Here is a 72089-nt window from a genome sequence, read left to right as displayed (position 1 = left end):
TTTTACGATTGTGAAAATGAACTGGCGTAATGGGGAGATAATTTTGACGAAGTAGGATCCTGACTGTAGAGGTCATCAATAGGTTTGATAGGAAAAATAGGGTCCTTAGCTGTTATCGTTTTCGGTATAACAATGAGTGTAATACCAAACATTGTCCTTGAGAAAAAGTAATATGCATTTCTGAAATTCAGCATGTTTGAATTTTTCGAAAAAAAATAAGGATTTTCTTATTCCAGGAATATATTACCTTAGCCGTATTTGGCACATTTTTTTTTAATTTTGGATCCTCAATGCTCTTCAACTTTGTAGTTGTTTGGCTTTATAACTATTTTGATATGAGCGTGATTGATGAGTCTTATGTAGACAAAACGCGCGTCTAGTGTACTAAATTATAATACTGGTACCTTTGATAACTGTTTCAACTATCTTGCAGACTATTACTGACTGTATTATTCTTCGCATGAAAAAGAGAAAATAATTACCATACGAAAAAAAGAGGAACGCATACGTATATGTTTACAAACAAAAATTCATAAAACTCGAAATATTGAAATCTAAACCCTTTCAAAAAAGACAAGATATGAAAAACAAAATAACAAAAAAAAACTGAACTGAGATAAAATTCAAAAAAGGAAAGTCCCTAATCAAATGGGAATATCAAAAGATCAAACAATCTAATGAATGGATAACAACGTACATATTCCTGACTTACGCTTGATACCAGCATTTTCGTAGGTAGAAAACAATGGATTAAACCTGGTTTTATAGATAGCTAAACCTCTCACTTGTATGACAGTCACATTGAAAGCATAAAACTTTGCTCAGTGCTCGGAGTACAAAAATCATGCTCGAAAGTTTTATGACCGTGAGTCCTGTATGTTTCAAAGAAGACAAAGTACACAATGAATTTGGGGTTTAGATGTTAAACAGTGCATGTACTAGATAATCCCGTCGATAGCTCTTTGGTGATACTGTGATTACAACAAGATGAATTTATAAGTTGTCATCTGTAACGCATATAATCCATAGTGATCAACCAGACAATGATGACATTGTTCTTACGTCACGTGGAATATATATGATGTCATCTATAAAAAGTAAAATCACAAAAATACTGAACTGAGAGGAAAATCAAATCGGAAAGTCCAAAATCAAGTGACAAAACACATAAAAAACGAATGGACACCAACTGTCATATTCCTGACTTAATACAGGCATTTTCAAATGTAGAAAATGGTGGATTAAACCTGGTTTTATAATATCTATAACATTGTATAACACAAATATCTGTAGTGGTCAACCAAATAATGATGACATTGTGTTTATCCACTACAAATTAAACCAGTAGAAGTCTGAAATGGCCTATATATGTACTCCACTGTACTGATTTATACTCGACCTGTCTGAATTGGTCTGACATTTACTTGATATATCTCAAACATACTTCACAGTCTTAACTTGTACTCTACCTTTACTCATCAAATACTTAACCATCGACGCAGTCATAACCATTTCTGACCAACTCTCAGCCATACTCGACCTAGTGCAAACCATATTTGCCCTAGTCTTTACCAACCTAAACCTTTTTGCCGTATCTATCTATTAAATTTCACCAATTTATGAACTATTATACATACATTAAATTTATACATGTTATATGTATAAAAAGTCTTTAAAAAGGGTACAGAATCACCAAAACGATAATAAAAGCATAAAAAAAGTGTTTATGATAAATATTTCAAATGACTAATACCCTTCAGCAGTAAGATGTAAAATGATTCGTATTTTGACATGTGGTAGTCAAACTAATTTTAATATTTATCGTTATATACATTATCACGAATCAATACACTAGTAACGTTGTCTTTATAATGGCCTGACCATTAAGTATAACCGACGATTGGGCTCAAGCAGAAAAGACTATCAGGTGCTGATACTTTAATCAAGAGTCAATCTAACAAATGGTAAAAAGCTGAAAAACAAATAAAATACAATTTTACAATGTGTTCAATTAATGTTATTAAAACGAAATGTCAAAGGTAATAGATAGCACAGTCCGTTGAATCCGAGAAAATGTTGTACTTTCAAGAGCAGTTAAATTTCCAGTGTTTCACGGAGAGAATGTTCAAATATGTATAGAGTAATTTGAAGGCTTCAAAAACAATGTTGTAAAGTTAACTCACTCTGTGGTTAGCCACGAATTGTGTCCTAGATGACGTTTGTCCTTTGAATAGGTCTCCAGAACTGCTATGACCTTGCAATGTTCAGTTTGAGATACGTGTGAGCAGGGGAAAGGTAGCGATGATACGATGTTTTAATGTTCTTATAAGGTTAAAGATGGATAATCCTCCTAGACTGGAACACATAAACAGATTAAGAATATAATCAAACGAACTATATAAATTACGGAACGGTGTAACAGAATACTCCCCGTCTGATGTCTATCTGATATCACTATTCCATAAAGTTTTCGAATATGAATACAAGATTTACACAAATGAATTAATCCAATTATGAATTGAATATATACAGGTGAAATGTCCACTATTGGTCGTGTGAGAAATATCACGTCTCAACTTACGATATTTCACTATAAAGTTTCCAGAATAGATTAATTCCACGGAAAACTGGGTTCGGCACAGTTTCTTGTCCTATGAAGAAGGATCTCTCCAATGAGATCGCTGTGATTTGTAGAATGTTCCATAGCTGTTGTTGAGATAGTAGGAACTGTTTTCTCCAACGTTGTGAGACGGCGACGACGGTTAAAGGTGGTCCTACGATGGGTATGACGAGAGTTAATATTTGATCCTCTTCCGGTTTGGCGAAAAGCTCCATCTTCGTTAGTATCAGGCGAAATTAAGCGTTTCGTCTTAATGTTCAATCCTGCTGATCTTGCAGTTTTATCTGTAAAGTGGGGTCTTCTATGTTTGATTTTGTTGTAGTAATGTCAAAGAAAAGGTGTTACTTTGTGATGATGTCCAGATAAGACTACTTGTTCCTTTTCACTTATATTCAAGTCAGATTTGGCAATAGGTCCTTCTTTCGGAATAGGTTTGTGAATGCTATTGATTTCCTCTCCATGAACTTTAGGTTCTGTTGATTTCGGATTGAAACTTTCTTTATCTATAGATTTTTCTATAGAAGTCACAGATTTTGCTTTTAGTGACGCGAGTGATGTCCCTTTAGATGAATTTGTGCGTTTACCAGGCTTGGTACTAGGTCCTGTACATTCAAGGGATTGTATTGAATACGATTTAGCGACCTTGGCATTCGAATGAAAGTTTTTGTTGTTAGACTGAACAACAATTTGATTATTGTCCTTAACGGCTATTTCCGGTCTTGAGGCAAGACGTTGTTTTGATTCCGTGATTGAAACGTAAGTTATCTTTGTGTTGACTTCAATAGGAACAGTTTGCTTGTCAATGTATGTATTTCCAATTATGACCCAACCAAGTCTCAACTTTTGGGCAAATGGAGTTCGGGATGGTTCTAGGCGTTGTTCAAGGACGTGGTGTGCCTCTATAAGGTCCCTTCCAATTAGGAATAGAATTTGACAACGTTCCTCTAGTGGTGTAATACTTCCTCTGAGTTCTGTCAGATGAGGATGATGCATTGCAACTTCAGGAGTAGGAATTTCGTCTCTATTATTGGGAATATTATTACATTCAATTAATGTAGGCAGATCAAATTGTACGTCACTATGTACAGATTGTATGACGAAATCTTTTCCTCTTTTCCCGGAAGTAGCTACTCTGCCGGAGCATGTCGTAAGAGAGTAGTTTTCAGGTTTCTCCCGAACGTTGAACAGACTGAAGAATTCAGGCGAGGCAAGAGACCGGTTGCTTTGGTCGTCAATAATGGCGTACATCCTGATAATTTTGTCTGTCTTGTCCTTGTGGTACACGTCCACAGGTAATATCTTGGCATAAGATTTCTCGCTCTTATGATCTTTGTAGATCTCTGTGCAGATCGAACTTACAGAGGTTAACTTTGTTTCAACTGACTCTGTCTGCTCCCCGCCGTAGACTTGTGTTAGCTCCCCGCCGTAGGCTTGTCTGGGTGAGCTAAACTGGGAACTTTCAAATTGTTGTGGTCTAGTGATGTGAAGTGCTGTGGTATGTCGTTCACTTCCACACTCGTTACAACTGATACTTGCGTTGCAGTCCCGACTTCTGTGGGTGGTTGACTCACAACATTTGTAGCACACATTGTTTTGTCTTAACAGATCCTTGCGTTCCTCGATTGGTTTGGCTCGGAATGCTCGGCATTCGTTCAAGGTATGCTTTGTCTTGTGTAGGATACACAGATCTTGTTGTTGACTGCTGTCTTTAGTTTGCTGTTCAACAGCCGTCTTATGGACGTTGACTTTAGAGTACGTCTGAGGTGTGAACCTTGGCGTAGTCTTTTGTATTTGGTGTTACTTTTGACCAAAAGATGAACCCAGGATCGTTCTTAATTTTGCTAATTTTCCTGATGAAGGCAGAAAATTCTGTGAAAGGTGGAAAGGCAACTTCATATTTAGACTAGTATCTTGAAGCCCTTGTAATCCACTTTTCTTGGAGTCCGTATGGCAGTTTTTCTACAATAGGATTTATCCCGGACGAAGAGTCGAAATAAGCATTGGGATTGTCCTTCTGATATTCGATTTCTGATAGAATATCAGACAAGTCATAAAGACGTGCGTTATCTTTGTTCGTCAAGGTAGGGAAGTTGAGTTTACTTGTGAGAGAGGCCTCTAACATTTCTGGAGCACCATATCGCTCATCCAATCTCTGCCATAACCTCTTTAGGCCTCTTGTTGGGTTGTTGGCATTTGATGCCCTTATACTCATGGCATGTTTAGTAGACTCTGGCCCTAGCCATTTAATTAATAGATCTATCTGTTCCGAGTCCGAAACTTGTAATTCGTCTATGACATTTTTAAAGCTGGCTTTCCATGTATGGAAGGATTCTGCCTGGTCGTTAAAGCTTGTTAGCCGGGAGAACAACAGGTCCTTACGTAGGAGAAATCTGGTTATTTCCGACGTAGGATTGATTTGTTGCTGGTATGCAACAGGGATCTCTTCTATTACGCCTTGTTTTTGGTGTGAAACAGGGATCTTTTCTATAAAGTCTTGTTTTGTGCGTAAGACAGGGATCGCTTCTTTAACACCCTGTTTTTGGTGTTCAGAAGGGCTCTCATCTGAAAGGCCTAGTTTTTGTATGCCGGTTACTAATCCCAGATCTGGGATTAAGGTAACTTTCGGTGACTTAGTATCGGAAGGCAAGACAGCAGATGTCTGTGACAGCAAGTTCAATGCCACGGATGGCACAAACGCTGGTGCTTCGTGACTCAACTCGATCTGAACAGGAATTTGCTTTTTCTTTTGAGGACCTGTTACTTCCTTTACAACAGTTGATACAGGAAGTTTATTGACAAAATCTTGCACACGCTGGAGCGGGTCTTCCTTTTCGTTAGGGAGATCGCTAAACGCTTGGCTATCATCGTATTCCAGGATACGAGCCTCGGCTTCTGCGGCTGCGGCTTCTCTCTGTGCTTCAAGAAGGTAAAATTTGTCTTTAAGCTCGACCTTTTCCCGGCTTACTCGTGCGGCTTCTTGTTGCACTTGCGCCTTACGTTGAGCGACTTCTTGTTCCGTTTCTGCCTTTTTACGTGTGGCTTCCTGTTCCATTTCAATTTGTCTGGACAGGGCTTGTTCCTCTAACATTGCTTCCTGTTGTAGGATAAGGGCATGTTTTTTCTACAAAGGCTACTTTAGACTTGGCAGCCTCTGCCTTGGCACGCTTTCTCCGTGCTAGGCTTGACATGTCTGACACGTTAGAGCTACCACTGCGTGAGGTTTTCTTACCTTTTGACCCTGAGGTCCTTGTTTTAGTTGATTTAGCCTTAGTGAGGGCAAGGCGATGATCGTGTAAAGAGTCCATGGCCAGTTCCATTTTGGACAGACGGAGATCCAATGTAAGGTTACATGCGTCTATGTCTTTTTGACTGTCCAACGTTCTGGTCCTTTTTAGAAAGTCCAGATATTCGTCTGTGAGCCTACGATAATTTGTACAGGCTTTTACAAGATTGTCCTGGGCTGTTAAGAGTTGCTGATGTTCATTGGGAGGTGTGGTGATTTCCGATAACTGGGTCGTTATATCTGATCAAAGGAACTCTAATTCCTCACAGAACTTGTTACGTCTTTCTGTGTAGGCTCCTTTACCTTTTTCGGTGAGATCCCGTACTCGCCTAGTCTCGGGATTTTCATCTAAATGTGTGGTATTAGACGGATTTTGTAATAGTTCTAGATCTGGGACATTTCCCTCTGGGGGCTGTATCTCTTCTTGTTGTTCCACATGACTAGGATCCATGTTGACTCAACGTTGTTGGGTTGCTGCCTAGTACACACAAGTTATGGAGTCCACTGTCAGTGTAAAGGTATGAACGTTGTTATGTTGTCGTTCCTTGTCTGGATATGTAAAGACAGGTTGTCGTCAATTTACTGTACGTCAAGGGATGACGCGTTCATGCAGAGCTCAACAGGTAGGTTGTTATGTAGCTGTATAACTAACGTGGAGTGGCGTTATCTGTGAGACACAACAGGCAAGTTGTAGAGTAAACTTTTTACTATAATGGCCAGACCATTAAGTATAACCGACGATTGGGCTCAAGCTGAAAAGACTATCAGGTGCTGATACTTTAATCAAGAGTCAATCTAACAAATGGTAAAGAGCTGAAAAACAAATAAAATACAATTTTACAATGTGTTCAATTAATGTTATTAAAACGAAATGTCAAAGGTAATAGATAGCACAGTCCGTTGAATCCGAGAAAATGTTGTACTTTCAAGAGCAGTTAAATTTCCAGTGTTTCACGGAGAGAATGTTCAAATATGTATAGAGTAATTTGAAGGCTTCAAAAACAATGTTGTAAAGTTAACTCACTCTGTGGTTAGCCACGAATTGTGTCCTAGATGACGTTTGTCCTTTGAATAGGTCTCCAGAACTGCTATGACCTTGCAATGTTCAGTTTGAGATACGTGTGAGCAGGGGAAAGGTAGCGATGATACGATGTTTTAATGTTCTTATAAGGTTAAAGATGGATAATCCTCCTAGACTGGAACACATAAACAGATTAAGAATATAATCAAACGAACTATATAAATTACGGAACGGTGTAACAGAATAGTCTTCAATACTAATTTTTGTGAGGAGGATTAACGAAATACTTTACGTGTCCTGTACTACAGTCTGAGTCACTGGAGACAATGGATAGTAGGGACTCAATTTATGTTTTTTATCAATACCCTCTGGGGATCTAGACTGTCTTAAACTATCTTATAAAGAAAAAACTTCAAAGCAAGTCTGTCGACAATTGACCAATCCCGGTTGTGGTCTAAGATAATGATGATAAGGTTTTTGAGATCAGCTTGAGCGTTCCCAGATGTATTCACTTCGATGACCATTCATTCATTTGTTGGATTGCTATTCTGCATGACCAACATACTACATGCCACATAGACACTGAAGAAGATATACAACATGCCGGGTTTTGTAAAACACATTGCAAAATATAGTGTACAAAAATCAAGCGGAGTGGCAAGTAAATGTTTGAGTATTGCGGATCACAAACCTCCCCTAACCGTGAACAGTTGCGTAACAGTACAATATAAGAACGAACTATAAAAATCAGTTGAAAAGGCTTTGTCATCAGATAAATACAAATACAAATACTACACTGAGTGCACTTCAGTCACTGTGTTATACAGATGCTCTATTAATGGAGGAAATAACTAACATTTTGTAAGGATGTAACAATATGTTTTATATTAATTATTATCTTAGTTTTGCTGTTGTCATTTCAGTTAAAAAGGAATTATAATATAACGAGCGTCTTTCACTTTGTGAATAAACCCATGCTCTAAACCCAATAAAATGTGTTTGCGCATGCGTATATTGACTACTGCAAATTGGCATGCATTTAATATGTTTCATTAACTTAAAACACTCCCAAACTCGTAAATGATGTACATGTTGTTACTAATTCATTTATTATGACTGTAATGTGTTGCATTCCGAAATTGACATATTTTACCTAGATACGACAACCGTTCATGCTGGCTCTTCAAACTCCTACCTCTGAAAAATCGCAGTGCCGGCCGTTTCCTGTTTTTACAAAAAAAGGAGGTTCACGGAAGAGCCTACACAAACTCTTTGGCACTTATTCTTATCGGACATAGAAATTACATTAATTGCCCTAATCAGAATCGAAATAATTGATGCACTATCGCTCGGGCAAAAATAATCACGAATATAATGCCTACCCATGTTAAAACTACAATAAAGTATAGCTTGTATCAATTATTTCTAAAGTGATTTATACAGTCAAAATTATGAAATAAATTAAATTAGAGGTAATTTGGTCAAGTGTGGTTCGGACAGGTGGAACATTTTCGAGAACTGTCAAGTATTGGTCGAGTACAGGTCGAGAATGGGTTAAGACTGTTTCAGACGGGCCAAGTTATAGTTAAGAATATTTGCAACAGCAAAGATAAGGGTCCAGTACAAATCAGTACAGTCGAGTAAGGTTAATTGTTATCAAAGTCACAGGGTGATAATTTGTATACGACATATGTGCGTTTCGTATAGATAAGCCTCACCAGTGACTCGATAAAATTTTCAAAAAGCTCCCCACAAGTATAAAGTTGAAGAGCATTGAGGACCCAAAATTCCAAACAATTGTCCCAAATACGGCAAAGGTAATCTATGCCTGGGATAAGAAAATCCTTAGTACTTCAAATAGTTCTTACTTTACAATCAGTTCATTTATTAAAAATAACAATATAATTGATATTCATGTCAACACCTGTGCTGACTACTGGGCTGGTGATACCCTCGTGGACGAAACGTCCACAAGCAGTGGCATCGACCCAATGGTGTAAATAGTTATCAAAGGTTCCAGGACTATAAATTTGATACGTTAAGATTGGGATCCAGCAATATCAAGTTTACGTCAGACCTATTCAGACTGATCGAGTAAAAATCAGTACAGTCGAGTACAGAAATAGGCCATTTTAGCCTTTTACTGGTTTGTAGTGATGACAACTAGAATTTAAATAACAAAGATATTATGTAGTGGTCAATCAAATAATGATGGCATTGTGGTTGCGATAGTTAGAATAGATATGTTTTCATCTGAAACACAGATATTCTATAGTGGTCAATTAAATTAAAATGACATTACGGTTACAACAGGTTGAATATTATATATGTTATCGTCTATACAAATCTTTTCTATGTAATGAGGTTTTTTACATTTCCCTCTGTTCTGAGACCATAATAACTTGCAATCTTCGGCACAGAGCTCATATCCGTTACATGCTTACTTCGTATCACCACACTTATTATTAAGTATATGGAAAAGAAACGAGCGCTGTATGGAGATTAAATAACTCGATTAAATCATATAGTCTTTTCTTACGGTTTTTATCTGTATGAATTTAATGCTACCCTAACTTATGAATTATTATTATAATATAAATAAAAATATGCTGCCAATGGATATGATTCTTCCGATCGGCAGTTAATCTCCTGTTAAGTGTGGCGTCTGTTTGACTGTCTGCAATGTAAGTTCGCAGCCACGTCAGATCGGAGGCTTACGTCTATTCTAATGGCTCGTGCAAAGAGAGTTTGACGCACCTGCACGTTAAAAACGCATGTAACAACTCGTAGTGATGTTCGTACGTTGCCTAAACTTTAGCCTCTATCCAGTTATCCCTCATTTCGCATTGAGAGTCCAAATTCCCACGACTTTCAACCCGTATAACCACCATTACTGCACCTTCTAATTATATCTATCTTAATTTCTTCTTGTCTTCAATATAAAACTGTAAATGGAAATAGGGAATGTGTCAATGAGACAACGAGTCGATCAAAGAGCAAAAAATTATCGAAGGCTACCAAATCAATGGGTCTTCAACACAGCAAGAAAATCCCGTACCAGAAGGCTTGCTTCAAATGACCCATGAACAAACATGTGTACTAGTTCAGTGAGAATGGAAGTATGACATATTTGCCTCTGTATTTATAACAACGAAGTTAAACGAAAAAAATATATAAGGAAATAGAAAATAAAGTATTAAAAGACACATTCATACGGAAGCGTATTAGCGCCACGCATTTTAAAAAAAAAATTCTTCCTATATTTGCGGTACTACGCAAACATTTATTTATCTTATTTCTTATTTAAGATTCAAAGGAAACCGCAGTTATTTGATGGAGGATGCTGTATATATTAACATTCATCCCCTTTGTAGTCATTGAAAAGTAAAATGCTTGAATAATTACAAGATATCATTGACTAATAATGAGCAGAATAATATAAGAAGATGTGGTATGAGTGTCAAGAAGAAAACTATCCATCTAGGTCACTATTTGTAAAAGTTAACCATCATAGGCCAAAGTAAGGTATTCAACACAAGGCATTGGCTCACAACGAACAGCAAACTATAAAGGCCCCAAAAACGATATCCATGTTACTACTAGTATATATATTACAAAGACAATTGAGTAAATTGAGGTTATATCGAAAACAAAAATCAACTATAGCTATAACCGAATATAAATATACTTCCAAAGTAAGCTCTCGTTTGAAAACTGTGTAAATTTGGTTAGATATAAACAAGCTACCCTTTAGCAATAAAAGAGGGACGAAAGATACCAAAGGGACAGTCAAATAAATGTATAGAATGAAGATGTTTTATAAATAAAATTATGTTCTCTCCATTCAAAGTGCTACATGTACCCAAGCATCTTAAAAATACTTCTCTGTGTTGAAATGAAAATTCAATGACTTTCTATCAAAGAACCTTTATCATATTCTGAGATTTTAAAAAAACCTTTTAAAGCAGAAAGATCATTTTTTTTATTTGACTTGGAAGTTTCACAATTGTATGATATTATTTTTGATCTTGCAATTGAAATATGCCTATATACTATACTATATCTATTTTCGTGTTAAATTATATACTTTTCTGATGCACAAATCAGTCTTAATTTATGTATAATTGCACTTCAAGTATTCCATTATTCCTATGCATATTTATTATAATGATTTGGCCTTGTAAGTATGCTTCGTTGTTTTTTTTATCTACTAGTAAATCACAACCGAAATGAATGACAGGCTGACATACATATAAACTTAATGAATAATATACATCAAGATATTTGCGTTATAAAGCAAATGTTTGCGTTACATTGGAAATGTTTGCGTTATTTCGCAAATGTTTGCGTTATAACGCAAATAATTGCGTTACATCGCAAAATTGCGTTATATAACGCAAAGGTTTATGTTATATCGCAAAGGTTTGCGTTTAACGCAAAGATAGGAAGAAAAATATAAAAAAAAATATGTGCCGCTAATACACTTCCGTACATTCATGAGCATAAACAAACTATCATCTTGAACATGTTGAACGATAACCTTTTATATAAACTTGTTAAAATTAAAAATGATAAAATAAACTGTAATGACAGTTGGAAAACAAATTTCCGCGTTTAATATTGTTTATCAAATCAAGTTGTTTAACAAAACGCTTTGATTTGTTTATCCTCACAAAAACAGCATATAAATAAATTATATTTACAAAAATAATAATCGAATTCCTTATGCTGTAAAATGACCATTAGCAGGTGATCTCAATACACAATGTCTATAAATCTATACTTACAGGTGAGACTGTCAAATTGAGGTTAAATCTCTTGCGGCTATGCTTTACCTTGATGATTGTGTTATTAATTAATATAAATCGGGAATAACAATGTAAATATAAAAAAGAAGATGTGATATGATTGCCAATGAGACAACTCTCCACAAGAGACACAGAAATTAAAAACTATAGTTCACCGTACGGCCTTTAACAATGAGCTAAGCCCATACCGCATAGTCAGCTATAAAAGGCCCCGAAATGACAATGTAAAACAATTCAAACGAAAACACAGGCACATACATAGATAATGTGGCGGGGTTAAACATGTCAGCGGGATCCCAACCCTCCCCTAACCTGGGACATTGGTATAACAGTACAACATAAGCTTATTTTTATAGAGAAAATATCGTGATGAGGTTTATCTCCAACTGTGGTGTCCGTCATCAGAGGATATTAATTAAAACGTCTAAAATAAAGATCTACTAAAAATCTTTATTACAATCACAATAATTAAAATTTCAAATTTAATATCTCAAAACTTTTTCCACACTTTAGAACATATATATAATTTCCAACACTAACCTGAAAGGTCGACTAGATCGTCTAGTTAATACAAAGTGTCTTTATACTATTATGAGAATTGTATGTTAATGAAAGATACCAATGTACGTGGGTTAAAAATAAGAAAACCGTGAAATTGTCATAGCTTGTGATTACAGATTCTTATTTGAAGTCAGCTATCTGTGTAAATTTCTAAAACAGACATCCACATTTGAAGTAGACATTCTATTTCCTCACACGATATATTATTTTTGTAGAATCTCAGGAGGGGGTCTCTTGAATCGAGCAGTTTAAACATGGCAATCAGAAAAAAACTAATGCGAAAGCACCTAGATCAATCTGTATTTACTGACAACAACCACAACCAGAACATAAAAAGAAATACAGAAAAATGAACAAAAATAAAAAAAAAGAATAGAGAATAATGAAAATAAAGAAATAAGAATAGAGAAAAATTGATAAAAAATAAATAAAGTAAATAAAGAAGAAAAAACAACAAAGAGGTGCTAAAATGTAAGGAAAAATGACAATGGGTACATTGTAAGACGTATAACGAATAGAGAAAAAAAAGAACTAAAAAAAAAGAATACATAATGTAAGTCTCCATCACTACCCTCAACATTTTTATCTGTTCAACACATTCAAAGTTAATAATGCAATAGTGTTGTTCTACAGTATGTAAACACTGAATAAATCAACTGAGAGAGAGGGAAATATCGGTTGGTATTGCTACGAGAAGAAGAACACTACGTACATAGCTTTATTGATCTGTGCTGTACGGTTTTCCATACATTATATATTACACAACTTAACCTACTGTGAGTAATTATAAATACATTCATTTTAACTGAAGAAAATACACTTCTTTTTAAACATAGTTTTAATGCTGTCTGCCGCTTATAAATATTTTTTTAATTTAATAGACATAGTACATTGTTCTAGTTATGTATTCATTAATGATTAAATCCTAACCTGTTGTTAAATGTATCATGTGTATGGTGCGATATAAGTGTCATAATTATTTCCGTGATAAATACGTGTAAACCTTATAATTGCTTTAGATAAGTTTTTTTTTATCATTTCAATGTTATTATGCTTGTATTGATAGCCCATGGACGGTTTTACTTTAACAAAGAATACCATGGGGAAAACAAGTTTAAATACTAAAATAAAACAATATGTGTGTGTGTGTGTGTGTTGTTTTATTTAATATGAAATATGATCTTTTCGTCAATGTTATAAATCTGTTCCACCTTACGAAAGTTCTTTGGAAACCTTGGTATAAAAAAATCCATAAAATCTGATCTTCATTGAAAGAAATAGACATAAGTCTTTATCTTTTATTTCGTTAGTAACCAATTTTTTTTTTTTTTTTATCAAGTGGATATAATATTTCAAAATATTTTTTCCCGGCAATATGAAGACCCCCAGTTGTTTTTTTTTTAGTTGTAGCAGAACATGTCCGTTACCACGTATATCTCATTGTTTTAATCTCATTAATTGTTTGTATTGTATTGTGGAAATTATTGATGTTGTTACATGTTTATGCCCTTTGGGGCCCATAATTGAAAATAAATTATCTTCTTCTTCGATTCGTGATCATAACTAATGAATCATACTGTCATGACTGTATACGAAAATTACTTTTAACCATTTTTATATTAAATAAATGTTTATTTGAATATATTTACATTAGATATTAGTTTCATTATAATACGTTATTCTGATTGGCTAACTAAACATCACGTGTTATCCCTTAAGCAATTGCATAGTAATGTAATTGCATTTACACAATAAAACTTATCATTCATGATAACACGAGGTCCCACAATAAAGTGCACAGGTGAATTGAATAAACAATTGATAATATTCGTGTTTTCATGATCCTAGCTAAAAAAAATGTAATTATAAGTATTGAATGCTTTTTTTTATGCCCCACCTACGATAGTAGATGGGGCATTATGTTTTCTGGTCTGTGCCTCCGTTCGTCCGTTCGTTCGTCCGTTCGTTCGTCCCGCTTCATGTTAAAGTTTTTGGTCAAGGAAGTTTTTGATGAAGCTGAAGTCCAATCAACTTGAAACTTAGTACACTGGTTGCTTATGATATGATCTTTCTAATTTTAAAGCCAAATTAGACTTTTGACCCCAATTTCACGGTCCACTGAACATAGAAATGAAAGTGCGAGTTTCAGGTTAAAGTTTTTGGTCAAGGTAGTTTTTGATGAAGCTGAAGACCAATCAACTTGAAACTTAGTACACTTGTTGCTTATGATATGATCTTTCTAATTTTAAAGCCAAATAAGACTTTTGACTCCAATTTCACGGTCCACTGAACATAGAAATGAAAGTGCGAGTTTCAGGTTAAAGTTTTTGGTCAAGGTAGTTTTTGATGAAGCTGAAGTCCAATAAACTTGAAACTTAGTACACCTGTTGCTTATGATATGTTCTTTCTAATTTTAAAGCCAAATTAGACTTTTGACCCCAATTTCACGGTCCACTGAACATAGAAATGAAAGTGCGAGTTTCGGGTTAAAGTTTTTGGTCAAGGTAGTTTTTGATGAAGCTGAAGTCCAATCAACTTGAAACTTAGTACACTTGTTGCTTATAATATGATCTTTCTAATTTTAATGCCAAATTAGACTTTTAACCCCAATTTCATGGTCTACTGAACATAGAAAATGAAAGTGAGAGTTTCGGGTTAAAGTTTTTGGTCAAGGTAGTTTTTGATGTAGTTGAAGACCAAACAACTTGAAACTTAGTACATGTTCCATATGGTATGATCTTTCTAAATTTATTGCAAATTTAGATTTTTTATCCAATTTCACGGTCCATTGGACATGGAAATCGATAGTGCGAGTGGGGCATCCGTGTACTTAGGACACATTCTTGTTGTAACTTCATATGGTTGTAAAAGCGTTGACCGTGCGCACATTTTTAGAATTAAGCGCTTCCTCATACAAAATGTACTTCGGTCAACGCTTTTACACCCCAATGAAGTTACACAAAGAAGCATTCAATTCTTAAATATAAATCTAGAAAGATTTCACAGTTGTATAATTGAAAATGATACAACTCTCCAAAAGAGACACAAAGACATATGTATAAGTAAACAACTATAGGTCACGGAACGGCATTCAACAATGAACAAACAACATACGGCGTAATAAGCTATAAAAGGTTTTGAAATGACATATGAATAGAAATTCAAACGAGAAAACTAAAGGCCTAATTTTAAGTCATGTGTGCCAAAAAACAATGAACAAAAAAAAATATACTGCAACGAACGACAACTACTGCATTACAGGTATTGAGATAAGCAAATAGAGGGTGATTGGGTTAATCAGTAACCCGAAATAGGCTCAAACAATTGTAATACATCGTTCATATATATTTTAATTTTGGGTAAATAAGGAAACTTGTTACACTATAGAGGCTCAAACGGTGTAAATTTTATATTTTTTATTATATTTTGTCAGGGTACCTGGATAACAGGGCCAAAAATATATCGTATTTTTAGAATCTTAGTGTAATAACAATATGTCTACAAAGATGTTTAGCAAGTTTAGTTCGATTTCCATTATCAGTCAGATACAACCAACTCTCTAACTCAACACGAACAGCCAAATTAGGTCCTGTCAGATGAACGCCAGCTTTACTTTAATTGCCCAAAAAGTCGCTTAACTGCAATATGGAATTACGAACGGTTCACATGATATATAAAACTGATTAGCCTTCTGATGGGTCTGAAGACGGCCTATTGAAACACGTCTACCATTAGATGTACATGTACATTCGACACCAATTTTGTTTATTAGCAGTCCTTAATTTCTCGACGTTCAACTCAATCCAATACTTATATTTTAATTAATTGTAGTCTTGTTTCGTGGCAAATGATTACACCAAGACAATATAAAGTTATGGATTCTATATTTCGTTATATATTGTAATCCAAAATAAATACCCTGTAATAACAATACATTATATTAATGGATGTAATATAATTAAGTAACTATATAAAAGGTTTAAAACATTATGTTAACAATTATGAACAAGGAAACTGTTTACTTTTCCAAGCATTTAAATAATAAAAGAATACTATATAATTTCATTAAGTTGGAAATAGTGATCTCCAATTCTATTGTCTCATGAATACATCTAAATACCAAATCTAATCATAATGCATATGTCGATGCATTAGTAATACATTATAACAGTAATGAAATGAACTGTTAAATACCAAATTTAAATAAGCATATTTAAAAATAACATATACATGCAAAGCAAGAACATACGTGCAAACAAAGCATAAAGCACTTTCTAAAGCAGACAATACAATAAGCAAAACGCACATAGATTCAACATAACATAACCTACCTCACAGGTATTTGTGAAGGCTTGAATACAATTAAAGTACGATCACATCGATCAGGTTGATGCCGACATGGTGGGTCATCAATATGGAATATACCTACAGTACAAATATTAAATTCATAACTAACCTAATCTGCATATCAAAATAAGATAGTTATTATCTTTATCAATTTATGACTTTATTTAATATCTGAAATTATTATAAAACATTCATTCCATAAAATTCAATAGTTTAATCCATTTACTGAAATTTAGCTGTTTTATATAATTTACTGTTTTAACCATAAAAGCACAATTATTAAAGAGATTTAAAGTTCTTTTAAGTTTTCTATTGTTACACTTGCATATCACATCTACACATCATTCAAACATGCATTTATTCATAACATTCGTAAATCATGCATACATATAATTATAAGGATAGATAATGAATATATTAGTATAAGAAGAATAACTGACCTTATAAATAGGAAAACCAAACTCCAAATAGAATATAATATTACAATTTACTAGACAATGAAAATGGTGTCCATTACACCAAGTGACCATGTAGAAATGTAAAGTTCCCGCCAAAGAATTGACCACTAATCAATACCAATAAAACACAATTGAAACACCTGATAAAAGTCACACCTGAGCGAACCTGAAATATACACTCCGTATAGTTTAACCATGCAATAATATAATACTACAGTATTACTTATATATAAAATACATATATCCTAAAATAACACTTTACCACACTTAAATCTTCTAACAAAATTTGTTCAATGTGTTCGATATTCCTGCAGTTGCATCTGTACATAAATACCTGAATCATTTTATATTTTATATATAGAGAATTGCTGTCTGAATATTTTTTGTTAAACGTACAGTATGTGTTTGCTGTGTTTTACTTAGTTATTGTGGTGTTCAACCATAATCACAAATTACAAGCAATTCACTTTAATCTTTCAGAGTTCCTGAGATGACACCAATGAATATTGCTTTGCAGAAGGTAAACAAACAACGAAGGGATTATATGTAACGACTGCGCAGACTCACACGTCCGTACAAGAGATTTCAGATCACATGATATCAATCTATTGACAACCTCTACCATGTCTACTGAACGGGAAAATTGCGATGATCACCCTGAAATGCCTATAGATTATTTCTGTATACACCACGATGTTTTGTGTTGTGGAATATGCGTTTCTAGTAAACATAAAACATGTCAAAATGTAATGTCGTTAGAACTTGCATCAAAAGATGTGAAAAGCTCTGCATTATTGACCGATATTAGGCAAGAAATTAACCATCTTACTAAGGTATTAGAGCAGCTGAACCATAACAGGGAGGCAAACATCAACTCACTAATAAAACAGAAGGCAGATATACTTCAACAGATTGGTTCAATAAAAGTGCAAATACCTGCGGAAAATATTGATGATTTAGAAAATGAATCAATAACCGACTTGACGTCTCTTCAGATGAAACATGAGGCTGCTATCAACGTAGACAGGAAAGAAATAACAAAGTTATTGGGAAGATTAACGGAAAGCGAGGACAGAATTCGGTTTCTGGAGAAAAATGGGTCAGATAATCTACTTTTTGTAACTTTACATCAACAGGCAATTAATATACATAGGTTCGAGGGCAAAGTTCGAGATATGATATCCAACATTCAAGAAATTAACGTAACATTAGAAAAAAGCCAAAATATGTCCCCAGAACCATTTTGGAAATTAGTTACTACGACCAGACCATGTGAAATCCAGTGGAATGATAATCCAAGGACATTACAACAAGCGCAAAGCTTTATCGATAAATCCAGAGGAATTGTAGGATTCGAAAAGGAAAGGGAAATAACTCTGAAGTCTGGGGTAAAGTACGAACTGTACGGTGTGGCTGTTACTAAAGATAATAAGTTACAGCTGAGCAATTATCAATACAACCATCCTAAACTTTTTGTTTACAGAAATTGCCAAGATTTTGAGACAAAATCAAGTTTTCTAGCAACCCATGTGGTGTCGCTGTGATACCGGAAACAGATACAGCAGTTGTTACAATACCCGATGAGAAGTCAGTGCAGTTCGTTAACACTACATTTCACACTCGATATGAAAGTAGATGTTGAATTTAATTGTTATAGCATAACTGCTGTAAAAGATCAAATTTTCGTAGGAGGATTTTCTCGAATCAAAATACTGAAGACTGATGGATCCATTTTGCAAAGTATACGTTTCCCCGACTCTAGACATCCGATTGGTTGGCGTATATTGTACAACGAAGTCACACAGCTTATAACAGTGAAAACTGATTACAATCTTTACTGTATGAACCAAGATGGAACACTCGTTTATTCGAAGGATGAAGCGATAAGAGGAATTGCCGCTGATCAACAGGGAAATATCTACTTTACAAACAGGACAGGAAATATCAATCGACTCTCTTTGGACTGGACAACCACGGAAGAGGTTCCGAACAAAAACCACGGACTTGACACTCGTTCTGGTGCTATGTCTTTTAATAGAGACTTTACCAAAATGTTTGTCATAAACAAAATTGATGACAAGTCTGTGTTTGTGTACAAGTGCATATATTAACACATATAATTACAACCAGACTCAAGCTAATGAACAATAATCCAGCGAATAATTACCTCAACAGAAACTTTCAAATAACTAACACTGGACACTTTTAATTTGCAAAACACTCATTTGCAAATCCGCCGCCGCCTCAAACAAGAGCTACAATATTATGTATATAACCAAAATGTGCAGAATTACATGGGATTCAATAATTTCATTGGTTTTCTACAGTTACTTTCATATTTATTTTGCAATTTGAATTATAAAAACATGGGATTTTCAATATCCCATGGGACAGGGCAAAATCCCATGGGATTTACCATTATCCCATGGGATTTTGGTTAAATCCCATGGGATTTTTTTTTGTCCCATGGGATTATTGTAGTCCCATGGGATATTTGTTGTCCCATGGGACAAAAAAAATCCCATGGGATTTTTATTATCCCATGGGATTTTTAATATCCCATGGGACAAATTAAAATCCTATGGGATTCTAATTGTAAATATATAGATATAAATAAACAGTAATGTGTATGTTACAATGTTTTCTATTTGGTAGTAAATTATTATAAGATGAATCTTTTTAATTGAATATCTTTTTTTCTTGGGAAATGTTAATTTAGCATATTGTTCTTTAACTGTTCAAAACTAAACTTTTAAACAACAAAGCAGATAATGTAAGTATCAATATATGTTTATTCATGAATTATAGAATACTTTCTTGAAACACAATTATTTGCCATTTGAAATCAATAAAAACTCTATTGTTAGGCTTAACATACTAGTAGCTATTTAAGTAAATCTATTTTTTTCACAATATCCCTCAACACAAAACATTAATAGTTTCTTATCATCCAGCATTGTTTGATGGTATAGTCCACTTTTTGGACATTCAGCACAGAACTTTGACATTATTGTGGTTTCAATATTTTTTTGAATTTAAAAGAACTTCAAATCATTGACTGAGTGATGAAAATAATAACTGATCCAACTTTTGTCTTTGAATTTATTCTGGTCTTGTTTCTATGTTTTCTCCATTTATTCTAGGTGGTGAATTTCAATCCTTCTGAAAAAGAACCAATAAAATCTAAAGTAATGGATTATACAAAATTGTTTTCATACATGTAGCAATAATATGATTTTCAATAAAAATAGCTATGCAATATGGATTTTACTGATTGTTAAAGGTTGTCCAGTGTCATCAGTTGCTAACGGCCTACATCCTTTGGTCTCTGATGGAGGGTTGTCAAATTAGCAATATACCACATCTTCCTATTCTAATACCATATAACAATCAATTAATTTATTCTTCTTTATAACATTTGGGTATTTTCCCAAGTTATATACATTATATATATATATACTGTAAATTCGGAATTAATGCGAGTTTTTTTTTATTGCGAAAAATGCAACGGAGTTGTAAACGCAATAATTTAAACTCGCATTATGAAATATTTTATATGGATTAAACAGGATTTTTCTCAAAATTGTAAAATTTAAAATCGCATTTAAGTCTAAAATGACAGAATCGCAATAATAAATGCACGCAATAATTTATGAATTTACAGTATAAAGATCAATGTTAAAACTTTAGACAACTATAATAACATTCCATTATTCACAAGAATTTGCAATATATTATACAAAATGCAGACAACAGAAACAATATTTCTTTAAGTTTTTGAAGTTCAGACAGATTTCAATTTGTGTTTTATTTCAATGAAAAAATACCTTGAACATATTGGAAATTATAACATTGATACAAAAAAAATATGTATGTTTTATCCTTATTTTTTGTGTTGTTGGCTTGCTGTCTCATTTTAATATACATTTAAACATACATCAATAATCTTCTTCTTTATTAAAAGTAAAAATGGGATATTTTTGATTTTGATATCCCAAAACATTATAGTTCTATCAAACACCAATGTGTTTGATATTAATTTTAAGACATGTATAAATGTTCCAGACCATATCAGTATTCGGATGTTACTTTTACGGTCCAGAACTTACAGTCCCACCATATGTGTACAGTCAGACCATTTAAGTATATTTGTACTGTCTGGTACCAGCTCGACCAAACCTGTGTTTTTATTTTAACTGCAATTAAACTTTTTGTATTAATCTATTAAAGATTTCAGTTATGTTGATCTGTACTGTACATTTGTTTGTAATAAACTTGACCAACTTCTTAAAATTGGGCAAGCGTACAGTCCAAATACTTGTTTGTTCTGGAACATAAACATGATTAACAAGCATTTGGCAGGATGTCATGCTAAAATCCCATTAATATTAGTACTAAATTTTGAGTATATACATGTAAATCCACAAGTTACTTACTGAAATTCATGGTGAACACTCACCAAAAACTTACAATTTAGAGGAAAGACTGGAAAGATGAATGCGCTAACACTATCAAAACAGAGCATAAAACTTACCGAAAAACAAGATGTTTTACATTTATCCAGGAGCAGGATAATTGAAAAGTTGTTTTTTTCTTTCTCTGCTGTCCATCATATAACCTTTGATTTTATTCATGCAAAATATGAAAATCTGCAAAGGTAAGACCTAGAACCTCAACTTATCCACATTTTGAATTTTGAACTGCATACTTGTCCCTTTCATCTTGCTGACAACCTAAACATAAAAAAATGATAAAAACATAATTCTAGATTGACTTTGTGTTTTTATTTTTGTTGGTACATGTACAAACAATTTTCCCAACTTTAAAACGAAAACATCATCACCAAAGAGGAGGTCATACTAACCTCCGAAATATTTAAACAAACCGAAATTATTACTTGATTAAGATCTTGTCGTAAATTAATGGCATAGATACTCTTATTTTTGAAAACTTGATGTCTATTGCATACTTATATTCCTTTGTACGAGAGTATGCATATTAAGATGGACTCCATGGACTTTAATGTTAGCATGATTAATTTTACAGTCACTGACAGTTTTTCAGCTCTATGTGTACATTTTGAGAGAATCTTGCAATACAGTATATTCTGATATTCAGAACTTATTGTGAGGTTTTTATTAATACAACTGAAAGCTGTATCTCGTTTTCATTTCTGATACATATTTATGAGCTGAAGACCAGTGCCGAATTTTTCTCACTGCATTGAAGACCCATAGGTGACCTTCGGCCGTTGTCTGCTCTTTGATTGGGTTGTTGTCTCTTTGTCAAATTCCCAGTTTCCACTTCCCATTTTATATCATGTATGCTGATTTTTCTTAAATTACAATATTCAATCATGCAATTTTGTCCATTATTGAAAATACGATAAGCAAAAATAAATGCACAAAAAATTTAACATTGTTATATATGTAAAAGACTTTTTTTTAAATTCAAAACAGTTGCCTACACTGTTAATTTCCTTGTTTGATTTCATATTTTTAAAGCCTTTATAGCTAGCTAGATGGTATGCCGGGGCGGATCCAGCCATTTTAAAAAGGGGGGTTCCCAACCCAAGACAAAGGGGATGATCCTATATTCATTTGATTTGTTTTATTGTCTCATACAAGAATATATATGGTTTGACGGTGGAGATCAGGGATCCTGAAATTTTTTCACCTAACCACTGGATGACAGGGGATCTCAACCATTTAAAAGTTTCTCAAACATGTGGGGGTGGGGGTGAACCCCATGGACTCTCCCTATATTTCCTTTTATTTGTTTTATTGTTCTATACAAGAATATATAAATATGGTTTAGGGGTGGGGATCTTGACCGTTTACAAGTTTTCAAACTAGAGGGGGTGGGACTTCACTTTTATTTTATTTCATTATTAATTTTATTGTCCCCGACAAGAATATATATGGTTTAGGGGTGGGGATCTGGATCGTTCACAAGATAATAGCACATTCTCAAATTGAACAGAGTGGTGAAACCCCCAAAGACCTCCTTTTAATTTCATTTGATTTGTTTTATCGTCCCATTCAAGAATATATATGGTTTAGGGATGGGGATCTGGACCGTTTACAAGATAATAGCATATTCTCAAATTGAAAGGGGTGGGGATTACCTCCCATGGACTAACCCTCCCTTCTTTCTTCCCCCCCCCCCCCCCGAAATACCTTTTAATAAGCCCCAATGCACAGATAGTTCACAGTATTTTCCCTTGATTTACACTAAAGAATATACACTATACAGGTGTAATTTTTTTTTTAAAAGATAATACAACTGAAGACCACCCTGACCACAGTGGTGGATCCAGAATTTTTCATAAGTGGGGCCCACCGACTGCCTAAGAGGGGCCTGCTCCTGCCATGACTCAGTGATTCCATATATAATCAACCAATTCTTTTCCCAAACAGGGGGCCCTGAACTCCTGATCCCCCCTTTTTTTTCCTCATTTCAATCACCCTGATATAAATTTAGTTATATCACTTACAATAGGAATGGTTTGAATTCCCCAATAATTCTTATATACCATTAATATCAACATATTTCATTTTTGATAAATGAAAGGCAAAAGTTTTCTATGGGTAGAAATGGATAGTGGGAAGCTTTCAGATTCACACCATGCCGGTGGCTGTGTTCAAAGTGCTGGGTTTTTATTACCCTCGTTGTTTGCGGACTAACTATTTAGGCCAGTGGTGGATAATAGTGTGCGTGCATTAATCTTCTATACCTTCTTAATCAATATATTCAAATACTGACGGCAAGTGTGTGTTGTAATGATGTATCAATGTCTTTTTGAAAATCACCGTGCTTATTTACATGTGGGATCGAGAATGCAGGGGAAGGAAACTTGTCAATTATGTTTATTTCTAAGCCAAAATAAAATGAGCCGCCGTAAAATTAACCTTGGGTAATAACAGTGCATGTAAGGCTCGTCTCGGAGGGGTGTCTTTTTTTCTGTCTTCTTTTTTTAGTTATATTTTTAATAACTTACACTTTTTTCCATTATTCTCTTTCTTTCACTATTCTTTATTCCTTTTTTTCTTTGTCCTTTGTTCTCTATTCTGTTAATTCACATCCATACACCTTAATATGTGTATGTGGACTTACTGTAGTTTATTTTTTAGTTCTGGCAGAGATGTTAGATACAATATATATGTCTCTGGTTCTGGTATTATACGATAAGTCAATTTCTTTTTCATGCAGTGTCATGAAATATAATGGTTTTATGCATATCAGCCAAGATTGTGCGCAACATTTTAATAAACAATTCAACACTATATACACGTTTAATGTGAATTTTATTAAAATCGATGAAGAACATGAATTTGGCAGCTAGTGCCCCTTAAACAGGTAAAGTTCGATTAACAAATTCTGATCTACTGGCATTCAACACCAAATTACTTACTTGCTGTATATTGATAAATGTGATTGTATATTGTCAATACCTCAACATCGAGAATACGTCATGTGAGGTGTTGGTCGCTACGTTTGATACGGGGTCAAAGGTTGCGGCTTCGAGACAGAGAAAAACATCCAGGTAAAAAGTGTAGAATTTTGTTTTTGAAAATTTGAGTTGTAAATTTTCCTAAAAAGTACTTAATTCCGTTCATCTAGTTGTAAATTTTCCTAAAAAAAAGTACTTATTTCCGTTCATCTATTATGGGTATAAACAAAACTGAACAAGAAAAGTATTAGTAAACAGACAGAAAGTCCGACGTTGAATTAATTATTTTATAATTAATTGTTTAAATATATGAGAGAATGTTTTAGGCGAATTTTTATATGAGAGAATGTTTTAGGCGAATTTTCTTTAATTACAGATAAATGTATTTTAGGTTCAGGAAATGATTTATTCTTCGGGTACGTCTAAACAACCGCTCAGGACCTCCTGAGTGCACTCAGGACATACAAAGTGCACTCAGGACCCATTACCGTAATCATATATGCACACATGATGGATGTTTATATTCGTTATACGCTTCTTATTTTAGAGTTAAATTTTGGTAGAAGTTGAAATCGCAGGGGCGGATCCAGCCATTTAAAAAAAGGGGGGGTTCAACTACATGTCCCCATTCAAATGCATTGATCGGTTCCAACCCCCCCCCCCCCCCCCCGGGAACCCCCTCCCTCCTCTGGATCCGCGCCTGAATCGAACTTAGATAGATATGTTAATTCTTATAAAATAATGAGGGCACGTGTCACTGATTACACAACTACTGAGCCATGAATTATCCAATCAACAAAATTGATTGGATTATCTTTATTGTTTTTTAGGAATTGTATTGTTTAGTTCAGTTTTACCTTTAACATGAATTTGCATATAGAAAAAATTAAATATATATCTCATTCGATGTGCTTTTTCAGTTTATTTTTCATGATGACGGGTAAATTAATTTGTTGTGTTTTGCAGTTCACGAATAAAGAAAATTATTTTATAGTTTTTTTTCTGTAACAAGTTCGATTTTTGTTTTTCAGTGTGATTCTTTTCTTTCTCTCTATCTAAATCAAGTTTTTAAACAAACACAATGTTGACTGAATATCAAATTTTATTACATTTGTATATCTTTATTCTCAACAAACCATTATACAAGAGAAGACAATTATGTACAATATTCAGTTTAACCTTAACGGAAATCTGTGCACGAAGACTTAGTCGTGGTTTGAACGGATTTCGTGTCAATAAACTGTCTTCGAAATAGTCTTTCTTTGTTAATGTTTGTGTCATTTTGGTCTTTTGTGGATAGTTGTCTCATTAGCAATCATACCACATCTTCTTTTTTATAATTTCTCGCTACTACAATCTAACTTACATATTTTTTTAGAAATAATTATACCCAAAATATCATAATTTTTAAAAAAACGGAGACGAAAACGGAGACAAGTTCATTTTCAGAATTTATTTTCGCATTGAAATTCGTTTCAGGCTTGTGAAACTGGACAAAACGACTTTAATTAGAGAAAAAAACTTAATAAAAACGGATTTCTTAAAATATTCGTATAACTCAAAAATAAAATTCCTGGACAAGTTCGATAAAAATGAGAAATAACATCTAACTACATGTATATGAGTTTGATTGTTTGAAAAGTACGGCTTTTACCGTAAAGTATGAACATTTATTTCCCTTTTCAAACTCGTGCAAAGAATTCATTACTGGTCCAGGACATGATAATAAAATTAAGAATAAAACGTAAAAATTTATGGAACGAAATCTTAATAAAAGACGAAAATCTTAAAACATCGTGATATTCATTCTAGACGTCACAATATTACTTCCCGCATGGTCACACTGTACTAACAACACAATGTATAAAACAACAATAAAGATAATCCAATTAATTTTGTTGATTGGATAATTCATGGCTCAGTAGTTGTGTAATCAGTGACACGTGCCCTTATTATTTTCTAAGAATTACAAATGTAACATATCTATCTAAGTTCGATTTCAAATTCTACCAAATTTAACTCTAAAATAAGAAGCGTATAAAGAATATATGCATCCATCCTGTGTGCGATGACTATAAAGGGTCCTGAGTGCACTTCGTATGTCATGAGTGCAATCAGGAGGTCCTTCAAGCGGTGTTTAGACGTACCGTTATTCTTCTGGAAGCTTCAATTTTTTTTTTATCAATAACTTTTACACAAGGAGACATTTTTGTTTTTTGACAGCATGAACCCCAGTTAATGAGCAAACACAAATTAAGAACGAAAATCGTTTACAATTAAATTTTAAAGAAGGAAAAAGGGGGGGGGGGGTAATAAACAAATTTTATTTACGCTCACATATTTCTAAACAGATTTGCATATGTAAGCTCTCTATAGATAATGTTAAATTATTTCAGGAGTTTTGAAAAAAAGAATATATACAGTTTAATTTCGACTAAAATAGTGATTCTTTTTATAGATTTGGTACCTCAGTTTCGACTCAACATTTCATTTTGAATTGTTAGATGGCAAACTCTTTAGGCGAATATTGTATCTGTTCTTTATTTAATTATGGTGATATTGGCGATAATATTCATTATAACAAGGCCTTGTACAAATCCTTGATTATAGAATGTTTGGCAATTGAAAAAGACGAAAGTAGACAAACCCTAATTATGCAGGGTTTCACAAGTTGATCTCCAAGCGGCCCACATTTAACATATAATAAGATCTATATTTCTCAACGTTTTCAAAATGAAATAACTAGAATTGAAAATTTCCCAACTGTGAAAATTTGTTATTTCTAAACGTCTTTAATTATTATTTCGGAAAAAAAAAATATTTAGCATATTCATATATTTTCATAATTTTTTCCGAGGAAACCTTTTTTTTTGCAAAGTTTACTTCTATGTGTTTTTAACCATCACCAGCGACTTATTCTCTGCCATCACCAATTAGTCCTAATTATTAAAGATCAATTGACCAAATTCAAATGATGATTGGTATATCGTATTGAATATGATCATCGGTCATCCGTGACGTATCCCAAATAACGACGCATGCCGATAGATAGATCATAGTTTATTAATTAGCGTCTCGCAATTTAAATTTCATCAAGGGGACTTAATTAAACCAGTTACTATACAAATCTTGAAAAAACGATGTACATGTACTTTTTAATATTTTTTAAAACAAATTACGAAAACGTTTAGTGTAAAAATCACCGAATATAAATGTTTCTTTCTTGCAGGTTTTGGCATTTGTAAATAACATTAACGTTTTGGAATTCTAATGCAAAAGACAGTCGATTCAAACTGAAATAACTTCTTTAAAGATGGTTTGATTTTTTCAGAGACACACATATATATATATGTCTCAATACATGTATTATATGTCTCTGATTTTATCAAAACAAAAATAACAAAATTATAAAATATGTTAGTTATCGAATGTATACCCTGAACTCTTACTATTATATATATATGTCCTAAGTTACTTAATGTCCTGTGTGCAACCAGGAGATCCTGAACGGTTTTTAAACGTACCATTATTTTATATGCATATATTCAAAGCTGTTCTTAATTATATGCATACTATAGGTATCAGTGGCGGATCCAGGGGGAGGGTTTCGGGGGTTGGAACCTCCCCTTTTTTGAACGATCAATGCATTTGAATGGGGACATATGGTTGGAACCACCCCCTCCCCCTTTTGTCCTGGGTTGAGACCCCCCTCCTTTTCAAATGGCTGGCTCCGCCGCAGAGGTATATTTAGATATATATGTGTGTACCAGCCCCCCTCCTAAATCTTTGGAAACAGATGGTAGATTATATAGGGAATCACGGAAGCATGACTGGACGTGAACACTCTAAGGCAGTCAATGAGTCCCCACTTATGAAAATTTCTGGATCAACCATTGCTTAGTTCTAGTTATCTTAGGTCCTAGTGTGAAATAATGCCAATAGGTCGTTTAAAACACATCTTTATTCATACATGTATATATACGTTTTCTCACGGATTTGTTCATGCAATATTGGAATTATGTTTACTCAATGCGCAATCACTGAAGTTTATATTTGCTACTTTTCTTCTTAATTTCATATAATTTTTTTTTTTGATTTTTTTTCTTCGAAAAATTAGTGGTGTTGAAATAGGGAATGGACACAGATACCTTATCACATTTAACCAAAGAAATGTTGTATAATGTCATCAATCTGTATTACACGTAGACAGGATGTTCTCTAGAAAACTATACGTTATACACACCCGAGAATACACGCACTGTCGAAATGGAAAATTACTGTATGTTATAGTTACCTGTAATCAGCTTTGCAACACCATGTCATGACAGTTCAAAAAGATTTTCTTCAAATCAAAATGGAATATTCATTTTTTCTGTAAAATTTAAAACTTTAAAAAGTAGACTTTGACAAAATTATGAAATAGAAAGAATTGAACAATTTAAAATCGTATTTTAACAAAGATTTCGATATAATTTTACAACGATCCTTAAAAAATAACCAAACAAACGTTGAATCAAACGATATGAACCTACGCAGTTTTATATTAAAATACTGACACACACCAGTTTGCCATCTCAGTATGCAAGGCAAGGGTGCTTGGTGAGGTGCTGGAACTTGATGTACATGTATCATTAAGTTAATACAGTTCTGTTAGGATTGACTGCCTTTTTACAGAGACTTCAGTTCTATTCTTAATGTTATCAGTTAGTTCCTGGCTTAGAATGATTCTCTGCTCAGCAAATGGTGCGTAATTAGCATTTGAATCAAATTTCTTGTAGAAGTAAAAAACACAAATTAATGTATTTGACAACTTTATTCAGGAGCACAGTCTATATTATCCGGCGTAAATAACTTCGAGATTTATGTGGAAGTTTACTCTGCTGCTCGATCTATGCTAATCGATGTTCCAGTATATTTCATATTTATATTTATTCGTGAGGCCTCGTAATCGTTTATATTCACTAAAAGCACAGTCGCCTAAATATTTTATATGGCGAAAAAATTGCGAAAATTGGGGGAAATAATATATTTTTAGTAGCATTATTATTTTAAAATCTTAAGAGGTTGCTTGCAAATTTAACTCTAAAATGAGAAGTGTATGACGATCTATAACGAATATATACATCCATCATGTGTGCAGATACGACGGCGACTATATAGGGTCTGCCATGAGTGCACTTTGTATGTCCTGCATGTGTGCACCCAGGAGGTCCTCCTGAGCGGTGTTTAGACGTACCGGGAAAATCTTATCTGATTCAGGATCAATTCATCGGTTACACTCCCCTGTCACCAGTGATTCTTTTTTGCTGACATTCTGAAAAAGTATTGTGTAGTCCCTGTGTAAGTGTTGACTCTCAACTTGCACATGTGATTTTTTAACACTCCCCGGACTTCTGCAAAAAACAATTATTCAGTTCACTGATTTAGATGGAAGGTAAACGAACAGAAAGTCACAGGACATTCCGACAAAAAGTCACAGGACAAAAAGTCAAACACATGTCAAACTCAGGCATAAAGTAACAAAGTTGATAGGACAAAAAGTCACAAACAATTTGTTGACAATTGATTGAATATAAATGAAAAAAGATTTTGAAATATCTTCTTTTTATTACATATATTCATTTTTAATTTTAGGAAATTGTTCATAATATAAAAAAGAAGATGTGGTATGATTGCCAATGAGACAACTGTCCACAAGAGACCAAAATGACACAGACATTAACAACCATAGGTCACCAAACAGCCTTCAACAATGAGCAAAGCCCGAGGTAAAGCCCATACCGCATAGTCAGCTGTAAAAGGCAATCATACTATATCTTTTTTTTTTATATTTACATGTTAAAAAATGCGTGCAAATGTAATCAAAAGCTGCACACAAACGTAATGATTTTTGTGTGCAAATGTAATGGTAATGTGCGCAAACCTAATGCACTGATTTATTTGTTTTTAATAAATTTTAATTTAAAAGTTGCTACATCATGTTCATGTATAAAACTTCAAGAAAAATACAAAAAGAGTGTTTTCTTGTTCAAAGAAAAATAATCCCAAAACTAAATTGTGACTTTTTGTCCTGTGACAGTGTGTGACTTTTTGACTGTGACTTTCTGTCCTGCATTCAGATTGAATAGGGGAGTTTGGTTGACCCCGCCTCCCTCTATCTGAGACTACTATCTCAGTGATGAGCTTTGTGTTTCATGTACAAATGTATTGTGCTTTAATTTATGTACAAAAAAATTGAAAAACAGATATGTTACACATAAACAAACGACAATCACTGAATTATCGGATCCTGACTTGGAACAGGCACAACCATAACAAATTGGCAGGGTATAAGGAACTTTGAAAATATTTAGTTTTTGTGGTTTGGTCTATTTTCCGGATACTGTAAGCAATAAGGCCCCTTTATTTAGTGAATGAAATAATTGTAAGATGCACTTAGCTGTCTGTGATATTTTATATGAACTTCACCTCATTTTCATGCATGGTTCATTGGTCAATGAAACACTGCATTGTTTTGTCAGTTTATCATATGTTTAAAGTTACAGGTAGATTATAGTTGGTAGATATGAAACAATTGTAAGGTGTGCATGTCTGAATGGCAGATTCATATATAAACCATGACCGCATTTTATTGTTCTTTGGTCAATGATAAGTTTTCTTGGTTTTGTCATTTTATGAGGCCACATTTAAAAGAATGTCTGTTTCCCCTCCCCCGGGTCTACCCTTTGTAAACAGACCAGGAAGGCAGGTTTTTTTTAGCTCACCTGACCTGAAAGGTCAAGTGAGCTTTTCTCATCACTTGGCGTTCGTCGTCTGTCGTCCTGCGTCCGTCGTCCGTAAACTTTTACAAAAATCTTCTCCTCTGAAACTACTTGGCCAAATTCTACCAAAATTGGCCACAATCATCCTTGGGGTATCTAGTTTAAAAAATGTGTGGATTGACCTGTCAAACCAACCAAGATGGCCGCCATGGCTAAAAATAGAACATAGGAGTAAAATGCAGTTTTTGGCTTATAACTCAAAAACCAAAGCATTTAGAGCAAATCTGACATGGGGTAAAATTGTTGATCAGGTCAAGATCTATCTGCCCTGAAATTTTCAGACGAATCGGACAACCTGTTGATGGGTTGCTGACTGTGAAATGGTTATTTTAAGGAAATTTTGCAGTTTTTGGTTATTATCTTGAATACTATTATAGATAGAGATAAACTGTAAAAGCAATAATGTTCAGCAAAGTAAGACCTACAAATAAGTCAACATGACCAAAATTGTCAGTCGACCCCTTAAGGAGTTATTGCCCTTTATAGTCAATTTTTAACAACTTTTCATCATTTTTTGTAACTTTTTTAAAAATCTTCTTCTCTGAAACTACTTGGCCAAATTTAACCAAACTTGGCCACAATTATCATTGTGGTTTGTAGTTTAAAAAATGTGTCCGCTGACCCAGCCTACCAAACAAAATGGCCGACATGGCTAAAATTAGAACATAGTGGTAAAATGCAGGTTTTGCTTTATATCTTTGAAACTAAGACATTTAGGGCAAATCTTTCAAGATTTAAATGTCCATCAGAATAAGATATATCCCCTCACAAATTTTCAGTTGAATTGGACAACCTGTTGTTGGGTTGCTGCCCTAAAATTGGTGATTTTAAGGTAATTTTGCAGTTTTTGGTTATTATCTTGAATACTATTATAGATAGAGATAAACTGTAGACAGCAATAATGTTCAGCAAAGTAAGATCTACAAATAAGTCAGCATGATCAAAATTGTTAGAGAACCCCTTAAGGAGTTATTGCCCTTTATAGTCAACATTGAACAACTTTTCGTCATTTTTGTAACTTGTATAAAAATCATTTCTAAAACTACTTGGCCAAATTTAACCAAACTTGGCCACAATCATAATACTAGGGTATCTATTTAAAAAAAAAGTGACTAATGACCCCGCCTACCAACGAAGATGGCCGACATCAGTAAACACATTAACAGGTGAGCGACACAGGCTCTTGAGAGCCTCTAGTTTTTTTTAACTGGATGTGATTGTCATAGCATGGTCACATGAATGGTTTGACTTGTCCAGTCCAGGCCACTTATCAGTTGTTTGTGCTCAATTTGAGTGTATTTATTTAGATTATCAATCCTTCTGCTTTCAAGCACTTTCCAAAAATGGAAACAAATTATTTTCAGGAAAAAAATAATTTCGATTTTTTTGTGGAAATTTTTTTTTGACCCGGGCGCTTATTTTTGACCCGTGTGGGGGGAGGGGAAACAAACATATTTTTGATTTTGGCCTTAGATTTTTAAGCATAGGTCTACTTGTTGTATGGAATGACTACAAGGTATCAAATAAAAAAAGATGTCTGCCTGCCAAGGTTAATTTTACTGTGACCTCATATTCATAGAATAATGATAATATTCATGATATTGAACAGCAAGAATGATGAGTTAGTTGATGTTATATACAAATAAGACAAAATTTTCCGTTGCCTACTAATTATGTAATACATGTAGTAGTTATTTTTGTCATTAAATGATGTTTACCCTTTTATGTGTAGGGCAAGAACATGAAAGATAAAGGGGAAACTATAAACAGAAGAAATTATCAACAAAATAAGATTTACAGAGGTCAACAAAGCCTAAATGGTAAGTCCACTGTTATAAAAATTTTTGTCCTTGAATAATAATTAAATATTTATTAAAATAAGATGTGGTATGATTAAAGAGAAAACTATCCATCAGAGTTCAATTTAGTGGATGTAAGCATTGTAATTACTTATTAGAGGCCATTGATGACCTGTAAGTAATGAGAAAACCCATACCCTATACATGTTATAGTAATCTATAAAAGTCAACACTAACCAAATTTGAAACAGAGCATCAATTCAAACGTCAAATATACCAGACTAATTTATAAAAACAAAAAATTATGAAAAATAAAAATGACGGGTATGAACCAACATCAACCACTGAACTATGTACAAGCTCCTGATATTAGACAGGTATAATATGGCTGGGTTGATATAAAAATAAGAAACACTTAGCAGTCTGATTTCCAATGAGACATTTCTCCAATAGAGATCAAATGACATTTAAGGAGGCTCTAGGGTATAACAATTTCAGAAAAATGTTTTAATATTTTTTTTTCATAACTCAATTTATTTATATCTTTATCATATGGTACACCAAATCATTCAAAACAATCAATTCGGTTTGGCCCCAGATGACTTTTAAAATGCATATATCATTGAAAAAGCTCCAAATTATCTCCCTTTGGTGCAAAAATGCCATTTTTTGGCATTAAAAATGTAATATCTTATTTAACTCAACGGTGGCCTATATTTTTTATTATAATTTTAAATAAGCTGTACTTTAACTAAACTATTATAAAATTTAAGCGATTTCTGTAATTTAGTACTTGAATATTTAAATGAAAGTTTATCATATTAATCATAAACATGATAAAATAGCCATTTTATTGATCTCTTCACTGATAATTTTTGAGTTTGTGTATTTGTAGGTCAGAAATCTGGATTTTCATGGTCATCATTCACAGATCAATACTGAACGGAAAACTTAAAGCTGATATTTTTCTCCATAGTGCGACTTTTTTATTAATTTGAAATGGAACATGTTTTTTCCTACATTTATTTGAAAGAGGAAATTTCAACATGATGACTATAAACAAAAAGGAGTCATATCATCACGATCATTGATGCACAAGAACTTGATCATATAAATACAACAATGTAATTATCAATTGAAAGATGGAACGAATGAACAAGATATTAGAATGTTGTTGTCCAAATAAACTTGCTTTGTCTTCTCATTTGAATCTCTCGATTCAATAAAGATGTACAGAGGAAGATCTTTGAAGAACAGATTGAAAAAATGTTTTGTCTAAGAATTGCAGGAATATTCTAGTGAATGAAATTATTTATTGTCTTCACTCTTATATAGTGTAAAATTAAAATTGAGAAAGGAAATGGTGAATATGTCAAAGCGACAACCACCCGACCATAGAGCAAACAACAGCCGAAGGCAACCAATGGGTCTTCAATGTAGCGAGAATTCCCGCACCCGTAGGTGTCCTTCAGCTGGCCCCTAAAATATGCATAATAGTACAGTGATAATGGACGTCATACTAAACTCCGAATTATACACAAGAAACTAAAATTTAAAATCATACAAGACTAACAAAGGCCAGAGGCTCCTGACTTGGGACAGGCGCAAAATTGCGGCGGGGTTAAACATGTTTATGAGATCTCAACCCTCCCCCTATACCTCTAGCCAATGTAGAAAAGTAAAACAATAACAATACGCACATTAAAATTCAGTTCAAGAGAAGTCCGAGTCTGATGTCAAAAGATGTAACAAAAGAAAATAAATAAAATGACAATAATACATAAATAACAACAGACTACTAGCAGTTAACTGACATGCCAGCTCCAGACCTCAATTAAACTGATTGAAAGATTATGTCTTCATCATATGAATATCAGGTACAATCCCTCCCGTTAGGGGTTTAGTATCATACTATCATAAAATATATGAGAAGAACATAACCCGTGTCATGCCAACAACTGTTTTTTTAGAAATAAATGTGTTTAGTTCCGATGCAAAGACCCTATCAGTGAATCAATGTTAAAGCCAAAATATGCAATCTTTAATGACCTGACAACAGTATCGTAACTATATCCCCTTTTAATAAGTCTATTTAAAGGTTTTGTTAGTTTCTGAGGAGAATACTGACATTTTTGTGCTTTATAAAGAATATTTCCATAAAATTTTGGATGTGAAATACCTGAACGTATAAGATGTCTGCATGTTGAGTTATATTTACGAATTATTTCCTTATACCGGTGATAAAATTTAGTAAATGTTTTGACCAGTTTGTGATATCGAAAACCCTGGTGTAATAATTTTTCAGTAATACATAAATTTCTCTCGCTAAAATCTAATACATTGTTACATACACGAGCGAATCGTACAAGTTGAGATATATAAACACCATAAGATGGTGACAAGGGAACGTCACCATCTAAAAATGGATAATTAACAATAGGAAATGAAAAATCATCTCTTTTATCATAAATTTTTGTATTAAGCTTCCCGTTTATGATATAGATATCAAGATCGAGGAAAGGGCAGTGGTCATTGTTATCATTAGCTTTATTTAAAGTAAGTTCTACAGGATAAATTTCTTTAGTATACATACTGAAGTCGTCATTATTTAGAGCCAATATATCATCCAAATATCTAAAAGTATTGTTAAATTTTTGTATCAAATGTTGTTTTGATGGGTCTTTGCTAATTTTAGTCATAAATTGTAACTCATAACAATACAAAAACAGGTCCGCAATAAGTGGTGCACAGTTAGTCCCCATTGGAATTCCAATAACTTGACGATATACGGAATCTCCAAAGCGAACAAAAATGTTATCAAGTAAAAATTCAAGTGCATAAATAGTATCAAAGCATGTCCAATTGACATAGTTCTTTTGTTTATTGCTACTAAAAAATGATCTAAAAGAGTTTGAACATATGTACTCGCATTCCGACTTTTTAAATGCCCAGTTAATTAGGGATGTGAATTTTTTCTTAATAAGAATATGAGGCAAAGTGGTATATAGGGTAGAAAAATCAAAACTTTGAACAGATTCAAAATCACCAATATATGCATGCAATTTATCAAGTACTTCCAACGAGTTTTTGACACTCCAAAAGTAATTAATTCCACTATTTTCAAAGGCCTTATTTGAACAATTTATTATCAGGTTTTTTATTGTACCAAGTGTACTAGTAAGTAAAACAGACAATTTAGTAGTTGAACAATGGCTGGAAGATGAAATAAATCTATATTTGTAAGGTTTTTTGTGCAGCTTCGGAAGCCAGTACATAGTTGGGACTTTCATTGTGTTTGGTTCTGCTTGTAAAGAAGTAGCTAAAAGTTTATGTTTGTTACAGATGTCGTTTTCTGAAAATGAAGTCAGTTGGAATGTTGGTGAATTCGTGATTTCCTTTTGCAGAACCTCTATATAAAATTTACGTCAAACAATAATGATATTATTAGCAGCTTTATCAGCCGGGACAAAAACAAATTCCTTGGCTAGTTCTGTTAGTTTATTTTTGATACGCGAAATAGGGTTTTTATAGTTTTTGTTGAGGGTAAAATGTTCTTTAAAATGTTGTATTCGAATATCAACTATCTTCATTACTGAATTAAAAAAAGAGTCCAAAGATTTTTTGTCAGCTTTTTCCCGTTTTACCCATTTCAAACAGTAGGCGCGGAGTGAGTCGTTGATGATATTACGACACTCATTCCAGTTAACAGTTGACGGGGGACGATATTTAGGTCCTTTACTGAGGAATGATTTTAACTCTCGGTCGCGAACGATGTTAAGGTCTCCTGTTATAACATGGGAAATTGGTCCATAGGTGTATTCTGAATTACTGCAATTACACGACATAGGTGTATTTTCAGTGATATTTACATCTTTACACAATTGGCTATAATTAAACACATATTTTCGGGTAGATTTCTTGTAAATATAACAAATGAGAGGGAGTTCAGTATTATCAAAATATCCAGGAATTTGGTCTTTAACAGAATGGTCGTTAAAAATACCGGCAATATTTACAAAATCAAAACCTTTATTGACATACTTTATTTTAATAAAATGTTTTTTATGATCTTCAGGGCGATCAATTTTTGGAAACAGTTTAGAATAACAATATGCCATTATAATTTGGACAATTTCATACTTAGGACTGTAATATGAAATTGTGTTGCAATCCTCTAAAATTTTATTTAATTTATTTATAGGTAAAGAACAAAGCTTGGTTAACAGATAATGTCTGCCGTTGTTTTTTGAAATGGAAATTAGGTCCGAAATATTTGTATGGTTGGTCCGAAATTTTCTTTGATTGCGATTTTTTCTGCGTCCATGAGAACGATTTTTACGAACAGTTTTAGAAACTATATCCAAAATGTTAACAGAATCGGTTCTTGATATATTGCCAATTCCCATGATATTATCATTAAGACCGAGAGGGTAGACTGTCTGTAATTTTTTAATCCAATTTAATTCATTTATTTTTCGTGATCGTACAAACTTGGAATGAGATTCACCAGGCTGCTTATTTACTACTTCTAAAGGTTGAACTGTTAAATATTTAATAGGATGACTGTGCTTCTTAAGATGTTGATAAATGATACTTTTGAATTTATTGGGTCTTTTAAAACGATACAGGTGTTCTTGCGTGCGTTTAGATAAATATCGCCCAGTTTCACCTACGTACTGAATACCGCATCCCGGTTTGTTTCATGTGAGTAAATAAATAATACTGTTTGTTTTTCAAGTAATATCAGTTTCAAAATTTAGAGAAAATGTGCGACCATTAAATGTGGACCTTACTGTATTGTTGGTGGAAAGACGGGGACACGTAAGTCATTTTTTGGCATGACACTTATCGATAGAAGGGTAACCACGATTTTTATTGTTAAAAACGTTAGCTATTGTAGCATTTTTAGATAAGCGATTCTGAAGATTGAGACGTGTAGATACCCTTTGAACGAGTTTAGTATTTAATATTTTTCCATTTCTAAGCTTCATATTTGTTTTTTGATATGTAGATTTATTACAAAGGAGCAAAGACTGGCGTCCAGAATATGAACCATCACACAGTAGATTAAATTGTGTAAAAATGATAAAACTGTTCGGCTCAAGACGTCAAATGCTTATTGTCATAAGTTACCCGACAAATTTAACAAAAGATAGGGTATATCAAGGTAGCGACTGACGTCTGACTAAATAGATGAATGGGGCTGAATATTAAAATACTACTTTTGATAGATATTCCTAAAGTAATGAACATAGAGAAGTTCTCGCTCGGACACACACTCCATAATCTAGTATAATATAAGAGCATAAACCTTAAGCACGGGGAGGCACTCTACTGTCTCCACACGGCACTAAAGACAAACTCTGTAAAAAATAAAATTGAGAAAGGAAATGGTGAATATGTCAAAGCGACAACCACCCGACCATAGAGCAAACAACAGCCGAAGGCAACCAATGGGTCTTCAATGTAGCGAGAATTCCCGCACCCGTAGGTGTCCTTCAGCTGGCCCCTAAAATATGCATAATAGTACAGTGATAATGGACGTCATACTAAACTCCGAATTATACACAAGAAACTAAAATTTAAAATCATACAAGACTAACAAAGGCCAGAGGCTCCTGACTTGGGACAGGCGCAAAATTGCGGCGGGGTTAAACATGTTTATGAGATCTCAACCCTCCCCCTATACCTCTAGCCAATGTAGAAAAGTAAAACAATAACAATACGCACATTAAAATTCAGTTCAAGAGAAGTCCGAGTCTGATGTCAAAAGATGTAACAAAAGAAAATAAATAAAATGACAATAATACATAAATAACAACAGACTACTAGCAGTTAACTGACATGCCAGCTCCAGACCTCAATTAAACTGATTGAAAGATTATGTCTTCATCATATGAATATCAGGTACAATCCCTCCCGTTAGGGGTTTAGTATCATACTATCATAAAATATATGAGAAGAACATAACCCGTGTCATGCCAACAACTGTTTTTTTAGAAATAAATGTGTTTAGTTCCGATGCAAAGACCCTATCAGTGAATCAATGTTAAAGCCAAAATATGCAATCTTTAATGACCTGACAACAGTATCGTAACTATATCCCCTTTTAATAAGTCTATTTAAAGGTTTTGTTAGTTTCTGAGGAGAATACTGACATTTTTGTGCTTTATAAAGAATATTTCCATAAAATTTTGGATGTGAAATACCTGAACGTATAAGATGTCTGCATGTTGAGTTATATTTACGAATTATTTCCTTATACCGGTGATAAAATTTAGTAAATGTTTTGACCAGTTTGTGATATCGAAAACCCTGGTGTAATAATTTTTCAGTAATACATAAATTTCTCTCGCTAAAATCTAATACATTGTTACATACACGAGCGAATCGTACAAGTTGAGATATATAAACACCATAAGATGGTGACAAGGGAACGTCACCATCTAAAAATGGATAATTAACAATAGGAAATGAAAAATCATCTCTTTTATCATAAATTTTTGTATTAAGCTTCCCGTTTATGATATAGATATCAAGATCGAGGAAAGGGCAGTGGTCATTGTTATCATTAGCTTTATTTAAAGTAAGTTCTACAGGATAAATTTCTTTAGTATACATACTGAAGTCGTCATTATTTAGAGCCAATATATCATCCAAATATCTAAAAGTATTGTTAAATTTTTGTATCAAATGTTGTTTTGATGGGTCTTTGCTAATTTTAGTCATAAATTGTAACTCATAACAATACAAAAACAGGTCCGCAATAAGTGGTGCACAGTTAGTCCCCATTGGAATTCCAATAACTTGACGATATACGGAATCTCCAAAGCGAACAAAAATGTTATCAAGTAAAAATTCAAGTGCATAAATAGTATCAAAGCATGTCCAATTGACATAGTTCTTTTGTTTATTGCTACTAAAAAATGATCTAAAAGAGTTTGAACATATGTACTCGCATTCCGACTTTTTAAATGCCCAGTTAATTAGGGATGTGAATTTTTTCTTAATAAGAATATGAGGCAAAGTGGTATATAGGGTAGAAAAATCAAAACTTTGAACAGATTCAAAATCACCAATATATGCATGCAATTTATCAAGTACTTCCAACGAGTTTTTGACACTCCAAAAGTAATTAATTCCACTATTTTCAAAGGCCTTATTTGAACAATTTATTATCAGGTTTTTTATTGTACCAAGTGTACTAGTAAGTAAAACAGACAATTTAGTAGTTGAACAATGGCTGGAAGATGAAATAAATCTATATTTGTAAGGTTTTTTGTGCAGCTTCGGAAGCCAGTACATAGTTGGGACTTTCATTGTGTTTGGTTCTGCTTGTAAAGAAGTAGCTAAAAGTTTATGTTTGTTACAGATGTCGTTTTCTGAAAATGAAGTCAGTTGGAATGTTGGTGAATTCGTGATTTCCTTTTGCAGAACCTCTATATAAAATTTACGTCAAACAATAATGATATTATTAGCAGCTTTATCAGCCGGGACAAAAACAAATTCCTTGGCTAGTTCTGTTAGTTTATTTTTGATACGCGAAATAGGGTTTTTATAGTTTTTGTTGAGGGTAAAATGTTCTTTAAAATGTTGTATTCGAATATCAACTATCTTCATTACTGAATTAAAAAAAGAGTCCAAAGATTTTTTGTCAGCTTTTTCCCGTTTTACCCATTTCAAACAGTAGGCGCGGAGTGAGTCGTTGATGATATTACGACACTCATTCCAGTTAACAGTTGACGGGGGACGATATTTAGGTCCTTTACTGAGGAATGATTTTAACTCTCGGTCGCGAACGATGTTAAGGTCTCCTGTTATAACATGGGAAATTGGTCCATAGGTGTATTCTGAATTACTGCAATTACACGACATAGGTGTATTTTCAGTGATATTTACATCTTTACACAATTGGCTATAATTAAACACATATTTTCGGGTAGATTTCTTGTAAATATAACAAATGAGAGGGAGTTCAGTATTATCAAAATATCCAGGAATTTGGTCTTTAACAGAATGGTCGTTAAAAATACCGGCAATATTTACAAAATCAAAACCTTTATTGACATACTTTATTTTAATAAAATGTTTTTTATGATCTTCAGGGCGATCAATTTTTGGAAACAGTTTAGAATAACAATATGCCATTATAATTTGGACAATTTCATACTTAGGACTGTAATATGAAATTGTGTTGCAATCCTCTAAAATTTTATTTAATTTATTTATAGGTAAAGAACAAAGCTTGGTTAACAGATAATGTCTGCCGTTGTTTTTTGAAATGGAAATTAGGTCCGAAATATTTGTATGGTTGGTCCGAAATTTTCTTTGATTGCGATTTTTTCTGCGTCCATGAGAACGATTTTTACGAACAGTTTTAGAAACTATATCCAAAATGTTAACAGAATCGGTTCTTGATATATTGCCAATTCCCATGATATTATCATTAAGACCGAGAGGGTAGACTGTCTGTAATTTTTTAATCCAATTTAATTCATTTATTTTTCGTGATCGTACAAACTTGGAATGAGATTCACCAGGCTGCTTATTTACTACTTCTAAAGGTTGAACTGTTAAATATTTAATAGGATGACTGTGCTTCTTAAGATGTTGATAAATGATACTTTTGAATTTATTGGGTCTTTTAAAACGATACAGGTGTTCTTGCGTGCGTTTAGATAAATATCGCCCAGTTTCACCTACGTACTGAATACCGCATCCCGGTTTGTTTCATGTGAGTAAATAAATAATACTGTTTGTTTTTCAAGTAATATCAGTTTCAAAATTTAGAGAAAATGTGCGACCATTAAATGTGGACCTTACTGTATTGTTGGTGGAAAGACGGGGACACGTAAGTCATTTTTTGGCATGACACTTATCGATAGAAGGGTAACCACGATTTTTATTGTTAAAAACGTTAGCTATTGTAGCATTTTTAGATAAGCGATTCTGAAGATTGAGACGTGTAGATACCCTTTGAACGAGTTTAGTATTTAATATTTTTCCATTTCTAAGCTTCATATTTGTTTTTTGATATGTAGATTTATTACAAAGGAGCAAAGACTGGCGTCCAGAATATGAACCATCACACAGTAGATTAAATTGTGTAAAAATGATAAAACTGTTCGGCTCAAGACGTCAAATGCTTATTGTCATAAGTTACCCGACAAATTTAACAAAAGATAGGGTATATCAAGGTAGCGACTGACGTCTGACTAAATAGATGAATGGGGCTGAATATTAAAATACTACTTTTGATAGATATTCCTAAAGTAATGAACATAGAGAAGTTCTCGCTCGGACACACACTCCATAATCTAGTATAATATAAGAGCATAAACCTTAAGCACGGGGAGGCACTCTACTGTCTCCACACGGCACTAAAGACAAACTCTGTAAAAAATAAAATTGAGAAAGGAAATGGTGAATATGTCAAAGCGACAACCACCCGACCATAGAGCAAACAACAGCCGAAGGCAACCAATGGGTCTTCAATGTAGCGAGAATTCCCGCACCCGTAGGTGTCCTTCAGCTGGCCCCTAAAATATGCATAATAGTACAGTGATAATGGACGTCATACTAAACTCCGAATTATACACAAGAAACTAAAATTTAAAATCATACAAGACTAACAAAGGCCAGAGGCTCCTGACTTGGGACAGGCGCAAAATTGCGGCGGGGTTAAACATGTTTATGAGATCTCAACCCTCCCCCTATACCTCTAGCCAATGTAGAAAAGTAAAACAATAACAATACGCACATTAAAATTCAGTTCAAGAGAAGTCCGAGTCTGATGTCAAAAGATGTAACAAAAGAAAATAAATAAAATGACAATAATACATAAATAACAACAGACTACTAGCAGTTAACTGACATGCCAGCTCCAGACCTCAATTAAACTGATTGAAAGATTATGTCTTCATCATATGAATATCAGGTACAATCCCTCCCGTTAGGGGTTTAGTATCATACTATCATAAAATATATGAGAAGAACATAACCCGTGTCATGCCAACAACTGTTTTTTTAGAAATAAATGTGTTTAGTTCCGATGCAAAGACCCTATCAGTGAATCAATGTTAAAGCCAAAATATGCAATCTTTAATGACCTGACAACAGTATCGTAACTATATCCCCTTTTAATAAGTCTATTTAAAGGTTTTGTTAGTTTCTGAGGAGAATACTGACATTTTTGTGCTTTATAAAGAATATTTCCATAAAATTTTGGATGTGAAATACCTGAACGTATAAGATGTCTGCATGTTGAGTTATATTTACGAATTATTTCCTTATACCGGTGATAAAATTTAGTAAATGTTTTGACCAGTTTGTGATATCGAAAAAAAGTGGACTGAATAATTGTACATAGCAAGTTGTGAATAAAGAAAGCAAAAACTTTAACAAAAAGTGTTTATATTATAAATTTGCAAATATAAGCATACTATTATGAACACCACAAAGTTATATATTATAATTCAAATCGTTTGCCTATACAAGTATTGCAATGAACCTATAACAAAGAAAATCTTACCTCATGAAAAGAGTGAACTTTTCAGTCAGAATATGAAATATTTTTTCAGTTCTATTTTTCATAATAGAATAAACAAGACAAAGATTTCAAAACAATATTTTTTCATTTATTTAGAAATTTCATCATTTTGTTTCAGTGAAAGGACTTTATTCTTTGACTGTAAAATATTATTATTATACATTCCAAAATAAGAATAATCTTTATTGTCATATAAACAAATAAAAAACATGTTTGTGACAAAATTTAAAAAAAATTATATATATGTATATATAAAAAATATAAAAAAAAAACTCGTATACATTGAAAACATTTTACTACCAAACAGCATTCATTGTAACATACACATAACTTTATATTTATATATATATATATATATATATAATTTTAATCCCATAGGATTTTATTTTGTCCCATGGGATATTGAAAATCCCATGGGATAATCATAGTCCCATGGGATTTTTTTTGTCCCATGGGACAAAAAATATCCCATGGGACTACAATAATCCCATGGGACCAAAAAAAATCCCATGGGATTTAACCAAAATCCCATGGGATAATGGTAAATCCCATGGGATTTTGCCCTGTCCCATGGGATATTGAAAATCCCATGTTTTTATAATTCAAATTGCAAAATAAATATGAAAGTAACAGTATAAAACCAATGAAATTATTGAATCCCATGTAATTTCGCACATTTTGGTTATATACATGATATTGTAGCTCTTGTTTGAGGCGGCGGCGGATTTGCAAATGAGTGTTTTGCAAATTAAAAGTGTCCAGTGTTAACTCTTAAAATATAAAATGATAATAAATATTTTTATATCATATTGAATTGAATATTTGAATGTATTCTGTAGAACCCATTTAAAACCGTTATAAGCATTGAATCAACACTTTCTGAAATAAATAGTAAGCGAAACTTACTAGTTCATCCTCCAAAATTAATTTCATCAATAACTAAAGTTAAAAAAGAAGAGGTTTGATTTTTTTCTGATATATGTTAATTTGAATATGCGTTAGATAACACCAAAATGTCGATTTCAGAGATACGGGATATAGTGTCACAGTCATTTTTTTTTTTTTCTTATTCACTATTCAACATGAATACTGAAACATAATTATTCATTATTCATTACTTAACATTGAAAAGTAAAATTATGAACTATTTCATAATTCATTATTGAATTTTGAATAATGAAAAATGAATAATGGACGTACTTCGGCGCGGTATGTATTTTGATTGATTTGCTTGTTTGTTCTGTTTTGTTCTGTTTTGTTTGTTTTGATTTGTTCTGATTTGATTGTTTGTTTTGTTCTGTTTTGAGTTTTTTTTTGGTTCTGTTTATTTGTTTGTTCTGTTTTGATTGTTATGTTTTGTTCTGTTTTGATTGTTTGTTCTGTTTTGTTTGTTTGTTTTGTCGTGTGAGGCGGCTGGTATATGATGTGAAAGAAATCGTTCATTTGATAAGAAGTTTAATAATAACGTAAATCCCTGCACATATTCCTGAGATGAATAACAACTTAGTTCCGATGTTTCATGCAATATGCATGATAGGAGTACCTGAAAAGTAGCAAAAAAATACATTAACATAAATCATGACATGTTAATTCAATTAATTATAGATCAGTTAAAGTACCAAACTGAATATCAATATTTACTAAAACATATCAAAGAGTCATTTTGTTTTTCTTCATATTTTTACAGCTTTTTCTGTACCAGACTAAGTCTTCTGATTACTTAACCATTTGAAACAAAGCTTGATACAGGAATGTGGTATGAGTGCCAATTAGACAACTCTCCATCCAATTAACTATTTATAAAAGTAAACCATTATAGGTCAATGTATTATTACGGCCTTCAACACGGAGCCTGGCTCACACCGAACAACAAGCTATAAAGGACCCAGAAATTACTAGTGTTAAACCATTCAAACTGGAAAACTAACGGTCTAATCTATTTAAAAAAAACGAGAAACGAGAAAAACGTATAATGCTATAAATTATATAAACAAACGACAACAACACTGTACATCAGATTGATCATTCCTGACTTAGGACATGTGCAAAAATTTGATTTAGCCCCTAGAAGAGAAACAATTTAAGGTTTACATATAAACTATTAATTCAATTTGTTATTTTCAAAATTTTCTGCCAACACATTGAATGCTATTTACCGACAGTTGGTATATCAATCTCCACCCTTTGCACGTGCTGTTGGAGCTACCACTGCCGCCGCTCCTGTAACTAAAAAAGTCCAAGAAAGGTAAATTCTTCAATGCATTAGTTAAAAAACTTTTATATGGCTTACATTTTGAAGATAGACATCGAATTACGTTAATTGATTAAGAGGTGCTTCGGTGAGAACTATACTGTATCTACGATGAAAAAAAAAAAACAAAAAAAAAACAGAAATTTTTAGTTAGTTCCCGTTGATAGCTATAGGAAGATGTGGCGTGAGTGCCAATGAGACAACTCTCCATCCAAATAACAATTTATAAAAGTAAACCAGTATAGGTCAATGTACTGCCTTCAACACGGAGCTTTGACTCACACCGAACAACAAGCTATAAAGGACAGTCTTTTAAAAATCAAATATTTTCTGGTAATGTATATCTTCTTAGCGGGATGTTCACATCATATCAATGTGTACTTAAATCTAAACATAATTGTTGTTTTAAGAAATTATTTGGTCGTAGTTTGATGATACGAGATGTCGCATTAATTCCCAAAAACAATAACAATTAATAAAAATGGGTGCAAATACTTGTCAAAGAAGTTGGCGCTCGTCTCATCCGATATAATTTTATATTCATTGCAACTCTTTTTCTTATAAATAGAAGGCCACTGTGTGTGTGTAATAAGTATAGCTGTTTTAGTAATCGGCATTGAAATCTTTCAAACATATGTTATTTTTCGATATTTTAATCCGGAAAGAGAGTTGTGTACGGTGTTTAGCTGACCACATAAATCCTTCTGTACGGTGCATAGTTAAATTGTTGTACACCGTACACAAAAACGTTATTTTCATACTCATTTATTACCCCAAAAGTTATAAGGAATGGGTAATCACAGGTAGGTTTATGATTTGTAACTATTACTTTTGCCCTTTATTAGCTTTCTTTCAAATAAAACATGTAAATGTCTCGACAACTGTATCAAAATTGAAAGTTAGTGTTGACATTCACAACTATTTGCACATAAACAAGTTAATTAACACTGGACACTTTTAATTTGCAAAACACTCATTTGCAAATCCGCCGCCGCCTCAAACAAGAGCTACAATATTATGTATATAACCAAAATGTGCAGAATTACATGGGATTCAATAATTTCATTGGTTTTCTACAGTTACTTTCATATTTATTTTGCAATTTGAATTATAAAAACATGGGATTTTCAATATCCCATGGGACAGGGCAAAATCCCATGGGATTTACCATTATCCCATGGGATTTTGGTTAAATCCCATGGGATTTTTTTTTGTCCCATGGGATTATTGTAGTCCCATGGGATATTTGTTGTCCCATGGGACAAAAAAAATCCCATGGGATTTTTATTATCCCATGGGATTTTTAATATCCCATGGGACAAATTAAAATCCTATGGGATTCTAATTGTAAATATATAGATATAAATAAACAGTAATGTGTATGTTACAATGTTTTCTATTTGGTAGTAAATTATTATAAGATGAATCTTTTTAATTGAATATCTTTTTTTCTTGGGAAATGTTAATTTAGCATATTGTTCTTTAACTGTTCAAAACTAAACTTTTAAACAACAAAGCAGATAATGTAAGTATCAATATATGTTTATTCATGAATTATAGAATACTTTCTTGAAACACAATTATTTGCCATTTGAAATCAATAAAAACTCTATTGTTAGGCTTAACATACTAGTAGCTATTTAAGTAAATCTATTTTTTTCACAATATCCCTCAACACAAAACATTAATAGTTTCTTATCATCCAGCATTGTTTGATGGTATAGTCCACTTTTTGGACATTCAGCACAGAACTTTGACATTATTGTGGTTTCAATATTTTTTTGAATTTAAAAGAACTTCAAATCATTGACTGAGTGATGAAAATAATAACTGATCCAACTTTTGTCTTTGAATTTATTCTGGTCTTGTTTCTATGTTTTCTCCATTTATTCTAGGTGGTGAATTTCAATCCTTCTGAAAAAGAACCAATAAAATCTAAAGTAATGGATTATACAAAATTGTTTTCATACATGTAGCAATAATATGATTTTCAATAAAAATAGCTATGCAATATGGATTTTACTGATTGTTAAAGGTTGTCCAGTGTCATCAGTTGCTAACGGCCTACATCCTTTGGTCTCTGATGGAGGGTTGTCAAATTAGCAATATACCACATCTTCCTATTCTAATACCATATAACAATCAATTAATTTATTCTTCTTTATAACATTTGGGTATTTTCCCAAGTTATATACATTATATATATATATACTGTAAATTCGGAATTAATGCGAGTTTTTTTTTATTGCGAAAAATGCAACGGAGTTGTAAACGCAATAATTTAAACTCGCATTATGAAATATTTTATATGGATTAAACAGGATTTTTCTCAAAATTGTAAAATTTAAAATCGCATTTAAGTCTAAAATGACAGAATCGCAATAATAAATGCACGCAATAATTTATGAATTTACAGTATAAAGATCAATGTTAAAACTTTAGACAACTATAATAACATTCCATTATTCACAAGAATTTGCAATATATTATACAAAATGCAGACAACAGAAACAATATTTCTTTAAGTTTTTGAAGTTCAGACAGATTTCAATTTGTGTTTTATTTCAATGAAAAAATACCTTGAACATATTGGAAATTATAACATTGATACAAAAAAAATATGTATGTTTTATCCTTATTTTTTGTGTTGTTGGCTTGCTGTCTCATTTTAATATACATTTAAACATACATCAATAATCTTCTTCTTTATTAAAAGTAAAAATGGGATATTTTTGATTTTGATATCCCAAAACATTATAGTTCTATCAAACACCAATGTGTTTGATATTAATTTTAAGACATGTATAAATGTTCCAGACCATATCAGTATTCGGATGTTACTTTTACGGTCCAGAACTTACAGTCCCACCATATGTGTACAGTCAGACCATTTAAGTATATTTGTACTGTCTGGTACCAGCTCGACCAAACCTGTGTTTTTATTTTAACTGCAATTAAACTTTTTGTATTAATCTATTAAAGATTTCAGTTATGTTGATCTGTACTGTACATTTGTTTGTAATAAACTTGACCAACTTCTTAAAATTGGGCAAGCGTACAGTCCAAATACTTGTTTGTTCTGGAACATAAACATGATTAACAAGCATTTGGCAGGATGTCATGCTAAAATCCCATTAATATTAGTACTAAATTTTGAGTATATACATGTAAATCCACAAGTTACTTACTGAAATTCATGGTGAACACTCACCAAAAACTTACAATTTAGAGGAAAGACTGGAAAGATGAATGCGCTAACACTATCAAAACAGAGCATAAAACTTACCGAAAAACAAGATGTTTTACATTTATCCAGGAGCAGGATAATTGAAAAGTTGTTTTTTTCTTTCTCTGCTGTCCATCATATAACCTTTGATTTTATTCATGCAAAATATGAAAATCTGCAAAGGTAAGACCTAGAACCTCAACTTATCCACATTTTGAATTTTGAACTGCATACTTGTCCCTTTCATCTTGCTGACAACCTAAACATAAAAAAATGATAAAAACATAATTCTAGATTGACTTTGTGTTTTTATTTTTGTTGGTACATGTACAAACAATTTTCCCAACTTTAAAACGAAAACATCATCACCAAAGAGGAGGTCATACTAACCTCCGAAATATTTAAACAAACCGAAATTATTACTTGATTAAGATCTTGTCGTAAATTAATGGCATAGATACTCTTATTTTTGAAAACTTGATGTCTATTGCATACTTATATTCCTTTGTACGAGAGTATGCATATTAAGATGGACTCCATGGACTTTAATGTTAGCATGATTAATTTTACAGTCACTGACAGTTTTTCAGCTCTATGTGTACATTTTGAGAGAATCTTGCAATACAGTATATTCTGATATTCAGAACTTATTGTGAGGTTTTTATTAATACAACTGAAAGCTGTATCTCGTTTTCATTTCTGATACATATTTATGAGCTGAAGACCAGTGCCGAATTTTTCTCACTGCATTGAAGACCCATAGGTGACCTTCGGCCGTTGTCTGCTCTTTGATTGGGTTGTTGTCTCTTTGTCAAATTCCCAGTTTCCACTTCCCATTTTATATCATGTATGCTGATTTTTCTTAAATTACAATATTCAATCATGCAATTTTGTCCATTATTGAAAATACGATAAGCAAAAATAAATGCACAAAAAATTTAACATTGTTATATATGTAAAAGACTTTTTTTTAAATTCAAAACAGTTGCCTACACTGTTAATTTCCTTGTTTGATTTCATATTTTTAAAGCCTTTATAGCTAGCTAGATGGTATGCCGGGGCGGATCCAGCCATTTTAAAAAGGGGGGTTCCCAACCCAAGACAAAGGGGATGATCCTATATTCATTTGATTTGTTTTATTGTCTCATACAAGAATATATATGGTTTGACGGTGGAGATCAGGGATCCTGAAATTTTTTCACCTAACCACTGGATGACAGGGGATCTCAACCATTTAAAAGTTTCTCAAACATGTGGGGGTGGGGGTGAACCCCATGGACTCTCCCTATATTTCCTTTTATTTGTTTTATTGTTCTATACAAGAATATATAAATATGGTTTAGGGGTGGGGATCTTGACCGTTTACAAGTTTTCAAACTAGAGGGGGTGGGACTTCACTTTTATTTTATTTCATTATTAATTTTATTGTCCCCGACAAGAATATATATGGTTTAGGGGTGGGGATCTGGATCGTTCACAAGATAATAGCACATTCTCAAATTGAACAGAGTGGTGAAACCCCCAAAGACCTCCTTTTAATTTCATTTGATTTGTTTTATCGTCCCATTCAAGAATATATATGGTTTAGGGATGGGGATCTGGACCGTTTACAAGATAATAGCATATTCTCAAATTGAAAGGGGTGGGGATTACCTCCCATGGACTAACCCTCCCTTCTTTCTTCCCCCCCCCCCCCCCGAAATACCTTTTAATAAGCCCCAATGCACAGATAGTTCACAGTATTTTCCCTTGATTTACACTAAAGAATATACACTATACAGGTGTAATTTTTTTTTTAAAAGATAATACAACTGAAGACCACCCTGACCACAGTGGTGGATCCAGAATTTTTCATAAGTGGGGCCCACCGACTGCCTAAGAGGGGCCTGCTCCTGCCATGACTCAGTGATTCCATATATAATCAACCAATTCTTTTCCCAAACAGGGGGCCCTGAACTCCTGATCCCCCCTTTTTTTTCCTCATTTCAATCACCCTGATATAAATTTAGTTATATCACTTACAATAGGAATGGTTTGAATTCCCCAATAATTCTTATATACCATTAATATCAACATATTTCATTTTTGATAAATGAAAGGCAAAAGTTTTCTATGGGTAGAAATGGATAGTGGGAAGCTTTCAGATTCACACCATGCCGGTGGCTGTGTTCAAAGTGCTGGGTTTTTATTACCCTCGTTGTTTGCGGACTAACTATTTAGGCCAGTGGTGGATAATAGTGTGCGTGCATTAATCTTCTATACCTTCTTAATCAATATATTCAAATACTGACGGCAAGTGTGTGTTGTAATGATGTATCAATGTCTTTTTGAAAATCACCGTGCTTATTTACATGTGGGATCGAGAATGCAGGGGAAGGAAACTTGTCAATTATGTTTATTTCTAAGCCAAAATAAAATGAGCCGCCGTAAAATTAACCTTGGGTAATAACAGTGCATGTAAGGCTCGTCTCGGAGGGGTGTCTTTTTTTCTGTCTTCTTTTTTTAGTTATATTTTTAATAACTTACACTTTTTTCCATTATTCTCTTTCTTTCACTATTCTTTATTCCTTTTTTTCTTTGTCCTTTGTTCTCTATTCTGTTAATTCACATCCATACACCTTAATATGTGTATGTGGACTTACTGTAGTTTATTTTTTAGTTCTGGCAGAGATGTTAGATACAATATATATGTCTCTGGTTCTGGTATTATACGATAAGTCAATTTCTTTTTCATGCAGTGTCATGAAATATAATGGTTTTATGCATATCAGCCAAGATTGTGCGCAACATTTTAATAAACAATTCAACACTATATACACGTTTAATGTGAATTTTATTAAAATCGATGAAGAACATGAATTTGGCAGCTAGTGCCCCTTAAACAGGTAAAGTTCGATTAACAAATTCTGATCTACTGGCATTCAACACCAAATTACTTACTTGCTGTATATTGATAAATGTGATTGTATATTGTCAATACCTCAACATCGAGAATACGTCATGTGAGGTGTTGGTCGCTACGTTTGATACGGGGTCAAAGGTTGCGGCTTCGAGACAGAGAAAAACATCCAGGTAAAAAGTGTAGAATTTTGTTTTTGAAAATTTGAGTTGTAAATTTTCCTAAAAAGTACTTAATTCCGTTCATCTAGTTGTAAATTTTCCTAAAAAAAAGTACTTATTTCCGTTCATCTATTATGGGTATAAACAAAACTGAACAAGAAAAGTATTAGTAAACAGACAGAAAGTCCGACGTTGAATTAATTATTTTATAATTAATTGTTTAAATATATGAGAGAATGTTTTAGGCGAATTTTTATATGAGAGAATGTTTTAGGCGAATTTTCTTTAATTACAGATAAATGTATTTTAGGTTCAGGAAATGATTTATTCTTCGGGTACGTCTAAACAACCGCTCAGGACCTCCTGAGTGCACTCAGGACATACAAAGTGCACTCAGGACCCATTACCGTAATCATATATGCACACATGATGGATGTTTATATTCGTTATACGCTTCTTATTTTAGAGTTAAATTTTGGTAGAAGTTGAAATCGCAGGGGCGGATCCAGCCATTTAAAAAAAGGGGGGGTTCAACTACATGTCCCCATTCAAATGCATTGATCGGTTCCAACCCCCCCCCCCCCCCGGGAACCCCCTCCCTCCTCTGGATCCGCGCCTGAATCGAACTTAGATAGATATGTTAATTCTTATAAAATAATGAGGGCACGTGTCACTGATTACACAACTACTGAGCCATGAATTATCCAATCAACAAAATTGATTGGATTATCTTTATTGTTTTTTAGGAATTGTATTGTTTAGTTCAGTTTTACCTTTAACATGAATTTGCATATAGAAAAAATTAAATATATATCTCATTCGATGTGCTTTTTCAGTTTATTTTTCATGATGACGGGTAAATTAATTTGTTGTGTTTTGCAGTTCACGAATAAAGAAAATTATTTTATAGTTTTTTTTCTGTAACAAGTTCGATTTTTGTTTTTCAGTGTGATTCTTTTCTTTCTCTCTATCTAAATCAAGTTTTTAAACAAACACAATGTTGACTGAATATCAAATTTTATTACATTTGTATATCTTTATTCTCAACAAACCATTATACAAGAGAAGACAATTATGTACAATATTCAGTTTAACCTTAACGGAAATCTGTGCACGAAGACTTAGTCGTGGTTTGAACGGATTTCGTGTCAATAAACTGTCTTCGAAATAGTCTTTCTTTGTTAATGTTTGTGTCATTTTGGTCTTTTGTGGATAGTTGTCTCATTAGCAATCATACCACATCTTCTTTTTTATAATTTCTCGCTACTACAATCTAACTTACATATTTTTTTAGAAATAATTATACCCAAAATATCATAATTTTTAAAAAAACGGAGACGAAAACGGAGACAAGTTCATTTTCAGAATTTATTTTCGCATTGAAATTCGTTTCAGGCTTGTGAAACTGGACAAAACGACTTTAATTAGAGAAAAAAACTTAATAAAAACGGATTTCTTAAAATATTCGTATAACTCAAAAATAAAATTCCTGGACAAGTTCGATAAAAATGAGAAATAACATCTAACTACATGTATATGAGTTTGATTGTTTGAAAAGTACGGCTTTTACCGTAAAGTATGAACATTTATTTCCCTTTTCAAACTCGTGCAAAGAATTCATTACTGGTCCAGGACATGATAATAAAATTAAGAATAAAACGTAAAAATTTATGGAACGAAATCTTAATAAAAGACGAAAATCTTAAAACATCGTGATATTCATTCTAGACGTCACAATATTACTTCCCGCATGGTCACACTGTACTAACAACACAATGTATAAAACAACAATAAAGATAATCCAATTAATTTTGTTGATTGGATAATTCATGGCTCAGTAGTTGTGTAATCAGTGACACGTGCCCTTATTATTTTCTAAGAATTACAAATGTAACATATCTATCTAAGTTCGATTTCAAATTCTACCAAATTTAACTCTAAAATAAGAAGCGTATAAAGAATATATGCATCCATCCTGTGTGCGATGACTATAAAGGGTCCTGAGTGCACTTCGTATGTCATGAGTGCAATCAGGAGGTCCTTCAAGCGGTGTTTAGACGTACCGTTATTCTTCTGGAAGCTTCAATTTTTTTTTTATCAATAACTTTTACACAAGGAGACATTTTTGTTTTTTGACAGCATGAACCCCAGTTAATGAGCAAACACAAATTAAGAACGAAAATCGTTTACAATTAAATTTTAAAGAAGGAAAAAAGGGGGGGGGGGTAATAAACAAATTTTATTTACGCTCACATATTTCTAAACAGATTTGCATATGTAAGCTCTCTATAGATAATGTTAAATTATTTCAGGAGTTTTGAAAAAAAGAATATATACAGTTTAATTTCGACTAAAATAGTGATTCTTTTTATAGATTTGGTACCTCAGTTTCGACTCAACATTTCATTTTGAATTGTTAGATGGCAAACTCTTTAGGCGAATATTGTATCTGTTCTTTATTTAATTATGGTGATATTGGCGATAATATTCATTATAACAAGGCCTTGTACAAATCCTTGATTATAGAATGTTTGGCAATTGAAAAAGACGAAAGTAGACAAACCCTAATTATGCAGGGTTTCACAAGTTGATCTCCAAGCGGCCCACATTTAACATATAATAAGATCTATATTTCTCAACGTTTTCAAAATGAAATAACTAGAATTGAAAATTTCCCAACTGTGAAAATTTGTTATTTCTAAACGTCTTTAATTATTATTTCGGAAAAAAAAAATATTTAGCATATTCATATATTTTCATAATTTTTTCCGAGGAAACCTTTTTTTTTGCAAAGTTTACTTCTATGTGTTTTTAACCATCACCAGCGACTTATTCTCTGCCATCACCAATTAGTCCTAATTATTAAAGATCAATTGACCAAATTCAAATGATGATTGGTATATCGTATTGAATATGATCATCGGTCATCCGTGACGTATCCCAAATAACGACGCATGCCGATAGATAGATCATAGTTTATTAATTAGCGTCTCGCAATTTAAATTTCATCAAGGGGACTTAATTAAACCAGTTACTATACAAATCTTGAAAAAACGATGTACATGTACTTTTTAATATTTTTTAAAACAAATTACGAAAACGTTTAGTGTAAAAATCACCGAATATAAATGTTTCTTTCTTGCAGGTTTTGGCATTTGTAAATAACATTAACGTTTTGGAATTCTAATGCAAAAGACAGTCGATTCAAACTGAAATAACTTCTTTAAAGATGGTTTGATTTTTTCAGAGACACACATATATATATATGTCTCAATACATGTATTATATGTCTCTGATTTTATCAAAACAAAAATAACAAAATTATAAAATATGTTAGTTATCGAATGTATACCCTGAACTCTTACTATTATATATATATGTCCTAAGTTACTTAATGTCCTGTGTGCAACCAGGAGATCCTGAACGGTTTTTAAACGTACCATTATTTTATATGCATATATTCAAAGCTGTTCTTAATTATATGCATACTATAGGTATCAGTGGCGGATCCAGGGGGAGGGTTTCGGGGGTTGGAACCTCCCCTTTTTTGAACGATCAATGCATTTGAATGGGGACATATGGTTGGAACCACCCCCTCCCCCTTTTGTCCTGGGTTGAGACCCCCCTCCTTTTCAAATGGCTGGCTCCGCCGCAGAGGTATATTTAGATATATATGTGTGTACCAGCCCCCCTCCTAATTCTTTGGAAACAGATGGTAGATTATATAGGGAATCACGGAAGCATGACTGGACGTGAACACTCTAAGGCAGTCAATGAGTCCCCACTTATGAAAATTTCTGGATCAACCATTGCTTAGTTCTAGTTATCTTAGGTCCTAGTGTGAAATAATGCCAATAGGTCGTTTAAAACACATCTTTATTCATACATGTATATATACGTTTTCTCACGGATTTGTTCATGCAATATTGGAATTATGTTTACTCAATGCGCAATCACTGAAGTTTATATTTGCTACTTTTCTTCTTAATTTCATATAATTTTTTTTTTTGATTTTTTTTCTTCGAAAAATTAGTGGTGTTGAAATAGGGAATGGACACAGATACCTTATCACATTTAACCAAAGAAATGTTGTATAATGTCATCAATCTGTATTACACGTAGACAGGATGTTCTCTAGAAAACTATACGTTATACACACCCGAGAATACACGCACTGTCGAAATGGAAAATTACTGTATGTTATAGTTACCTGTAATCAGCTTTGCAACACCATGTCATGACAGTTCAAAAAGATTTTCTTCAAATCAAAATGGAATATTCATTTTTTCTGTAAAATTTAAAACTTTAAAAAGTAGACTTTGACAAAATTATGAAATAGAAAGAATTGAACAATTTAAAATCGTATTTTAACAAAGATTTCGATATAATTTTACAACGATCCTTAAAAAATAACCAAACAAACGTTGAATCAAACGATATGAACCTACGCAGTTTTATATTAAAATACTGACACACACCAGTTTGCCATCTCAGTATGCAAGGCAAGGGTGCTTGGTGAGGTGCTGGAACTTGATGTACATGTATCATTAAGTTAATACAGTTCTGTTAGGATTGACTGCCTTTTTACAGAGACTTCAGTTCTATTCTTAATGTTATCAGTTAGTTCCTGGCTTAGAATGATTCTCTGCTCAGCAAATGGTGCGTAATTAGCATTTGAATCAAATTTCTTGTAGAAGTAAAAAACACAAATTAATGTATTTGACAACTTTATTCAGGAGCACAGTCTATATTATCCGGCGTAAATAACTTCGAGATTTATGTGGAAGTTTACTCTGCTGCTCGATCTATGCTAATCGATGTTCCAGTATATTTCATATTTATATTTATTCGTGAGGCCTCGTAATCGTTTATATTCACTAAAAGCACAGTCGCCTAAATATTTTATATGGCGAAAAAATTGCGAAAATTGGGGGAAATAATATATTTTTAGTAGCATTATTATTTTAAAATCTTAAGAGGTTGCTTGCAAATTTAACTCTAAAATGAGAAGTGTATGACGATCTATAACGAATATATACATCCATCATGTGTGCAGATACGACGGCGACTATATAGGGTCTGCCATGAGTGCACTTTGTATGTCCTGCATGTGTGCACCCAGGAGGTCCTCCTGAGCGGTGTTTAGACGTACCGGGAAAATCTTATCTGATTCAGGATCAATTCATCGGTTACACTCCCCTGTCACCAGTGATTCTTTTTTGCTGACATTCTGAAAAAGTATTGTGTAGTCCCTGTGTAAGTGTTGACTCTCAACTTGCACATGTGATTTTTTAACACTCCCCGGACTTCTGCAAAAAACAATTATTCAGTTCACTGATTTAGATGGAAGGTAAACGAACAGAAAGTCACAGGACATTCCGACAAAAAGTCACAGGACAAAAAGTCAAACACATGTCAAACTCAGGCATAAAGTAACAAAGTTGATAGGACAAAAAGTCACAAACAATTTGTTGACAATTGATTGAATATAAATGAAAAAAGATTTTGAAATATCTTCTTTTTATTACATATATTCATTTTTAATTTTAGGAAATTGTTCATAATATAAAAAAGAAGATGTGGTATGATTGCCAATGAGACAACTGTCCACAAGAGACCAAAATGACACAGACATTAACAACCATAGGTCACCAAACAGCCTTCAACAATGAGCAAAGCCCGAGGTAAAGCCCATACCGCATAGTCAGCTGTAAAAGGCAATCATACTATATCTTTTTTTTTTATATTTACATGTTAAAAAATGCGTGCAAATGTAATCAAAAGCTGCACACAAACGTAATGATTTTTGTGTGCAAATGTAATGGTAATGTGCGCAAACCTAATGCACTGATTTATTTGTTTTTAATAAATTTTAATTTAAAAGTTGCTACATCATGTTCATGTATAAAACTTCAAGAAAAATACAAAAAGAGTGTTTTCTTGTTCAAAGAAAAATAATCCCAAAACTAAATTGTGACTTTTTGTCCTGTGACAGTGTGTGACTTTTTGACTGTGACTTTCTGTCCTGCATTCAGATTGAATAGGGGAGTTTGGTTGACCCCGCCTCCCTCTATCTGAGACTACTATCTCAGTGATGAGCTTTGTGTTTCATGTACAAATGTATTGTGCTTTAATTTATGTACAAAAAAATTGAAAAACAGATATGTTACACATAAACAAACGACAATCACTGAATTATCGGATCCTGACTTGGAACAGGCACAACCATAACAAATTGGCAGGGTATAAGGAACTTTGAAAATATTTAGTTTTTGTGGTTTGGTCTATTTTCCGGATACTGTAAGCAATAAGGCCCCTTTATTTAGTGAATGAAATAATTGTAAGATGCACTTAGCTGTCTGTGATATTTTATATGAACTTCACCTCATTTTCATGCATGGTTCATTGGTCAATGAAACACTGCATTGTTTTGTCAGTTTATCATATGTTTAAAGTTACAGGTAGATTATAGTTGGTAGATATGAAACAATTGTAAGGTGTGCATGTCTGAATGGCAGATTCATATATAAACCATGACCGCATTTTATTGTTCTTTGGTCAATGATAAGTTTTCTTGGTTTTGTCATTTTATGAGGCCACATTTAAAAGAATGTCTGTTTCCCCTCCCCCGGGTCTACCCTTTGTAAACAGACCAGGAAGGCAGGTTTTTTTTAGCTCACCTGACCTGAAAGGTCAAGTGAGCTTTTCTCATCACTTGGCGTTCGTCGTCTGTCGTCCTGCGTCCGTCGTCCGTAAACTTTTACAAAAATCTTCTCCTCTGAAACTACTTGGCCAAATTCTACCAAAATTGGCCACAATCATCCTTGGGGTATCTAGTTTAAAAAATGTGTGGATTGACCTGTCAAACCAACCAAGATGGCCGCCATGGCTAAAAATAGAACATAGGAGTAAAATGCAGTTTTTGGCTTATAACTCAAAAACCAAAGCATTTAGAGCAAATCTGACATGGGGTAAAATTGTTGATCAGGTCAAGATCTATCTGCCCTGAAATTTTCAGACGAATCGGACAACCTGTTGATGGGTTGCTGACTGTGAAATGGTTATTTTAAGGAAATTTTGCAGTTTTTGGTTATTATCTTGAATACTATTATAGATAGAGATAAACTGTAAAAGCAATAATGTTCAGCAAAGTAAGACCTACAAATAAGTCAACATGACCAAAATTGTCAGTCGACCCCTTAAGGAGTTATTGCCCTTTATAGTCAATTTTTAACAACTTTTCATCATTTTTTGTAACTTTTTTAAAAATCTTCTTCTCTGAAACTACTTGGCCAAATTTAACCAAACTTGGCCACAATTATCATTGTGGTTTGTAGTTTAAAAAATGTGTCCGCTGACCCAGCCTACCAAACAAAATGGCCGACATGGCTAAAATTAGAACATAGTGGTAAAATGCAGGTTTTGCTTTATATCTTTGAAACTAAGACATTTAGGGCAAATCTTTCAAGATTTAAATGTCCATCAGAATAAGATATATCCCCTCACAAATTTTCAGTTGAATTGGACAACCTGTTGTTGGGTTGCTGCCCTAAAATTGGTGATTTTAAGGTAATTTTGCAGTTTTTGGTTATTATCTTGAATACTATTATAGATAGAGATAAACTGTAGACAGCAATAATGTTCAGCAAAGTAAGATCTACAAATAAGTCAGCATGATCAAAATTGTTAGAGAACCCCTTAAGGAGTTATTGCCCTTTATAGTCAACATTGAACAACTTTTCGTCATTTTTGTAACTTGTATAAAAATCATTTCTAAAACTACTTGGCCAAATTTAACCAAACTTGGCCACAATCATAATACTAGGGTATCTATTTAAAAAAAAAGTGACTAATGACCCCGCCTACCAACGAAGATGGCCGACATCAGTAAACACATTAACAGGTGAGCGACACAGGCTCTTGAGAGCCTCTAGTTTTTTTTAACTGGATGTGATTGTCATAGCATGGTCACATGAATGGTTTGACTTGTCCAGTCCAGGCCACTTATCAGTTGTTTGTGCTCAATTTGAGTGTATTTATTTAGATTATCAATCCTTCTGCTTTCAAGCACTTTCCAAAAATGGAAACAAATTATTTTCAGGAAAAAAATAATTTCGATTTTTTTGTGGAAATTTTTTTTTGACCCGGGCGCTTATTTTTGACCCGTGTGGGGGGAGGGGAAACAAACATATTTTTGATTTTGGCCTTAGATTTTTAAGCATAGGTCTACTTGTTGTATGGAATGACTACAAGGTATCAAATAAAAAAAGATGTCTGCCTGCCAAGGTTAATTTTACTGTGACCTCATATTCATAGAATAATGATAATATTCATGATATTGAACAGCAAGAATGATGAGTTAGTTGATGTTATATACAAATAAGACAAAATTTTCCGTTGCCTACTAATTATGTAATACATGTAGTAGTTATTTTTGTCATTAAATGATGTTTACCCTTTTATGTGTAGGGCAAGAACATGAAAGATAAAGGGGAAACTATAAACAGAAGAAATTATCAACAAAATAAGATTTACAGAGGTCAACAAAGCCTAAATGGTAAGTCCACTGTTATAAAAATTTTTGTCCTTGAATAATAATTAAATATTTATTAAAATAAGATGTGGTATGATTAAAGAGAAAACTATCCATCAGAGTTCAATTTAGTGGATGTAAGCATTGTAATTACTTATTAGAGGCCATTGATGACCTGTAAGTAATGAGAAAACCCATACCCTATACATGTTATAGTAATCTATAAAAGTCAACACTAACCAAATTTGAAACAGAGCATCAATTCAAACGTCAAATATACCAGACTAATTTATAAAAACAAAAAATTATGAAAAATAAAAATGACGGGTATGAACCAACATCAACCACTGAACTATGTACAAGCTCCTGATATTAGACAGGTATAATATGGCTGGGTTGATATAAAAATAAGAAACACTTAGCAGTCTGATTTCCAATGAGACATTTCTCCAATAGAGATCAAATGACATTTAAGGAGGCTCTAGGGTATAACAATTTCAGAAAAATGTTTTAATATTTTTTTTTCATAACTCAATTTATTTATATCTTTATCATATGGTACACCAAATCATTCAAAACAATCAATTCGGTTTGGCCCCAGATGACTTTTAAAATGCATATATCATTGAAAAAGCTCCAAATTATCTCCCTTTGGTGCAAAAATGCCATTTTTTGGCATTAAAAATGTAATATCTTATTTAACTCAACGGTGGCCTATATTTTTTATTATAATTTTAAATAAGCTGTACTTTAACTAAACTATTATAAAATTTAAGCGATTTCTGTAATTTAGTACTTGAATATTTAAATGAAAGTTTATCATATTAATCATAAACATGATAAAATAGCCATTTTATTGATCTCTTCACTGATAATTTTTGAGTTTGTGTATTTGTAGGTCAGAAATCTGGATTTTCATGGTCATCATTCACAGATCAATACTGAACGGAAAACTTAAAGCTGATATTTTTCTCCATAGTGCGACTTTTTTATTAATTTGAAATGGAACATGTTTTTTCCTACATTTATTTGAAAGAGGAAATTTCAACATGATGACTATAAACAAAAAGGAGTCATATCATCACGATCATTGATGCACAAGAACTTGATCATATAAATACAACAATGTAATTATCAATTGAAAGATGGAACGAATGAACAAGATATTAGAATGTTGTTGTCCAAATAAACTTGCTTTGTCTTCTCATTTGAATCTCTCGATTCAATAAAGATGTACAGAGGAAGATCTTTGAAGAACAGATTGAAAAAATGTTTTGTCTAAGAATTGCAGGAATATTCTAGTGAATGAAATTATTTATTGTCTTCACTCTTATATAGTGGACTGAATAATTGTACATAGCAAGTTGTGAATAAAGAAAGCAAAAACTTTAACAAAAAGTGTTTATATTATAAATTTGCAAATATAAGCATACTATTATGAACACCACAAAGTTATATATTATAATTCAAATCGTTTGCCTATACAAGTATTGCAATGAACCTATAACAAAGAAAATCTTACCTCATGAAAAGAGTGAACTTTTCAGTCAGAATATGAAATATTTTTTCAGTTCTATTTTTCATAATAGAATAAACAAGACAAAGATTTCAAAACAATATTTTTTCATTTATTTAGAAATTTCATCATTTTGTTTCAGTGAAAGGACTTTATTCTTTGACTGTAAAATATTATTATTATACATTCCAAAATAAGAATAATCTTTATTGTCATATAAACAAATAAAAAACATGTTTGTGACAAAATTTAAAAAAAATTATATATATGTATATATAAAAAATATAAAAAAAAAACTCGTATACATTGAAAACATTTTACTACCAAACAGCATTCATTGTAACATACACATAACTTTATATTTATATATATATATATATATATATAATTTTAATCCCATAGGATTTTATTTTGTCCCATGGGATATTGAAAATCCCATGGGATAATCATAGTCCCATGGGATTTTTTTTGTCCCATGGGACAAAAAATATCCCATGGGACTACAATAATCCCATGGGACCAAAAAAAATCCCATGGGATTTAACCAAAATCCCATGGGATAATGGTAAATCCCATGGGATTTTGCCCTGTCCCATGGGATATTGAAAATCCCATGTTTTTATAATTCAAATTGCAAAATAAATATGAAAGTAACAGTATAAAACCAATGAAATTATTGAATCCCATGTAATTTCGCACATTTTGGTTATATACATGATATTGTAGCTCTTGTTTGAGGCGGCGGCGGATTTGCAAATGAGTGTTTTGCAAATTAAAAGTGTCCAGTGTTAATTGTTCTTATTAGAATATCAAAGTTGTTTTACAGATAGGAAAAAATCGATGCGAAAATTACTTGGGAGCAGGAATTTTTAATGTTCAGAAATGTACATTTAATATTGATGAAGCAAAACCAAGATTTTCGTCACGTTATAAGGTCAATATCGATCATGCCCGCTTGGTTAATACCTATTTCCGCTGTACTGATGATACACGGTGCTTGTTTCAACCTGATTCAATTTTTATATCTGGTGTAGAGAGACGGAAGATACCAATTGATTTTTAAATTTTACTTTTTGGGGATAGGCATGGAATTACGTTAATTGCTTAAGAGATGCTTTGGCTAGAACTATATATATATAAATTTGCGAAAGCAAATTTACAGATCTAACATTGTTGGGTTGATGTTTAGACGAGTTGTATATACATTATGTACACAATCATGTATCACCATCATTGATGGCGATCCGATGGATACATCTGTTGTAGGGTTGTCACTGACTCAGACGTACTTATGAATATAATTATTTTCTGTGACTGTATCTTACATTAATTTGTAGGATCCTTTACTATAGATTATTTAGCTGATCTGTAACAATAACATCTTCATGCCTTATATATCATGTACTGTAGTACGCCGCTAGATTAAAACTGACGTGGAAAGGTAACACATGCCCACCGAAAGCTCTTTTTTTGAGAGGCCAGGTGGTCGTGTGGTCTAGTGGGACGGCTGCAGTGCAGGCGATTTGGTGTCACGATATCACAGTAGCATGGGTTCGAATCCCGGCGAGGGAAGAACCAAAAATTTGCGAAAGCAAATTTACAGATCTAACATTGTTGGGTTGATGTTATATATATTGTATCTACAGTAAAAAGTTAAAAAAATAATTAAAACAGAAAGTTTCCAGAGTTAATTCCCGTTGATCCATGTTTTTAAAATCAAATATTTTCTTGTAATGTATAATAATTTATTCCATATTAATAAAACTTTAGTTGGTTTTTCTATATGAATGGGATTTTGAATAAATAAGCATATTCACCTGCGGAAAAGGGATATTCACCGCGCATAACGTCGCGTGCTTTTACCTGCACTATTTTGGTAAAAAAACGATTGATGTACAATTGGTTTTGGTTAATAATTGCCATTACATACATTTCTCTCGGAATATGGAATAAAACAATTACTGTCTTTTGTTTCGGTAAATATGTGGTTTAATTGACTTTTGAAAAACTGATATTCACTTCGGCCGTTGGCCTCAGTGAATATCAGTTTTTCAAAAGTCAATAAAACTACACATTTACCTCATCAAAAGACAGTAATTGTATTATATTCATCGCATGGGGGCTGTATTTATCCTGTATACTTTCTTATGCCGGTTTACTTCAACCTGATTCAAAGACAATAATAGTGCATTGACTTGACATATCAACGATATAAGGATGAGGCTTAGAAACGGGGAAATACGAGGCTATGCCGAAGTCAATGCACTATTATTGTCTTTATACTGCAATCTAAAAAAACATCTTCAATTGTTGTTTTATGCGTTAAGGTTATTTATTTGATTTAAATATTGGGGAAAATCCCCTTTAAAAAGGCCTCATACCATGCTCGCGGAGAAATATACAACACAATGAAATGTACATTCATTTTACCTGTTGAAACCCACACTAGATAGTGAACGAAATCGTTTTGAGTATGGACTAAAATATCAACCATAAGCATAAAACATAATGATTTATAGGTTGCAAACAAAAAATATTTAATGAATGGCTATTATTTATTTTGAATTTATTGAACCATAAAACTAATTTTTGACTCTTCATAATGAATAATCCGCGTGTCGCCATAAAAATTGACAACATTGAAAATAAAACTAATAATTTTAACCAATCAGAAGACAGTAAATACACCAAATTTATTTATTAACAAATTAAATATTTTTTTCCAATAATTGCAAAAGAAACAAGGTTGAGTCGTTCAACACATCGTTGCATGTATGCATTGGAAACAAGAACAGGATGAAGAGGTCGAATGAATAATTAAAATTTATTTCGGCAACTTCTATTTAGATATTCATGAGGACAAGTGATATCAGGTCAGTGACTGTATATGACATACATGTAGAAATATACGGTCAACGCATTTTGATTGCTCAAATAGAACGAGTGCAGTATAAAAGTTTAATATCTTATAATTACATTAGATGCATGTTTCATTATAATACGTTATTCTGATTGGCTAACTAGCAATCTCGTGATATTCCTTGATCAATTGCATGACACAATGCAACTTTTCATTCATGATGACACGAGGTCCCACAATAAAGTGCACAGGTAAATGAAATAAAAACTTGATAAAAGGCGTGTTTTCATGATCCTATAGGTAAAATGTAATTATAAGTATTGAATGCTTTTTTTTTGTAACTTTATAGGGTTGTAAAAGCGTTGACCGTGCGCACATTTTTAGTATGAAGCGCTTCCGCGCTTCATACAAAATGTACTTCGGTCAACGCTTTTACACCCCAATAAATTTACAAAAAAGAGCATTCAATTCTTAAATGAACAGAGGGAATGTATGTGATTTTTAAATTTACAAGTCGAACATAAACTAACAACGCCATGGAAAAATACAAATACATGTACGTGTAACATCGTAAACACATAAAATATTTTTGTCACAGAAAAACATGCACTGCAACAAAATAGTTCATTTATTCTATTTGCGGTTATATTTATCATTCATATATAGCGAAGAAATTAAGTTGTACAAACGACAATTTTCATAAATATGCTATTTGTGCGTTCGTTTGTATTTATTTTTATATACGTTATGTAAAATATAATGAAGGGCGTAAAGGGTTTAATCACTATATTGTGCATTTATCCTTTGGTCTTTTGTGATAGTTTTTCATATCATTCTACTCGCTTGTGATGGAAATTATCGCTAGAAACTAAGGAGGCACGTGGCGTTGCTAACGAACTTGACATGAAATTGACAACTTCGTCATAGGTAAAATATCGATAAACAAATTATCTTTGGTTATCTCAAATCGATTGCATTTCTTGCTTTCGCCGTCCCGGCTCAGGCGAGAAAATCAATCTCGTTGAGATGATCAATGATAATATATAAGTATCTGCACGAAAGAAAACGATATAGAATTGCCTTTTCACGATGAACGAACAATTAAAATGTCTTGAACGTTGATCTATTTGCCATTTACGAAACACGGTGTATAACGAATCTTTTTTACGGCTGCACGTGAAATAGAAATGGCAAAACACGTTGCACAAAAATAACCCTCTATAATGTGTCAGCACTGGTGCATGCTAAAAATAAACATAATTAGTACAATGTGTGTGTTAAAGATGCCTACCATGAGTAGTCGTACTCCCATCATCCCATTTATGGACAGTAGAACGTTGTGACGTCACTCCTACATTGTTCTGATAGAACGGTACAAATACCCACTGTACGTCAGTTACAGCTGGCCACTGTCCATTGTATGCCATTCCCATGTTAGGCGCTGACCACTGCCCTGCTTGTGCATGTCCCATCTGAACAGCAGGCCAGCTTCCTTTTCAAGAATAAAGTGGGAAGAAAATGATAACTATAGATTCTATCACTGCAACAAGTGTATTACGATATTTCTCCACTCGAGACGGTTAAATTTCAATATTTAAAGCGCGAGGCTTGCTCAACTTTTTATATACCGTATTTGACTGTTGAGAGATAATGTTTTGCTTTTTTTTAAAGTTTATTTCGTGAATTTGACCAGTTTCACATGCCAGTGTTAACGTCTTTTGTGTCGAAAGATTAAAGTATATAGAGTAGCAATCGAGTGATAAAATTATAAAATCCTTAATTCACAAATGACACTATAGTAACGATTTACATGTATGTGATAGTCTCAACCATACTATACTCCCTTTTTACTAAACAAAGTAACACTTGCGATCTAGCTATATACCGTTCATTCTATGTTTTTTATTTGTATTCGATCTTATACATGTATGTGTCCATACTTTGCTTACTCTCGGGGTTTTTTCTGTTCTAATAGTATCACTTATAACTTCATCTGGTCTTTGCATGATGAAAAGTCGTCAGATTGAAAATCATACCACATCTTCTTATTTTTACATAATTAAAATATTTTCCTATGTTTACATGTAAAATTGTACAATTCTCAACCGTCCAACGCTTGATTGCCTTGTTGTAGCGGGGATCATTATCTTAACCAGACTAAGTGAAAAAATAAACCTAACACTCGAGTCCGAATAATGTTCTCGAGTATGGTGGAGTATCTGCGTGTGAAGACTTTTGCCCAGATCAAATATCAAAGTTCGACTCAGCGTGTTGGTTTAATATAAAGCAGTACATATGCATATCATTAACATGTTATGTCGCTACTATAAATTAAAATGTAATATTTGTTACTGGACGTTTTAAAATCCGTAATCAGTCAACAAATCTTATTATTCCTGAAGAAAATCAAATTCGTTTAATAGTACATGGATAATTTAAAATTTTCGTTTGATGTATCCATGACATGTTTTATAACACTGATTACACTTTTATACTTTCTTGAGACCTTGAGAGCCTCGGGTTAAAGCGTGAAATCAGTTCGTCTACAGTGATCACTATCCTTTCAACACAGTGATCGTCTCTGTATCGTGTAATATAAGGTATGTTGAACCCACATTTCCTTTTATGGCGTAAAATAAAATCAATTAAAAAGAACCACAACATCAGCTCTAAATTAATTATAAAATATTTTCTTGCTTTGAGTTGCGCTGAAGCTTCCATCATCCCACTTGGTTTTAACACTACCTACAGTAATGAACGATACTTAAAATTTCCGTAACTGACAGTTCTGAATTATGTTTGGATTTTTGTACTTTCAATTATTGGTTCTAAAAAAAAAGATTGAAATATGGTGTATTATTGTGGTAGAGTGTTTTACATTAAAACAAAATCTTTCAGAATAAAAATCACTCTTCTACATTATGAAGGTACTTTACGGTGTTCGAACGTGTGTGAAAAAATGATTATGAAAAGGAATCATTTTGCGCCTGAAATACTGGAAAAAAATATATCAGATTTATTGATATCATTACCTCTTTTAAGGGGGAGTAGAATTTATACAAGAGGGAGTTATATTTACCGTGTTGGATAACTCTACTTCATCGATGCATAAGAAATAAGTTCCAAAGAAGACGTCATGTGATCGAAAGATGTCTTTAATTTTTACGAGATAAAAACAGGCACATGTCTCAGAAAAAAATTCCTATAAAGATATATGAGGATGTGGTATTAGTGCCAGTGAGAAAACATTCTATCCAAGTCACAATTTATAAAGGTATAATAGGTCAAGATACGGTCTTCAACACGGAGTCTTGGCTTACACCGAACAACAAGATATAAAGGCCCCAAAAATAACAAAAGTAAAACCATTCAAATGAAAAAAACAACTGTCCAATCTATATAAAAAAGGTAAATAGGATATTTTTTTTCTGTAACAAGTGTCTGTGGAGATACACCGTTTTCTTGGGAAATACACATACCGTTTTTTTTTTTAGATCATTGTTATACATTTAATATGGATGACCATGGAAGTATTATATTTACCTCCATGGGATGACTTAGTATTACTTAAAGTATTTTTTGTTCATAAGAAAACACCTTAAGGCAGAAAACTGACAGCAATATATAATAAGAATTCAAAAAAAATTTGGTTCATCAAAAAAACAAAAAGAAATATCAGAAAATAAAATATCAAGACAGTACAGATGAGTAACGTTAAATAACCAACAATCAATCAATCAATCAAAAAGATAGTAAACAAGTATATTAATATAATTAATAGATACACTATCTACCAAAATGCCGAGTCTCTTATTTTCTAAAATCAAAATTGAAGAAAGAAATACGGAAAAATGAAAAAAAATATAACTACACTGAAGAAACGTACTTACTCACTGATTGTGCATACGTATACACAGATAAAGAAATGAAAAACAGGACCTGGTAGAAACTCATCCTGCTGGTGTGACACTGAAATTTGTTAAAAAAAAAGTGCTAGCTGTTAGATTCTTATTAATTTAGAAATATTCCGAGGTACACATGCATGCATATGCATGTCAAGAAAATGTATGATGATCATGTTATTATCAAATCATACACTATAATGAACTTTTGTCTCTCAGCATTTTAAACTATATATAAGAATCCTCTTGTTATATTATCATTTGAGCAAATGGAGTACTACATACTAGATAAAATTGTAAGCGGGAGGTAATTTTGACATTAAACAATTTGTGGGACAGTTGTTATAAAATATTTTGACAACTGCATTCTAAAAATAAGCCTTCTAGCTGTTATGACTTGTGTTCAATTCCTTAAATTCTGTTGTAAATAAAATATGATTAAACTACGAAAAAAAAAGGGTACACCTGCTAGTTGACAGAAATAAGAAGTAAAACAGAAGAATATCAAATCTACCTACCTGCGCACAAACTCTTTTGGGAATGCAGCATGGTTTTCGGATGTCATTCTATATATATCTTGCTCCTAAAAGTTATTAATATCATATTTAATTTTCATGTCACTAATAAACAAATACAACATAAAAAAATGAACTTTAAAAGAAAAAAAAGTCGTCAAAAAGTAATAAATTATTAACGGTCTAAGTTCAAATTATGTTTTATCCATAACTGGTTATGTACCAACACTTTGAATAGCGGAAACAAGAAGTTATGTCTACATTAACCTGTTCGAGGGGAATTTAAATTTGCTAGTCATTTGTTACTGTTCATATTAATAGATATAGGAAGATGTGGTGTGAGTGTCAATGAGACAACCCTCCATCCAAATAACAATTTAAAAAAAGTAAACCATTATAGGTCAATGTACGGCCTTCAACGCGGAGCCTTGGCTCACACCGAACAACAAGCTATAAAGGGCCCCAAAATTACTAGTGTAAAACCATTCAAACGGAAAAACCAACGGTCTAATCTATATAAAAAAAAACGAGAAACGAGAAACACGTATAAATTACATAAACAAACGACAACTACTGTACATCAGATTTCTGACTTAGGACAGGTGCAAACATTTGCAGCGGGATTATACGTTTTAATGGTACCAAACCTTCTCCCCTTTTCTGAAACAATAGCATAACATCACAACATAGAAAACTTACGATAAAATATTAATTGACAGGCTTAACTCAATCAAGGTTATATACAGATTCAAGAAATACACATTATACGATAAAGAAATCACTATCATATTTTCAAGATGTGCGTGAAAAATAACTGCAATTTGCTTGAAATCAAGTCATTTTACCGTGCCTAGAAATTTAGAAACGATACTGGTAAAATTATCGAACCTTTAAATAAACTTGTTCAAAAAGGTTACCAATTCAACACTGTAATTAGATCATTGAATATTGTTTTATTGGTATTAGTATTGATTTTTTTATCAGTCAATTAAAAGGAAACTAAATATTTATTTTATATACATATACACATTCATGGATCTAAAATCTGTCGATACATGTATCTTGGTATAATAACTATTGCACAAGGTCATGTTTTTCTCTGACTGTTAATGACGTCTTTACACTAAACCCATTGAATGTTGGACGTGTACTGATTGATAATTTAGTCTTTGATGCATGATTTTTTTTAATTATTTGTTAGTGACTTTGAAATAGCTGTCAGTAAATGCGAGTACTCTCATACTAACTGTACTTATAGTGTGTGGTTATTTTTTTGCTTGGGATATACAAGTACCCGGCCACGTCCACTCTGTGTTTTTGTTATATGTATTTATATTTGTATCCATCTGATCATGATAAGCTAAGCCTTTTTCCACTGATTGCTATAGTTCGTTCTTGTGTTGTAATGTTACACCACTGTGCCAGGTTAGGGAAGGTTGGGATCACGCTAACATGTTTTACCCCGCCACATTATGTATGTAGGTGCCTGTCCCAAGTCAGGAGCCAGTATTTCAGTAGTTACCGGTTGTTGATGTGTTACATACTTGTACATACACTATGCCGTTAATTTTCTCTTTTGAATTGTATTACATTTGTCATTTCGGGGCCTTTTATAGCTAACTATGCGGTATGGGCTTTGTTCATTGTTGAAGGCCGTATGGTGCTCTATAGTTGTTAATTTCTGTGTCATTTGGGCTCTTGTGGAGAGTTGTCTCATTAGCAATTATACCGCATCTTCTTTTTTATATTGAATTATAACTGTACATTCAATATGACAATCTTTTTTTAAGTACACCGTACAACAATGAACACGAACTCATGTCGACATTTTTAACAACGAAACTATCTTTAAGCTCAAGATTTTTCTTTTTCAGTTGGTTTCAGATTTCCGAATTCATTTAAAAGAGACCGGCTGGAGGGATGAAACAATCATGATGAGACAAATGTATAGGCTACAGCGACTTTTATACGTGTATAAAATAGTCTGGAAATGATGGGACCCTCTTGCTGTGTCTCATTGGACATATCTTTTGTCATAACGCAGTCATTTATCATGGGTGTTTTCTTCTTTCTGTTGTACACAAAATAATGATTCCCAACCATTTTTCCTCAGAAAATACAGATTCAATAAATCATTGTCTAAGCAGAAAAAAATCCCGGAAGGAATAACCAATACTAGAATTCAAATATTTTTAATGACAAGTACAGTCATTAACCTTAGACTAAACGGTATTCAACGCACCTTGATATGCGATAAAATACATGTATGATCATGTTAATAAACATGTTCACTTTTTAAACGTTTGAAGAAGTCTTGTCTTATATAATGACCCTTTGACAATGTGTGAACAATTATGTTCTTTTTTTCTTTAATGATTAAACAAACTTAATATCTGTTTAACTTTTTTTTTGCACTGAAATAAGAAATAGTGATGTTATCAGAGACAAATTATTGTGTATTATATGTCTCTGATGTTATACATTGAAGAATCACAATATTACAATC

At 32.9% G+C, this 72089-nt stretch overlaps 1 protein-coding gene and 4 long non-coding RNA genes across 6 annotated transcripts; 2 read left to right on the top strand and 3 right to left on the bottom strand.

Moving 5' to 3' along the window:
- Window positions 1–19646: 19646 nt before the first annotated feature.
- On the bottom strand, window positions 19647–24725 carry LOC139527105 (uncharacterized). Its single transcript, XR_011665263.1, has 3 exons — window positions 23835–24725; window positions 21633–21831; window positions 19647–20260 (listed from the first exon to the last, which is right to left on the bottom strand). It is a non-coding gene; the product is annotated as an uncharacterized lncRNA (long non-coding RNA).
- A 4629-nt stretch (window positions 24726–29354) lies between these two features.
- LOC139527104 (uncharacterized) lies at window positions 29355–34500 on the top strand. Its single transcript, XR_011665262.1, has 3 exons — window positions 29355–29985; window positions 33105–33192; window positions 34067–34500. It is a non-coding gene; the product is annotated as an uncharacterized lncRNA (long non-coding RNA).
- A 10658-nt stretch (window positions 34501–45158) lies between these two features.
- LOC139527103 (uncharacterized) lies at window positions 45159–69652 on the bottom strand. 2 transcript variants are annotated; one of them, XM_071322379.1, is made up of 6 exons: window positions 69587–69652; window positions 69057–69135; window positions 67864–67911; window positions 66458–66658; window positions 45877–45946; window positions 45159–45263 (listed from the first exon to the last, which is right to left on the bottom strand). In XM_071322379.1, exons 2-5 carry the CDS (start codon window positions 69118–69120, stop codon window positions 45891–45893), a joined length of 369 nt encoding a protein of 122 aa, XP_071178480.1. In that variant the 5' UTR covers window positions 69121–69135; window positions 69587–69652; the 3' UTR covers window positions 45159–45263; window positions 45877–45890. The 2 variants fall into 2 exon arrangements, with proteins under 2 accessions (XP_071178480.1, XP_071178479.1); XM_071322378.1 differs by lacking the exon at window positions 69587–69652 and having other exon boundaries at window positions 69057–69237.
- Window positions 47272–52086, bottom strand: LOC139527096 (uncharacterized). Its single transcript, XR_011665261.1, has 3 exons — window positions 51460–52086; window positions 49258–49456; window positions 47272–47885 (listed from the first exon to the last, which is right to left on the bottom strand). It is a non-coding gene; the product is annotated as an uncharacterized lncRNA (long non-coding RNA).
- LOC139527095 (uncharacterized) lies at window positions 56979–62160 on the top strand. Its single transcript, XR_011665260.1, has 3 exons — window positions 56979–57607; window positions 60727–60814; window positions 61689–62160. It is a non-coding gene; the product is annotated as an uncharacterized lncRNA (long non-coding RNA).
- Window positions 69653–72089: the final 2437 nt, after the last annotated feature.

The sequence above is a fragment of the Mytilus edulis genome, chromosome 6 (assembly GCF_963676685.1).
Source record: "Mytilus edulis chromosome 6, xbMytEdul2.2, whole genome shotgun sequence".
Taxonomy (NCBI): Eukaryota; Metazoa; Mollusca; class Bivalvia; order Mytilida; family Mytilidae; genus Mytilus; species Mytilus edulis.
This window is presented reverse-complemented; position numbering and strand designations above follow the sequence as displayed.

Excerpts from the sequence above, each read along its gene's own strand:
- LOC139527103 (XM_071322379.1), bottom strand. The coding sequence starts at position 69,120 with ATGAGTTTCTACCAGGTCCTGTTTTTCATTTCTTTATCTGTGTATACG. Across the intron at positions 67,912-69,056 it reads TACGTATGCACAATCAGTGA|GTAGTGTTAAAACCAAGTGG; the intron begins GTAAGTACGTTT and ends TCATTACTGTAG. Across the intron at positions 45,947-66,457 it reads TGGGAGTACGACTACTCATG|TTACAGGAGCGGCGGCAGTG; the intron begins GTAGGCATCTTT and ends GGACTTTTTTAG.